The sequence below is a fragment of the Lithobates pipiens genome, unplaced genomic scaffold, assembly GCF_037356315.1.
Source record: "Lithobates pipiens isolate NorthernLeopardFrog02 unplaced genomic scaffold, aLitPip1_a1.2 Scaffold_11, whole genome shotgun sequence".
Classification (NCBI taxonomy): Eukaryota; Metazoa; Chordata; class Amphibia; order Anura; family Ranidae; genus Lithobates; species Lithobates pipiens.
The window spans coordinates 17,437,923-17,510,011 of record NW_027507696.1 but is presented as its reverse complement, the minus strand read 5'-3'; the positions used below and the strand labels follow the sequence as shown (position 1 = coordinate 17,510,011).

At 42.6% G+C, this 72,089-nt stretch overlaps 1 protein-coding gene across 1 annotated transcript; it reads left to right on the top strand.

Moving 5' to 3' along the window:
• Positions 1-32,799: 32,799 nt before the first annotated feature.
• On the top strand, positions 32,800-64,758 carry REM2 (RRAD and GEM like GTPase 2). Its single transcript, XM_077469010.1, has 6 exons — positions 32,800-32,897; positions 36,402-36,461; positions 39,453-39,779; positions 39,869-39,942; positions 40,079-40,286; positions 56,401-64,758. The coding sequence occupies exons 1-6, from the start codon at positions 32,810-32,812 to the stop codon at positions 56,676-56,678; spliced, it is 1,035 nt and encodes a 344-aa protein (XP_077325136.1). The 5' UTR covers positions 32,800-32,809; the 3' UTR covers positions 56,679-64,758.
• Positions 64,759-72,089: the final 7,331 nt, after the last annotated feature.

The window sequence follows — 72,089 nt, the reverse complement described above, 5'->3', positions numbered from 1 at the left end:
TTTTTATTTTTTTTTACCACTGATCACTGTATTGGTGTCACTGGTCCCCAAAAAGTGTCAAAAGTATTAGTTAGTGTCCCGACTCTCCGCCGCAATATCGCAGCTCCGCTATAAGTTGCCGATTGCCACCATTAATAGTAAAAAAAAAAAAAAAAATTAAGATTTCATAAAAATATACCATAGATTGCAGAGGCTATAACTATTGTGTAAATAATCAATATACGCTTATTGGCAATATTTTTTTTACCAAAATATGTATCAGAATAAATATTGGCCTAAATTTATGAATAAACTAGATTTTTTTTATTGGATATATTTTATAGCAGAAAGTAAAAAATATTGTTTTTTTTTTTTTTTTCAAAATTGTCGGTCTGTTCGTTTTTAGTGCAAAAAATAGAGAGCAGAGGCGATCAAATACCACCAAAAGAGAGCTCTATTTGTGGGGAAAAAAAGGACATAAATGTTATTTGGGTACCATGTTGCATGACCGTGCAATTGTCAGCTAAAGTAACACAATGCTGTATCGCAAAAAATGGCCTGGTCAGGAAGAGGGGTAAATCTTCCACAGGTCAAGTGGTTAAAGTCAGTGTTTTTTTTTTTTTTTTTTTTTTTTAAATAACAATCACGTTACCTGCTCTGTGGAGTAGTTTTACACAGGTCGGTCCCAATCCTCCTCTTCTCAGGTCCCCCGCTGGCGCTCCTGGCTCCACCCTCCTACCAAGTCCATCCGAGCAGTCTTGCTCCCAAGCCACTGCTCTGCGTGTCCATTCAGACACAGAGATGCACCTCGGCTGGCCCACCCCCATTTCTTCTCATTGACTCACTGGCTGTGATTGACAGCAGAGGGAGCCAACGGCAAACCTCTTGTACCTGGGTGCTATGCTCACTCAACTATGGACTACAACTATGTTTGCCTTTGTTTTTCTCCATTACATTAAGGATAGGGAGATTAGTAGTTTATGCAAACAAGATAACATTTTTTCTTTCAGTATATTTTTCAGGAAGTTACAAGGGCAACTTCTAGGAACATCAACAGGTATTTTCTGTACTTGCTGAAAAAGTTCTTAGTCTGAAAAATGAAAACTAAAGCAGCCACCACATCTAATCAATTTTTATTCTTGGGTTAAATTATGCTTTTAGGACTACATTAGTGATGACTATACCAGGCAGTCTCAGCTCTCTGCATGGAAAGTGTTATGGCTTCAGTAGAATGAAATCTGTAAAGCTGCAATGTGAGCAAATAGCCATACTTGTATCAAACGCTAATTATTCAATGGTTGCAAAGTCCTGACAGCTATGGTTCTTCCACAAATATTTCACTTTGTGCCTGGGCTGAAACAGAGGAGGATGTGGAAGTATGGAAATACTTTTACTGGTAACACTTTTCAATGACTATTCTACAATAGGCACCTTTTCCATCTACAGTAAAACCTTGGATTGTGAGCATAATTAGTTCCAGAAACATGCTTGTAATCCAAAGCACTCGTATATCAAAGCGAATTTCCCCATAAGAAATAATGTAAACTCAAGTGATTCGTTCCACAACCATTTATTCATAGGTCTTTCAGTTTATAGTCCATATAAAAAGATTATAGCAATGTGATACGTTGTGTAACCATAAAATGTCCATCCACAAATGGAAGCCTCCACAAGGGGATTAGAAGAAAAATCCAGCAGGAGCTACAGAGTATAAAAGAGAAGAGAGGCGCCTCTAAGTGTAGCAATATGGTTACATTTAATGAAGGTACAACATTTAGCAACTCACATGGTTGATGATTAAAACAGGCACATCTATGTATACAGGCATCCGGGGTAAAGTTGCCTGCAATCGTGACTGGAAAGACTACCCTGCAGTAGAGCGATCTTAAAGCACTTGTGGAGCGCAGTGTGGAAAGGACAACGTCAATGGCGGTGAGGAGGATGGTCTATGTGGACAGCTTTACCCCAGGTGCCTGCATATTTAGATGTGCCTGTTTTAATCATCAACCATGTGTATTTCTAAATGTTGTACCTTCATTAAATGTAACTGTATTGCTACACTTAGAGGCGCCTTTCTTCTCTTTTATACTCAGTTGTGCACGACGCTACTTGTATATATCAAGACATTTCTTGTATATCAAGTCAAAAGTTATTAAATAATTTTATTTGTCTTGCAAAACGCTCTTAAACCAAGTCACTCTCAAACCAAGGTTTTACTGTATACAGAATTGTGGTGCATCGATGTGTGTAAGACCATTTGTAGTTCACTCAGAGAAAGTAAGGAGGGGCTTTATTTATTTTTTCTGGTGTGGTTACTCATTTAACCCCCCCCCCCCCCGCCCAAAAAAAACCAATTGCCTTTGAGGGTCATGGCTCGTGACCAGGGGTCCCATAGAGCCCATATTTAGGGGGTATGTAGCTAAAGGTCTACCCAAATACTGGTCAAAATTTGGAGCTCCTATCACCTATGGTCCTGGAGATACAGGGATCCTTGTGCAGTTTGTCAGAAGCTACATAGAGAGTGGCCAGTTTAAACACAAGCTGGAACACTCTGTTTGCAGCAGACTGAGAGGATGAGCTCACAGTGCCTCTCCTCACTTCTTGTCAGAGGCACTGAGTTCAATGGACAGCTTGGAGTCTGCAGAGTTTGACAGGTAGCACAGCCTGTCAAACTCGCTCGCAGTAGCAGCATAGTCCAACAATGTAAAACTGCCATTCAGCAATGTAAAAAAATAAAAATAAAAAATGAGGCGGCAGTAGCACCTCATGAACGCCTGTCAGCTGCTGCTATACCACTCATTGAAAAGCAATACATCAAAGATCACTTTTCAGAGGGCAGTAAGCATTACTGAAAATGTGAAAGAAACTTGAAACGCATCATCCATTTCACACTCACCACCAACCAGGTCACTCCCCAGCCACTTTCCATGTTAGCCACCTCCCTTCAACTTATATCACAGGTGACCATTTCCTAACCTGCAGATGACAGACCCTACTCCCAAAGATATCACTCCCAGTTACTCCCCCCGACCCGCTGATTGATATCCCTCCATGGCCACCTCACACCCCCCTGCTGACAGAGCTCTCTCCCCAGCCTGTCCCCACACACCTTCTCACCTGATGACTTGTGGATGGGGGAATCAATCCTGCAGTGTTATTGTGTTCTGCCTGTGGGGAGCCTTCCCAAACCCAGAGAATACAATGATCTATAGCTGGCAGCACTGACTGTTTTGGGAAAAACCTGACAGGCTGGTTGTACTCAAGTACATTAATAGATTGACTTGTGTACAACCAGCTAGCCCATACATAGATCAACTATAGCTGGTCTCTACTTAATTGGCTTAATTTCAATCCATGTATGGCCCGCTTAACCACTACACAGTTCCTAAACATCCTTCCACAAACCTTTACATTTTTCCTTCCCAGATTCCTACATCCTTCTCACCTGTACATAGTGCCCACTGTCATACCCTCCACACTCCTCTCCTGTACATACTGCCCACTGTCATACCCTCCACACTCCTCTCCTGTACATACTGCCCACTGCCATACCCTCCACATTACTCTCCTGTACATACTGCCCACTGTCATACCCTCCACATTACTTTCCTGTACATACTGCCCACTGTCATACCCTCCACATTACTCTCCTGTACATACTGCCCACTGTCATACCCTCCACATTACTTTCCTGTACATACTGCTTACTGTCATACTCTCCACACTCCTCTCCTGTACATACTGCTCACTGCCATACCCTCCACACTCCTTTCCTGTACATACTGCCCACGGTTATACCCTCCACACTCCTTTCCTGTACATACTGCCCACGGTTATACCCTCCACACTCCTTTCCTGTACATACTGCCCACTGTCATACCATCCACACTCCTCTCCTGTAAATACCACCCTCATAATACCTTCCACACTCCTCTCCTGTACATACTGCCCCTATCATACCCTCCACACTCCTCTCCTTTACATACTGCCCACTGGCATACCCTCCACACTCCTGTACATAGTGCCCAATGTTATACCCTTCACATTCCTCTCCCTCACCTGCACATACTTCCCACTTATATACCATCCATACTCCTCCCCTATGCTTCTTACACACAAAAACAGTTCTTTAAAGAGGAAGTAAACCCTGATGAGTTTACTTCCTCTTTCATTCCCTGCAAAGGTAAAGCATAATGGACTACTATGCATCGCATAGTCCGGCGCATCCATCTTCTCGGTGGGTCTCGCTGCTCCGCCGTTGTCATTCGGCGAAGCCACGATGATGTCACTCCCGTGCATGCGCACGGGAGCTGCCACTCGCGGCATATTGCCGTTGACCGTGGCTCGCTCAGTGCGCCTGCTCGCCGCTGTCTACGGCGCATGCGCCGTAGACAGCGGTGCCTGTCTTTTGGCAAATATCTCCTAAACAGTGTATCCTCAATGTTACCAGCTCTAGAATGGGCACACTTTTGTTCCATCTTCACCCTGTCTTCCTTCCAGGTTCTGTGCCTTCAGTCACTTGCCTAGGCCGGGCTATGTTGCTGTCACTTCCACGCATGATCATTTGCATCCTCTCTCTCTAATCCCCCCTCTATCTCTCATCCTCCCTCCCTTACCCCTCACCTCTCTCTCATCCTCCCTCTCTCTATTTAATTTAATTTGTTATAACAAAAAATTGTTTGCATTTTTCATTATTTTTTTTTATTTTTATTTTTTAATAAAAAGCCCCACAATAATCCTCAGCACCAGGCCCATGATGTTCTTAAGACGGCCCTGATTATACTTTATTGGTTAAAAGGCAAGTGATCCAGAGTTTACAAAAGATGAACAATATGCTAAAATGGGCATAAGGTGGAGGGTTCAAGGATAAGTTCACTTTTGTGAAAAGGATAAGAACAACAAGCAAAAAACTGGTGTACTTCAGCCGAACACAGTGTAACCTGTCCTAGGGTCAAATGATTGGATGGCTGATGCCTTTTAGGGGACAAGGCCTCTTCCTCAGAGCTTAGCTCAGAGGAAGGAGGCTTGCCCCCAGAAACCCGTCAGGCATCCAATAATTTAGTCCTAGGACGGGTTACACTGGGTTCAGGTGAAGTACACCTATTTTTTTTTTTTTTGCTTGTTCTTATCCTTTAAAAAAAAGTGAACTTATCCTTTAAACGTCCACCTTAATCCCCCAAAGTAAATAAATTTAATGAAAAACAAATGATGCCATATTCCATCCATGTACTGTATACAGTGGCTTGTGAAAGTATTCGGCCCCCTTGAACTTTTCAACCTTTTGCCACATTTCAGGCTTCAAACATAAAGATATAAAATTAAATTTTTTTGTGAAGAATCACCAAGTGGGACACAATTGTGAAGTGGAACGAAATCTATTGGATAATTTAAACTTTTTTAGCAAATAAAAAAACTGAAAAGTGGTGCGTGCAAAATTATTCGGCCCCTTTACTTTCAGTGCAGCAAACTCACTCCAGAAGTTCAGCGAGGATCTCTGAATGATCCAATGTTGTCCTAAATGACTGATGGTGATAAATAGAATCCCCCTGTCTGTGATCAAGTCTCTGTATAAATGCACCTGCTCTGTGATAATCTCAGGGTTCTGTTGAAAGCGCAGAGAGCATCATGAAGACCAAGGAACACACCAGGCAGGTCCGTAATACTGTTGTGGAGAAGTTTGAAGCCAGATTCAGATACAAAAAGATTTCCCAAGCTTTAAACATCCCAAGGAGCACTGTGCAAGCGATCATTTTGAAATGGAAGGAGTGACCTCTCCAACACTACTCTCCCTCTAACCCCAATTCACTTTCTGTTAGGCTTACTCTTTCCTGGCCTCCCTGCAAATGTCCAGAAACTTTTAGGTTTTATTCTACTGGCAGCGAGACGGGCCATACCAGTCAGATGGTTATCGCAGTCTCCGCCAACGCTCCCACAGGTACTACATACTCTGGAACAGATCCATAGAATGGAGCACCTTACCGCTATTATTCACGACACATTGCCTAGGTTCTTCCGAGTTTGGGACTTATGGGACCATTCCCAGCTTAATCCAGGACTTCCTACAGCCCACCCTACAATTGCTGACCCTCTTGAGCGGAGGTACGGGAGAGCAGTCCCGTTACCCCCCTACCTATGGACCGTTCGAGATTCCTTGATATTTTCCCTTACCCCTCCACCTGTACATGTCTCTCCCCGAGGTTGCCTCAGTCTGGTATAGGCTCCCCCGGGAACTGAGCGTACCCCAGATCCAATGGCTGGCTCTGCTTTCTTTGCAGGCACTCATGTACCTGGCATACCCACCCACTGGATCCTTCCCTACCTCCTCCCCCCCTCCTGACGCTTCCCCCCCCCCGTCCCCCCTATTGCTGGGTGAATTGCTGCTTTAATTGTGCCTATGACTAGATATTGCCTGACCATTATGATTTTTATTTTTCTGTGTGTGTATTTATTTCTTTTTTCTTGCTCTTTGGCCTTTTATTTGTAACATTGACACTGACAATTAATTGTTGTTGCACTTCCCTGTGTATATTCTCTCTGAAAATCTTTTCAATAAAAACACAATTGATAAAAGAAATGGAAGGAGTATCAGACCACTGCAAATCTACCAAGACCTGGCCGTCCCTCTAAACTTTCAGCTCAGACAAGGAGAAGACTGATCAGAGATGCAGCCAAGAGGCCCATGATCACTCTGGATGAACTGCAGAGAACTACAGCTGAGGTGGGAGAGTCTGTCCATAGGACAACAATCAGTCGTACACTGCACAAATCTGGCCTTTATGGAGGAGTGGCAAGAAGAAAGCCATTTCTCAAAGATATCCATAAAAAGTCTTGTCTAAAGTTTGCCACAAGCCACCTGGGAGACACACCAAACATGTGGAAGAAGGTGCTCTGGTCAGATGAAACCAAAATCAAACTTTTTGCCCACAATGCAAAACGATATGTTTGGCGTAAAAGCAACACAGCTCATCACCCTCAACACACCATCCCCACTGTCAAACATGGTGGTGGCAGCATCATGGTTTGGGCCTGCTTTTCTTCAGCAGGGACAGGGAAGATGGTTAAAATTGAGGGGAAGATGGATGCAGCCAAATACAGGACCATTCTGGATGAAAACCTGTTGAAGTCTGCAAAAGACCTGAAATTGGGATGGAGATTTATCTTCCAACAAGACAATGATCCCAAAAATACAGCAAAATCTACAAAGGAATTGTTCACAAATAAACGTATCCAGGTGTTAGAATGGCCAAGTCAAAGTCCAGACCTGAATCCAATTGAGAATCTCTGGAAAGAGCTGAAAACTGCTGTTCACAAATGCTCTCCATCCAACCTCACTGAGCTCGAGCTGTTTTGCAAGGAAGAATGGGCAAGAATTTCAGTCTCTCGATGTGCAAAACTGATAGAGACATACCCCAAGCGACTTGCAGCTGTAATCGCAGCAAAAGGTGGCTCTACAAAGTATTAACGCAAGGGGGCCGAATAATTTTGCACGCCCCACTTTTCATTTTTTTTATTAGTTAAAAAAGTTTCAAAAATCCAATCGATTTCGTTCCACTTCACAATTGTGTCCCACTTGTTGGTGATTCTTCACAAAAAATAAAAATTTTATATCTTTATGTTTGAAGCCTGAAATGTGGCAAAAGGTTGAAAAGTTCAAGGGGGCCGAATACTTTCGCAAGGCACTGTAGAAGCATTGAATGTAGTAGTTTCTACAGTTTGTCCATTTCAATAATGTTAAATAGTGGGTCTACACTGTCTTTTTCATAACCCTCCTATCTGTTTCCATGTCCTTCTATCTCTATTGCTTCTCCCTAGTTTGCCTGTAATTTCATGCCAATTAGAGCATGATTTTGTTGTTTTTGCTAATTGTCTAATTATTTCTTGTTCCCAATTACTGATAGGAGACAGTCCTTTAAGTAAACGAGCGTGAGGTACTTAAGCACCTGTGAGACACTAAAGTCGAATTAACTAAGCAGATAGCACATATTTGTGGATCGGTATAAAAAAAATTTTTCACACATTGCTGAAATCACCACATAATAATGACAGTAGCATTGTGACAATGTTGCATATATTTGGTTTAAAAAAAAAAAAAAAAACATTTATGTTTGGCATTTCAGCAGTCTTATAATCATAATTCCATTCCTTTATTCTTCATGCAAAATGAGCAAGGTAATTTATTTTAAATTACATAATTTCGTTTAAGACCGTGCCATTTAAAATTCACACAGACATGAAAGTGGAATATTGTAAAAAAGAAATACTTCATGCAACTGTACATGAACCTGCAATTGTCTAAAATTGTAAAGATAACCGTTCTGTTATTATTCAGTAACCCTTTGAGACCTGCAAGTATTTGTTTTAGTGCTCAAATCCTAGGCCCCTGTGGAGATCCTGGACCCATGCATGTACAGCCTTGGCCAAAAGTTGTGAGAATGACACAAATATTAATTTTCACAAAGTCTGCTGCCTCTGTTTTTATGATGGCAATTTGCATATTCTCCAGAATGTCATGAAGTGTGATCAGATGAATTGCAAAGTCCCTCTTTGCCATGAAAATTAACTTAATCCCCCCCAAAAAAACATTTCCAATGCATTTCAGCCCTGCCACAAAATGTCTAGCTGACATCATGTCAGTGATTCTCTCGTTAACACAGGTGTCAGTGTTGGTGAGGACAAGGCTGGAAATCATTTTGTAATGCTGATCGAGTTAGAATAAGACCACTTTCTGAGGTGGTTTTCAGGCGCTTTAGTGCTAGAAATAGCCTTTGAAAACCACCTCCCATTCATTGCAGTGTGTCTTTTCACACTGGGGCGGTGCGCTTGCAGGACGTTATGAAAAATCCTGCAAGCAGCATCTTTGGGGCAGTTTAGGAGCACTGTAAATAGCGCTCCCAAAACGCCCTGCCCATTGCAATGAATAGTGCAATGCATACTAGCTCATTATGCCTTTGTCTTGCAGGGTTTTTTGGGGGGGGGCATTTTTTTTCGGAAGTTTATAACCTCTTTAAGGAAGTAAATGTGGCCTTCAGGGTACTGTGCAGTTGCTACAGAGTTTAGTAAATGAGGTAAAGCTTAATTTGGCAAAGAATAACCAATCATGTGCAAGGAAAATTTAAACAAATGAATTTTTGCTTGTATGTGATTGGATGATGGAAGTCAGCAGAGCTTCAGATAATTTAATAAGCTCTGGAGCAACTGCAACTGCTCTTGCAAAGTGCACAGTCTATTTTCCCTTAGTAAATCAACCCCATTCTGTCAACATACAGAATGAATAAATGAGAAATATAATGTACAGTAGTTTTAGGTAGGTGTGAATGAAATATTGCTTCCAAAAATATATTTTAATTATTTATTTTTATCAATTTACAAAATTCAAAGTGAGCAAACTGAAGAAAAATCAATATTTGTTGTGACTTCCCTTTGGCTTCAAACCAGCACCAATTCTTACACTTGCACAAAGTCAGGGATTTTTTAGGATTAGAGTCATGTGTATAGTTAAGCAATTATACCAAGCAAGTGCTAATGAACATCAATTTCATATGTAGGTTGAAACACAGTCATTAACCACTTGACCACTGGGCACTTAAACACCCTTAATAACCAGACCAATTTTCAGCTTTCGGTGCTCTCACATTTTTGAATGACAATTACTCAGTCATGCAACACTGGACCTATATGAAATTTTTGTCCTTTTTTCACACAAATGGAGCTTTCTTTTGGTGGTATTTAATCACCACTGGGTTTTTTATTTTTTGTGCTATAAAAGAAAAAATACAGAAAATTCTGTAAAAAAATGAATTTTTCTTTGTTTCTGTTATAAAATTTAGCAGATTAGTAATTTTTTCTTCATAAATTTTGGCCAAAATTTATACTACTACATATCTTTGGTAAAAATAAGTACAAATTGGTGGATATTATTTGGTCTTTGTGAAAGTTATAGAGTCCACAAACTATGGTGCCAATATCTGAAAATTGATCACACCTGAAGTACTGACGGCCTATTTCAATTCTTGAGACCCTAACATGCCAGAAAAGTACAAATACCCCCCAAATGACCCCTTTTTGGAAAGAAGACATTCCAAGGTATTTAGTAAGAGGCATGATGAGTTTTTTGAAGTTGTCATTTTTTCCCACAATTCTTTGCAAAATCAAGATTTTTTTTACTTTTTTTTTTTTTTCACAAAATTGTCATATTATCAGTTTATTTCTCACACAGCATATGCATACCCCAAATACACCCCAAAACACATTCTGCTATTACTCCCGAGTACGGCGATACCACATGTGTGAGACTTTTACACAGTGTGGCCACATACAGAGGCCCAACATGCAGGGAGCGCCATCAGGCGTTCTGGAGCACCCAGGACAATTCTGACATTTCTCTCCTACATGTAAAAATCATCATTTATTTGCTAGAAAATTACATCGAATCCCAAAACATTATATATGTTTTTTTAGAAAAGACCCTGGAGAATACAATGGTGGTCGTTGCAACTTTTTATCTCGCATGGTATTTGCGCAGCAATTTTTCGAATGCTTTTTTTTGGAAAAAAAACAGTTTTGCGCTTAAAAAAAAAAAAAGACACAGTAAAGTTAGCCCAATTTTTGCATAATGTGAAAGATGAAGTTACACCGAGTAAATAGATACCTAACATGTCACTCTTCAAAATTGCACAGGCTCGTGGAATGGCGCCAAACATCGCTACTTAAAAATCCCCATAGGTGACGATTTTTTTTTACTGGTTATATGTTTTGAGTTACAGAGGATGTCTAGGGCTAGAATTATTGCTCTCGCTCTAACGTTCGCAGCGATACCTCACATGTGTGGTTTGAACACCGTTTTCATATGTGGGCGGGACTTACGTATTTGTTCGCTTCTGCATGCGAGCACATGGGGACAGGGGCGCTTTAAAAAAAAAAAAATTTATTGTTCATTTTACTTTATTTATTTTAGTTTGACATTTTTTTCCCCCAAAAATAAATTTTTTGATCACTTTTATTCCTATTACAAGGAATGTAAACATCCCTTGTAATAGGAATATGGCATGACAGGTCCTCTTTACAGTGAGATATGGGGTCAATAAGACCCCACATCTCACCTCTAAGCTGGGAAGCCTGAAAAAAAAAAAATATTCTGGATTGGATCATATTGGCAAGTCGGTAGAAGCACCGGAGGGCGGCAGGAGGGGGGGGTGTTTATGGCTGAGTATTGCAGGGTATCACCGACTATGGCTGGGTATGGCTGGGTATCTCAGAGTATGGCTGGGTATCTCAGAGTATGGCGTTGCAGAGTATTGTGTTGCAGAGCATTGCAGGATATTGGCGGGTGTTGCAGAGCATTGCAGAGTGTTGCAGGGTATTGGCGGGTGTTGCAGAGCATTGCAGAGTGTTGCAGGGTATTGCAGAGTGTTGCAGGGTATTGCAGAGTGTTGCAGAGTATTGCAGGGTATTGCAGAGTATTGCAAAGTATTGCAGGGTATTGCAGGGTAATGCAGAGTATTGCAGGGTATTGCAGGGTAATGCAGGGTAATGCAGAGTATTGCAGGGTAATGCAGAGTATTGCAGGGTATTGCAGAGTATTGCAGAGTATTGCAGAGTAATGCAGAGTAATGCAGGGTATTGCAGAGTAATGCAGGGTATTGCAGAGTAATGCAGAGTATTGCAGAGTATTGCAGAGTAATGCAGAGTAATGCAGAGTATTGCAGAGTAATGCAGAGTATTGCAGAGTATTGCAGAGTAATGCAGGGTATTGCAGAGTAATGCAGAGTAATGCAGAGTAATGGCAGAGTATTGCAGAGTATTGGCAGGGAATTGAGGGGTTAATTGTCGGTGAGCAGCGATGTGGGCACTGCAGATGCAGCCCACATCGCTGCTGACACCGATCTCTTCCCCCTCCGCTGTTCCGATCGGTACAGAGACGCCGGTTTGTTTACAAGTGATCACTCCGTCATTTGACGGAGCGATCACATGGTAAACGGCCGCTATGAGCGGCCGTTTACCGTGATCCGTGATGGTCACGGATGCTCTCGAGTGCGGGCCCCAGGGGGCACACGAGAGCGGAATTCTGGGAGGACGTCATATGACGGCCTCCCAGAGTTAAGAAACCGCCCTGTAGCCGTCATTCGGCTATAGGGCGGTTGTTAAGTGGTTAATTGAAACCAAAACAGCTGTTTAACAACTTAAGGACCGAGCCTCTTTTTGAGATCTGTTGTTTACAAGTTAAAATCATTTTTTTTTTGTTTGCTAGAAAATTACTTAGAACACCGAAACATTATATATTTTTTTCAGATACCCTAGAGAATAAAATGGCGGTTGTTACAATACTTTATGTCACACAGTATTTGTATTAAAAAATTAAATTAAAAAATAAGAAAACAGTAAAGTTAGCCCAATTTTATTTTTATATTGTGAAAGATAATGTTACACCGAGTAAATTGATACCCAACATGTCATGCTTCAAAATTGCCCCCGCTCGTGGAATGGTGACAAACTTTGACCCTTAAAAATCTCCATAGGCGATGTTTAAAAATTTCTACAGTTTACCAGTTTTGAGTTACAGAGGAGGTCTTTTGCTAGAATTATTGCTCTCACTCGATGGTGGCGAACCTCACATGTGTGGGTTGAAGACTGTTTTCATATGCGGGCGTGACTTATGTATGCGTTGGCTTCTGCATGCAAGCTCGGCGGGACGGGGCACTTTAACAACATTTTTTATTATTATTTATTTTACTTTTTATTTTTTATTTTTACACTGCCCATTTAAAAAAAAAATAATGTTTGGGTCACTTTTATTCCTATTACAAGGGATGTAAACATCCCTTGTAATAGAACAAAAGCATGACAGGACCTCTTTAATGTGAGATCTGGGGTCAAAAATACCTCAGATCTCACATTTACACTAAAATGCAGTAAAAAAATAAACATTTAAAGAAACAATATTTTTGTTTAAATTTAAAAAAAATCCCCTTTAGGACCATTGGATGGAAGTGACGTTTGATGTCGCTTCCATCATCCAGTGGTATGCAACCGAGTGGGGGCCATCATTCCTTCACTTGACTCCATGTATCTCAGAGGAAAGGACCCGATTGTCTCCGCCTCTACCGACGGCTCCAGTAAGAGACCACCGGGGAAAGGCAGGAGGGGGGGCTCTCCCACCCATCCGGCACTGAAGAAGCCTTTGAAACGCGTCAGCCATAACAGATAGGTTGGTGCGCCCTTCTCTTGCTATTGTTTTACTGACTACTGCCAGACCTGTTGAATCAAGAAATCACTTAAAAAAAAGCTGTTTGACAAAGTGAAGTATGCTAAAAGATCTCAAAATGCAACACATCATGCCGCGATCTAAAGAAATTCAAGAATGGATTAGAAACAATGTAATTGACATGTATCAGTCTGAAAAGGGTTACAAGGCCATTTCTAAGGCTTTGGAACTCCCTCAGACCACAGTTACAGCCGTTATCCACGAATGGAGAAAACGTGGAACAGTGGTGAACCTTCCCAGGAGTGGCCAGCCTACCAAAATTACTCCAAGAGCACAAAGATGACTCATCCAGAAGGTCATAAAGAAGCCAGAACCACATCTAAAGAACTGCAGGCCTCACTTGCCTCAGTTAAGGTCAGTGTTTATGATTCAACAATAAGAAAGAAACTGGAAAAAAAAATGTCATCCATTGGAGAATTCCAAGACGAAAGCCACTGCCGACCAAAAATTACACAAAGGCTCATCTCATATTTGCCAAAAAACATCTTGATTATCCCCAAAACTTTTGGGTAAATATTTTGTGGACTCATGAGACAAAAGTTGAACTTTTGGAAGGCATGCGTCCCGTTACATCTGGAGTAAAACTACCACAGCATTTTATAAAAAGAACATCATACCAACAGTCAAACATGAATGCTTTTTCACAGCACTGTATATACATATATATATATATGAAGCAGGTAAAATAAGTACTAAGTACTGAACACGTCACCAAGTAAATATATTTGTAAAGGTCTAAAGTCTATTGACATGAAATTTTCACCACATGTCAGTAACAACCTATGCACTCCACACATACAAAGTAGGGTTGTCCCGATACAGATTCTAGTATCGGGACCGATACTGAGCATTTGTGCATGTACTTGTACTCGTACAAAATGCTCCTGATGCCTAATCCGATACCTGCAACCGGAAGTCAGAGGGCGGAGCGAAGATCGGTCTGGCAGCAGTGGAACTAGGGGTAAGCCGGCCGGGGCAGAGATGCAGGGCACCCAGGGGCAGACTGACAACTCATGGAGCCCCCGGGCAATCAGAGATTATGAGGCCACACAGTATACACACACACACAGTATATAATCACACAGTATACACATACATGTACACACAGTATATACAGACATGTTTCTATTGGCTGAGAAGGTACTGGAGAGGTGGGGCAGCTATAATCTCAGGATTTTTAGACCAAAATGATGTCGGTAAGGGACATTTCAGGGACAGATGTAAAAAAAAAAAAAGACAGATTTTTTACATACTGTCCCTGGTTTTACTGAGGCTGGCAACCCTGATGGGGCCCCCTAGTGGCCCGGGGCCCTCAGGCAGTGCCCGTCACATTCGGTACAGGAAGTGATGTTCTGTGTCTCCGCCGGAGGGTAAACATCATGACGCCCATATTGGTACACCCTGCACTCGGCTGCAGTAAGCCAGCAGTGGACATATTTTTACACCCAGCCCATATAGTTTGGACTACTGGGTGTAACAAGATGTCCGCTGCTGGCTTACTGCAGCCGAGTGCAAGGTGTACCAATATGGGCATATTAGCATATTTACAAGATGTTAAATGTTAAATTATATGAATGATATTGATATATGCCATATAGCATTGCAAAATCCTTCCTTTCCTCTCATTCGTGCCATTTATTATGCAATTGTCACTCAGTGCTACATTTCAGTGCCTGCTCATAATTTCCGCCTGTCAGTGCCATCTATCAGTGCCCATCAGTCAATGCCATACACCTGTCAGTGCCGCCTATCAGTGTCCATAAGTGCTGCCTATCAGTGCCCATCAGTCAAACCGTCACATGACATTAAAAAAATGTATCAGTATTCAGTATCGGCGAGTACTTGAAAAAAAAGTATAGGTACTTGTATACGATCTTAAAAAAGTGGTATCGGGACAACCCTAATACAAAGAAACCAAAACAAATAAGTTCAGAATTAAAGTTGTGTAATAAAATGGAATGACAGGGAAAAAGTATTGACCACCCTAACTGAAATGTATTTAATACTTCGTACAAAATCCTTTGTTGGTAATGACATCTTCAAGATACCTCCTGTATGAAGAAACTAGTTGCATGCATTGCTCAGATGTGATTTTGGCCCATTCTTCCACACAAGCAGTCTTCAAATCTTGAACGTTCCGTGGGACTCTTCTATGAACACTGATCTTTAGTTCTATAGATTTTATATTGGATTCAAGTCAGGTGATTGGCTAGGCCATTCTTGCAGCTTCATTTACTTTCTTTGAAATCAATTGAGAGTTTCCTTGGCTTTGTGTTTAGGATCATTGTCTTGCTGAAATGTCCACCCTTGTATCATATTCATCATCCTGGTAGATGGCAGCAGATCTTTATCAAGAATGTCTTGGTACATTTTTCCATTCATCCTTCCTTCAATGATATGAAGTTTGCCAGTACTGTATGCTGAATAACAGCCCCACACCACGATGTTCCCACCTCCAAACTTCACTCTTGGCATTGGGGTGTTTTTGGGGTGATGTGCAGTGCCATTTGACCTCCAAACATGGTGTGTATTATGGCATCCAAGCAGTACAATTTTGGTCTCACCTGACAAGACTATATTCTCCCAGTATTTCACAGGCTTGTCTAAATGTTATGTAGCAAACTTTAAAACGAGCTTCAACATGCTTTTGCTTCAGCAATGTAGTCTTGTGTGGTGAGCGTGCATACAGGCCATGGCAAGGTCTTGAGAGAGCTCTTTGCTTTTACCCATTATGGGATGGATCTTGTGCAACACCTTGGTAATGAGACACCTTTTTATAGGCCATCAGTTGAGACTGACCCAGCTGATATTAATTTCCACTGATAAGGGGCAGGATTGCTTTCTAATTACTGATAGATTTCAGCTGGTGTTTTGGCTTCCCATGCCTTTTTGCACCTCCATTTCTGCATATGTTCAATACTTTATCCCTGTGTCATTCCATTTTATTATACATAACTTAATTTCTGAACTTATTTGTTTGGTTTCTTTGTATGCATGGTTTGTATTGGTTGTTTCTGACATGTGGTGAACATTTCATGTCAATAGCACCCTTAGAAATATATTTACCTAGAAAAATGGTGACGTTTTCAATACTTATTTTAACTGCTGCATATATATATATATATATATATATATATATATATATATATATATATATATATATATATATATATATAACTACAAGTATTGGGATGCCTGTCTTTACATGCCCATGAACTAATGGCACCCCAGTCTTAGTCTGTAGGGTTTAATATTGAGTTGGTCCTCCACCCTTTACAGCTTTAACAGCTTGAACTCTTCTGAGGAGGCTGTCCACACGGTTTAGGAGTGTGTCTATGGGAATGTTTGACCATTCTTCAAGAAGCACATTTGTGAGGTCGAGCACTGATGTTGGACTAGAAGGTCTGGCTCGCAGTCTCCACTCTAATTCATCCCAAAGGTGTTCTATCAGGTTGAGGTCAGTCAAGTTCTCCCACCCTAAATTTTTTTATGGACCTTGCCTTGTGCACTGGTTCAAATCATTTGGTGGAGGGGGGATTATGGTGTGGGGTTGTTTTTCAAGGGTTGGGCTTGGCCCCTTAGTTCCAGTGAAGGGAACTCTTAAGGCCTCAGAAAACCAAGAAGTTTTGGACAATTTCATGCTCCCAACTTTGTGGGATGGCCCCTTCCTGTTCCAACATGAGTGCGCACTAGGGTTGCCACCTTTTTTTAAAGCCAAACCTGAACAAGGAGAGTAGTAATGCGGTGGGTATAGCGTGCAGCAGCGCAGTGGGTGTGGCCAAATTGCTCTTGCTGACATGATTGCCCTGCCCGGATTGGGATAAATTTCATACATTTTACAACCGATTCGTATGAGTTATTTCTCTTTGCAACCGATTGGTATCAGATACATTGCATATTTTCTACCATTGTCATTCGTTGATTCGCCCATGCTGTGTGTTTTAGTTCCATCTCGAGCAACCTCCCACTCTTCAAGACCTTTGTGACCACGCAGTCTCGCCCCAACAACCCAACATTCATTGAGACCCTTACAGCCAAATTGTCTTAGGCCTCATATACACTGCTGCTGGTAAACAGACGTTTTGGAGCAGCCGGTCATTTTTTTTTTTCAGCTGCTCCTGAGCTCTCCTCTATGTTATCTTATCAGTACATGTACATGAGGTAGTTTATAGTAGTATCTATGCAGTTGAGTTTAAAAGCTTTTTGGATCGCAAAAAAAAATTAAAAAAATGGGACCACTTAATCTTGTCTAAGCAACCTGACACCTGTTCAGACCCTTGCAGCCATACAAAATCGTCTCAGCAGCCTGACACTCATTTGAGACCCTTGCAAAATGCAATATCATCTCAGCAACCCCTCACTCGTCGAGACCCACGCAATTTCATCATAAAAATAAAAAAAGAAAAGAAACCTTATACTCTTTGAGACCCTTGCAACCACGCAATATCGTCTCAAAACAACTTCATACTTATTGAGACCCTTGCAACCACACAATATGATCTCAGCAAAACCAGACTGAGACCCTTGTGACTACGCAATATCGTCTCAAAAAACAAACCTTTATACTCATTGAGACCCCTGCAACCACGCAATATTGTCCCAGGAACCTGACACTCACTGACACCTTTGCAACCATGCAATATTGTCTCCAGTAGTATAAAACACTTTGCGGCATGCACCTACTTGCAAACCTGCATACAAACTAACTTGCAAACACACCTCAGTGACAAACAATCAGTCACACAAACACGCAGCGGCACCTAGTTGGTCATTCATCTCCAGTGGCACACAAACTCACTTGCATGGCCCACTGTCGCAAGTAAGATTTGCTACCACATTCTTTATGTCCTATCAATTCGTTACCATTAGTTGTCTCCAATATTGGCATCTTTTCTCTGTCAGATGGTTATCCACCACCTCAATGACTCCCTGCTCACCGAACAACCAGGCACATCACCATCAGATCTAGACAAGTAGAGGATTGTGTTCAGCAATTTCAATGTGTCCAGAGCTGAGCAAAAAGTGAAAGCCCCTGCACACTCTATCACATTCCTAGGTGTCACTCTGGACACACGTGCCATAGCCTGCCCCCCAAAAAACTAGCCCATACCAGGACAGTTATCCACAACTTCACCTGGTCACAAGGGTGCACCAGGAGTCAGTCGCAATTCTTACTATGAATGCTGAACTTCGCTGAACGATAGTTTTGCACACACCAGTGCAAGATCCAGACCAAGTTCTCAAACTAGACCAAGCAGCAGTAGCAGACTTAGCTATGTGGGACAAGCTCCTCACCAGCTGGAACGGCATTTCAATGTTAATCCCGGCAGTGCTAGCCAAGCCACCATGGGTGGTCACAGCTGCCGCTGCCTCCTCGCGCTTCGCTGGCTTTTTTCAGCCACCACTGATTCGCCGAACCTTGGTCCCCAGAAATTCTCTTAAATTTCTGCTTTCGCCAAGTCTTCATCACTCTTTGAGCTGTATCCCATCATGACAGCTGCCCAGGTCTGGAGCCTCAATTGAACAGGACAGACGGTGCTCTTCACCAAGGACAATCAGGCCGTGGCCCATCATGTCCTTCCTGTGCAGGCCCACGCAGCTGTCACTCCGTCATTGGTTTAATATCTTCTGTAGACCTATTCCAAACAAATGTGAAATCGCAGCTGATGCTCTGTCTCGTTTCAATCTTAGTTTGTTTTTCCAGCAGGAGCCTGGTGCCGACACAACAATTATTCCTGTCCCACCCTGGCTGTTGCTGACGATGGCCTGAAGTCGCATCTCACCAATGCAACCCAGCTCATTAACCACTCCTTGGCACTCACGCTTTTTCGGTGCGTCGGAGCGCGAGAAGAAGAAGAAGACCCCGTGGGACAGTTTTATTATTATTTTTTTTTTAATAAAGGAATTGTCCCAAGGCGTGTGTTGTCTTTTTTTTTACCATTTTCACACATTTTTTGTGAAATGGTAAGGGTACTTTTGTATCCCGTTACCATTTCACACAGGGGGGCCGGGATCTGGGGGTCCCCTTGTTAAAGGGGGCTTCCAGATTCAGATAAGCACCCCGCCCACAGACCCCCACAACCACCAGGCAAGGGTTGTGGGGATGAGCATGGGGACTAGGTGCTTTGGGGTAGCAGCCCCCCCAATGTTGAGGGCATGTGGCCTGGTACGGTTCGGGGGGTACTCTCTCGTCCTCCCTCTTTTCCTGCGACCTGCCAGGTTGCGTGCTCAGATAAGGGTCTGGTATGGATTTTTTTTATTTTGGCGTAAGGTTCCCCTTAAAATCCATACCAGACCTGATGGGACCCCCAGACCTGAAGGGCCTGGTATGGATTTTGGGGGGACCCCTACGCATTTAATTTTTTTAATTTTGTTTCGGGGTTGCCCTGTGGGGGAATCCCATGCCGTTTTTATCAATGAACTTTTATGTGTATTGCCGGGACTGACAATTCATTATAGCCATGGGTACTTTTAAATTACTTTTTTTCCTTCAGAAATGACACTTTGTGCAGGGACAGTTCTAAGCATGGGAAAAATGCGCCCCCTTACAGGCATACTATACACACCCCCCAGGTAGGAAATTTAAAGGAATATTACACTTTTATTGTTTCACTTTAAACATTATTAAAATCACTGCTCTCGAAAAAACAGCCATTTTTTAAAAAATAATTTGCATTGATACATGTCCCCTGGGGCAGGACCCAGGTCCCCAAACACTTTTTATGACAATACCATGCATAGCCTTTAAAATTAGCACTTTTGATTTCTCTCATAGACTTTTAAAGGGTGTTCCACGGCTTTCGAATTTGCCGCGAACACCCCAAATTGTTCACTATTCGGTGAACACCCGATGTTCGAGTTGAACTTACGTTCGACCCAAACATCAGGACCATCCCTAATCCTCAATAGGGTTTAGGTCCGGAGACATGCTTGGCCAGTCCATCACCTTTACCCTCTGCTTCTTTAGCATGGCAGCGGTCGTCCTGGAGGTGTGTTTTGGGTCGTTATCATGTTGGAATACTGCCCTGCGGCCCAGTCTCCGAAGGGGGGGGGATCATGCTCTGCTTCAGCATGTCACAGTACATGTTGGCATTCATGGTTTATTCAATGAACTGTAGCTCCTAAGTGCCGGAAGCTCTCATGCAGCCCCAGACCATGACACTCCCGCCACCATGCTTGACTGTAGGCAAGACACACTTGTCTTTGTACTCCTCACCTGGTTGCCGCCACACACGCTTGACACCATCTGAACCAAATACGTTTATCTTGGTCTCATCAGACCACAGGACATGGTTCCAGTAATCCATGTTCTTAGTCTACTTGTCTTCAACGAACTGTTCCGGGCTTTCTTGTGCATCATCTTTAGAAGAGGCTTCCTTCTGGGACGACAGTCATGCAGACCAATTTGATGCAGTGTGCAGCGTATGGTCTGAACACTGACAGGCTGACCCTCCACCCCTTCAACCTTTGCAGCAATGCTGGCAGCACTCATACATCTATTTCCCAAAGACATCCTCTGGATATGATGCTGAGCATGTGCGCTCAACTTCTTTGGCCGACCATGGCAAGGCCTGTTCTGCGTGGAACCTGTCTTGTTAAAACGCTGTTTGTTCTTGGTCACCGTGCTACAGCTCAGTTTCAGGGTCTTGGCAATCTTCTTATAGCCTATGCCATCTTTATGTAGAGCAGCAATTCTTTTTTCAGATCTTTAGAGAGTTCTTTGCCATGAGGTGCCATGTTGAACTTCCAGTGACCAGTATGAGAGAGTGAGAGTGATAACAACAAATTTAACACACCTGCTCCCCATTCACACCTAAGACCTTGTAACGAGTCACAAGACACCAGAGAGGGAAAATGGCTAATTGTTCCCAATTTGGACATTTTCACTTAGGGGTGTACTCACTTTTGTTACCAGCGGTTTAGACATTAATGGCTGTGTGTTGAGTTATTTTGAGGAGACAGCAAATTTACACTGTTATACAAGTTGTACAATCACTACTTTACATTGTAGCAAAGTGGCATTTCTTCAGTGTTGTCACATTAAAAGATATAATAAAATATTTACAAAAATGTGAGGGGTGTACTGACTTTTGTGAGATACTGTATAGCATTGGTTTTGGAGTTGTCAAAAACAATAAAAATAAAAGATAAGTGTTGACTGGTTATGGTGATTATGATTACTGCAGATGTATTTTTAATTTTTAAACGTTTACTTTCTTTTTGTTGCATTTTTAATGTATTCCTATGCAAATATATAACTGCACCCTCTAGTGGCATTCACTATATCAGAAATTGTGAATAGCAACCGTGCATTACACCTATTGAAATAAGATACATTTTTCTTACATGCGCTTTGCTTATGAATCCTTCAGTTTACATTCTAAAGCAGCTTTGCAATGCAAACAGATATCATCTCACTATCTAAACTTAAAGCGGAGTTCCACCCAGTATTGAGAGGTGGTCTTAAACGAAAAACCACCTCTCCACCCCTCGTTTCTGGATATTTAAAAAAAAAAAAAAATCTTTCTTTAGTACTTATTTTGGCATACTCTTCTGCAGCGAGCCCCCCGTTGTCTTCTGGGACCTGTGTTGTCCCAGAAAACAAGCTGGCCATTCACAAAGCGCCACGCAACTAGGGCATGCGCAGTTGGAAACCTGCAGTGAAGCCACAAGGCTCCACTGCCGGTTTCCCTTAGTTGGCGGTGCCTGCACCCGAGCCGATGGATGTATCAGCCTCGGGGGGGGGGGGGGGGGGGGGCGACATCACAGGCTCCCTGGACAGGTAAGTGTCCTTATTAAAAATCAGCAGCTACAGTGTTTGTAGCTGCTGACTTTTGAGAAAAACATTTTTGCGGCTGGAACACTGCTTTAAGAAACATCAAATGTAACCTACAACCGTCATCCAAGCCACATGATTAAAGTACCTAGGGATCTGTAGACTTGTGATTAAGTGCACTTCAAATGAAAGTCATATGCAGGAAGGCAAAGCCTGTGTACAGGATAGAAAGTGCATTGTTTCCATTGATATCAGATCTGATCCATAAATTTGCGAGGTAAAAGGAGTACGGCACTACCAAGCATGAAACAAAGTCTATCTAATGAACAAATATGGCTGCCCCGTATCTTGTAGTGCTACAAAAGCCTTAATATACCGTAAAGTGTGAGCGTTTTAAAATATGCTATCAATCGTTTTTAGTAATCGAACTTCCAAGTACGTACAGTCAACGAAAATGAAAAGAAAATATATTTTATTTCCACCCTTATAAAACAGCAGCGATCCTTTTATGCCGCGTACACATGAGCTTACTTTTCGACGGACTAGGCCCGGCGGTCTTCCCGACGGACTTTTGGCGGCGTTCCGCCAGCTTTTTTATGGACTAACAGACTTGGCCACGCACAAGCTCACCAAAGTCCGACGGATTAGAACGTGATGACGTATGACCGGACTAGAATAAGGAAGTTCATAGCCAGTAGCCAATAGCTGCCCTAGAGTCGGTTTTTGTCTGTCGGACTAGCATACACACGAATGGATTTTTCGACCGGACTTGAGTCCATCGGAAAGATTGGAAACATGTTTTAAATCTAAAGACCGTCTGATTTTTAGACAGCAAAGGTCCGATGAAGCCCACGCAATCGAAGTATCCGGCGGTTTTGTTGCGTCGGATCTAGTCCATCGAAAAGTCTGGTCATGTGTACGCGCCATTAGGTACACCTGCATGCAGATTCTGAAAGGTAATTACGTGGCAGGTTGTTCCAAGCATCCTGGGGAACTTGTCACAATTCTACTGTAGACTTTGTTTTCTTGTCTCTGCGGCTGACTGATTCATTGTACTAGTCTGAGCTCTGCTGTACAGGGGATTGCATGAGCCTGATAACAAGTCAAATTCTGGTATTTACACAACTTGCTATTAAATAATATTACATATGTATATGCTTGTCTTTTATGTTCTGTTTCAAACAGTGGCAGACCGTAATGCAGGGCCTCTGCTGCCCCCCTAATCCATGCGTCCGGCCCCCCAATTTCCATGTGGGGCGCCAAACGCAGGGATTCCAATGAGGTTTTTTTCTTTTTTTTCAAAAGCATGTGATTAGAGCCAGAGGCTTGAATAGGCTTCAATAAAGGGAGGGCTGGGGGCACAGAGCACTGCACCTTGAGCCCACCCAGTTGTGTGACAATAGCAAATATTCGCTATTGTCTTCCTGATTCTCCTCCTAGCCAATCAGGAAGTGGGTCCTGAGACCTGTCACCCGATTGGCAGAGAGGCGAAGCGATCCTATTGGCTGCTAAGGAAGAGGAGGAGACGCAGGGGATTGTTTTCTGCCCCCCCCCCCCCAAAAAAAAGTACCACCAGCCGCCACTGGTTTCAAATGCCACTGTACACATTGACATATCTCCTTAGACCCAGTCTGTCCAAACTGTATAATCCCCTGCTAACTTGGCACTATACATAGGCAGCTTAACGCTACAATAAGACACAAAAGTTAAATCTAACACAATTTTGCTTCATCTAATTGCAGTACAGAGGATGTTTTTCCAGTATTTTGACATGTAAAAAGACAATGTCTTTCCTAAGTCCTGTCTCTGTTAAAAATGAACACTGACTGAGGGAACACAGAAGAAATAGGAAGGGTCTAGCTAGGACAAAGCTAACTACCACTGAAGAGGAGAGGGAGACGGGAAGATTTTACATTGTAAACAAGTTGAAGTTACTAGAAACGGCCACTAGATGTCAGCATACTAATTAACAATAATAACTTGAAGCATTGCAAAGCAACACAGAAAAATGTTGAGGCAGAACATTTTATATCTGCATAGTTCAGTGATTGTAAAGTTATTTTTTAAATAAACATTTAATGGTTTTGCACAGAGTGACCCTGAACCTCCTCTTCTGGGGTCCCCCGCAGGTGCTCTTGGCTCCTCCTCCCTCCCAAGTGCCCCATAGCAAACCAGTAGCACTTATTGGGGGCACTTATGCAGGCTCGATCCGAAGCCGAGCTGTGTGCGCCTATTGACACACACAGCATGGCTTGGCCCCACCCCTTGCTCCCTCCTCACAGGACATTGATATTTGCAAGAGCCAATGGCTGCCTCCATGTCCATTGAGGAGAGAGCAGGACCGCTGCTAACGGGGACACCACTGGATTAAGATCGAGCTCAGGTAAGTATTTAGCGGGGGCTGAAGGGGCTGACCATGAAATGTTTTTTACATCAATGCAAAGAATGCATTAAGTTAAAAAAAGACTTCTAACCTTTTAAAGTGCACTTTTGGAGAAAGTGCACTTATTCTTTTTATAGTCAACAGATGTCCACCCAACTATACCTGCCATGCTGGTCCTGGATCCACTGATGAAAATGGGAAGCCTGGCAAACAATGTGGGGATACTCGGGGGAAGGGAAAATCAACTTTTACCGGGGTGTGTGGGAGAGATCGAACAGCTGACATTCGGCTTGTCATATTTACACTTCCCCAGCTGCTGTAGCAGCCTGTAGTGTTTGTAAACCAACCCCCCAGTGGCATGGAAAGGGTTAAGGCCATTTATTGCATGTCACTGTAATTGACGTTATACATAGAAAGGTTAAATGAGTAATAAATCTGACATAAATACGTGTATACAGGGGCGGACTGACAAATCATGGGGTCCCCAGACAATAGGAGATTATGGGGCCCCCCGGAAATCCGAGTTTATGGAGCCACACAGTATACACACACACATACACAGTATACAATCACACAGTATACACATAAATGTACACACAGTATACACAGACATGTTTCTATTGGCTGAGAAGGTACTGGAGAGGTGGGGCAGCTATAATCTCAGGATTTTTAGACCAAAAGGATGACGGTAAGGGACATTTCAGAGACAGATGTAAAAAAAAACGGATTTTTACATACTGTCCCTGGTTTTACTGAAGCTGGCAACCCTGATGGGGCCCCCTAGTGGCATGGGGCCCAATGGTCAGTCTGCCCCTGCGTGTATACATCTAAATACATATCAGAAAAACTCCAAGTACATCTACATCCACATATTGTCCCAAGAAAGAGGAATGCAGTCAGGGAGGAAAAGACATGCATCGGCAGTGGTATTATGGGACATGTACAGTATCTCATAAAAAGTGAGTACACCCCTCAAATCTTTGTAAATATTTTATTATATCTTTTCATGTGACAACACTGAAGAAATGACACTTTGCTACAATGTAAAGTAGTGAGTGTACAGCTTGTATAACAGTGTAAATTTGCTGTCCCTTCAAAATAACTCAACACACAGCCAATGATGTCTAATCCGCTGGCAACAAAAGTGAGTACACCTCTAAGTGAAAATGTCCAAATTGGGCCCAAAGTGTCAATATTTTGTGTAACCACCATTATTTTTCATCACTGCTTTAACCTCTTGGGCATGGAGCTTCACAGGTTGGCACTGGAGTCCTCTTCCACTCCTCCATGATGACATCACGGAGCTGGTAAATGTTAGAGACCTTGCGCTCCTCCATCTTCCATTTAAGGATGCCCCACAGATGCTCAATAGGGTTTAGATCTGAAAACATGCTTGGCCAGTCCATCACCTTTACCCTCAGCTTCTTTAGCAAGGCAGTGGTCATCTTGGAGGTGTGTTTGGGGTCGTTATGTTGGAATACTGCCCTGTGGCCTGGTCTCCGAAGGGAGGGGATCATGCTCTGCTTCAGTATGTCACAGTACATGTTGGTATTCATGGTTTCCTCAGTGAACTGTAGCTCCCCAGTGCCGCTGTAGTGTCATATTTTGCTGCCTATTACAGAATGCTACGGAAGTGACGTTGCCGCCAGAAATTGCGTACTGCGCATGCGCCGTGCGTTCCAAACACTCGCGCCGTGCGTTCCAACATAGTTTCGGCAATACAGTTCAGCGAAACCATCACATAATGTTACAGACGTGACGTTACAGACAACACAAACACTGGGCCGTGCGTTACAACACTAATACTTCCCTTGTTACCTAGTATCATTTTTTACCAACCATGCTGAGCTACGTGCCGTGTTAGGTTCTGCATTGCTGGGACTTGTAGTGCCTATCCTTATCCCCATGCTTCAATGTTCAGTGTCCTCATCCCTATCCCTGTGCTTCAATGTTCAGTGTCCTCATCCTTATCCCCGTGCTTCAATGTTCAGTGTCCTCATCCCTATCCCTGTGCTTCAATGTTCAGTGTCCTCATCCTTATCCCCTTGCTTCAATGTTCAGTGTCCTCATCCTTATCCCCCTGCTTCAATGTTTATTGTCCTCATCCTTATCCCCCTGCTTCAATGTTCAGTGTCCTCATCCTTATCCCCCTGCTTCAATGTTCAATGTCCTCATCCTTATCCCCCTGCTTCAATGTTCAGTGTCCTCATCCTTATCCCCGTGCTTCAATGTTCAGTGTCCTCATCCTTATCCCCCTGCTTCAATGTTCAGTGTCCTCATCCTTATCCCCGTGCTTCAATGTTCAGTGTCCTCATCCCTATCCCTGTGCTTCAATGTTCAGTGTCCTCATCCTTATCCCTGTGCTTCAATGTTCAGTGTCCTCATCCTTATCCCCCTGCTTCAATGTTCAGTGTCCTCATCCCTATCCCCCTGCTTCAATGTTCAGTGTCCTCATCCTTATCCCCCTGCTTCAATGTTCAGTGTCCTCATCCCTATCCCTGGGCTTCAATGTTCAATGTCCTCATCTGATCCCCATGCTTCAATGTTCAGTGTCCTCATCCCTATCCCCCTGCTTCAATGTTCAGTGTCCTCATCCCTATCCCCATGCTTCAATGTTCAGTGTCCTCATCCCTATCCCCGAGCTTCAATGTTCAGTGTCCTCATCCCTATCCCCGAGCTTCAACGTTCAGTGTCCTCATCCCTATCCCCGTGCTTCAATGTTCAATGTCCTCATCCTTATCCCCGGGCTTCAACATTCAGTGTCCTCATCCCTATCCCCGGGCTTCAACATTCAGTGTCCTCATCCCTATCCCCCTGCTTCAATGTTCAGTGTCCTCATCCTTATCCCCATGCTTCAATGTTCAGTGTCCTCATCCTGATCCCCATGCTTCAATGTTCAGTATCCTCATCCCTATCCCCCTGCTTCAATGTTCAGTGTCCTCATCCTATCCCCCTGCTTCAATGTTCAGTGTCCTCATCCTTATCCCCATGCTTCAATGTTCAGTGTCCTCATCCCTATCCCCGAGCTTCAATGTTCAGTGTCCTCATCCCTATCCCCGTGCTTCAATGTTCAGTGTCCTCATCCCCTCATCCTTGTCCCTGTGCTTCAATGTTCAGTATCCTCATCCCTATCCCCGGGCTTCAATGTTCAGTGTCCTCATCCCTATCCCCCTGCTTCAATGTTCAGTGTCCTCATCCTTATCCCCATGCTTCAATGTTCAGTGTCCTCATCCTTATCCCTGTGCTTCAATGTTCAGTGTCCTCATCCCTATCCCCCTGCTTCAATGTTCAGTGTCCTCATCCTTATCCCTGTGCTTCAATGTCCAGTGTCCTCATCCTTATCCCTGTGCTTCAATGTTCAGTGTCCTCATCCCTATCCCCGAGCTTCAATGTTTAGTGTCCTCATCCCTATCCCCGGGCTTCAATGTTCAGTGTCCTCATCCTTATCCCCGTGCTTCAATGTTCAGTGTCCTCATCCTTATCCCTGTGCTTCAATGTTCAGTGTCCTCATCCTTATCCCCCTGCTTCGATGAGGACACTGAACATTGAAGCATGGGGATAAGGATAGGCACTACAAGTCCCAGCAATGCAGAACCTAACACCGCACGTAGCTCAGCATGGTTGGTAAAAAATGAGACTAGGTAACAAGGGAAGTATTAGTGTTGTAACGCACGGCCCAGTGTTTGTGTTGTGTGTAACGTCACTTCCGTAACATTATGTGATGGTTTCGCTGAACTGTATTGCCTAAACTATGTTGGAACGCACGGCGCGAGTGTTTGGAACACTTTGCGCATGTGCAGTACGCAATTTCTGGCGGCAACGTCACTTCCGTAGCATTCTGTGATAGGCAGCAAAATATGACACTACACCAGCAGACCATGACACTCCCACCACCATGCTTGACTGTAGGCAAGACACACTTGTTTTTGTACTCCTCACCTGGTTGGTCGACCATTGCCAGGCCTGTTCTCAACACAGCTCCCAACTGTCCCTGATTTCGAGAGACAGTGCCTCATTTGGTACAAAGTCCCCCTGTCCCTCTTTCCTCTTCATTTGTCCCTCATTTTGGTCTGATTTATATAGTTGTATATAAAATGTGCTACTTAGCTATCAAAAAGTTTTTTTTTACAGTGCTAAACCTTTCATCTGATTTCTAAATTGCTGCATGTGTAAACTCCAAAAAGCCAGTATAAAGAAATAGTAAAATGTACTTGTGGGTTTTAACCAATCTTTTTTTTGTACGATTCTCCCCTAAGTGGGTGTGGCAGGGTGGTGTGTCCTATGCCTACATACTAGGTGTCCCCCATTCCAATCTCAGAAAGTTGGGAGATATGCATATAGTCCCAAGTTGGGGGAGTGGAGTCAGGAAGAAAAATACGAGACATGCATGGGCAGTTGCTACGATGGCATTATGAGACATATAGTCCAGAGAAGGGGGAACATAGTCAGAAAGGTATACACGGAAGATTGTACATATGGAACATATAGTTGTGAGAAGGTTGAAAGCAGTCGGGAAGGAATATAAGGGACATACATCTACAGTGGCATTAAGAGACATACAGTGCATCCGGACACACAGAGTTTCACTTTTTACACATTTTGCTATATTACAGCCTTATTCCACAATGGATTAGGTTCATTATTTTCCTCAAAATTCTACAAACAATACCCCATAATGACAATATGAACAAAGTTTGTTTGAAATCTTTGCAAATTTATTAAAAATAAAAAACTGCAGCCTCACCAGTGCCCATCAATGCAGCCTCACTGTCCCCATCAACGCAGCCTCATTGTGCCCATCAACGCAGCCTCACTGTACCCGTCAATGCAGCCTCACTGTGCCCATCCATGCAGCCTCACCGTGCCCGTCAATGCAGCCTCACCAGTGCCCATCAATGCAGCCTCACTGTCCCCATCAACGCAGCCTCATTGTGCCCATCAACGCAGCCTCACTGTGCCCATCCATGCAGCCTCACCGTGCACGTCAATGCAGCCTCACCGTGCACGTCAATGCAGCCTCACCGTGCACGTCAATGCAGCGTCACTGTGCACGTCAATGCAGCGTCACTGTGCTCATCATTGCCACCTTACCGTGCCAATCATTGCCGTCTCACTGTGCCAATCAATGTAGCCTCACCGTGCCAATCAATGTCGCCTCACCGTGCCAATCAATGTAGCCTCACCATGCCCATCATTGCAGCCTTACTTTGCCCATCATTGCCACCTTACCATGCCAATCATTGCCACCTCACCATGCCAATCAATGTAGCATCACTGTCACTGTGCCCATCATTGCCGTGCCCATCGTTGCAGCATCACAATGGCCATCATTGCAGCCTTACTGTGCCCATCATTGGTGCCTCACCATGCCCATCATTGCAGCCTTACTGTTCCCCTCATTGCCACCTCACCATGGCAATCAATGTAGCCTCACTATGCCCATCATTGCCGCCTCACCATGCCAATCAATGCAGCCTCATTGTGCCCATCATTGCCGCCTCACTGCTCCCATCATTGCAGCCTTACTTTACCCATCATTGCCACCTTACCGTGCCAATAATCGCCGCCTCATCATGCCAATCATTGCCGCCTCACCACGCCAATCAATGTAGCATCACCATGCCCATCATTGCCATCTTACCGTGCCCATCATTGCAGCCTTACTTTGCCCATCATTGCCACCTCACCATGCCAATCAATGTACCATCACCGTGCCCATCATTGCCACATCACCTTGCCAATCATTACAGCCTTACTGTGCCCATCATTGCTGTCTTACCGTGCTAATCATTGCCGCCTCCTAGTTAGTGCCAGTGGATTATGTACAGGCACAGCGCGCATCTCACGCTGTGTCACGGAGCTCAGTGTGAAAGGTTCAGTCTCGCTGTGACAAAAGTCCCACCCCCCTCCTAGACCAGCTCGTGTGATAAACAGAACACTGCGTCTATCACATGAGCTGGTCTAGGAGGGGGGCGGGACTTTTGTCACAGCGAGACTTCACACTGAACTCCATGACACAAGGGCACTCTGCTTTGAGCAACGCTGCAGCCACAGCATAACTCAAAGTGGCCCCAGGGCAGGCAGCCTACCGGGAAATGTCCCGGGATCCCGGTAGGCCAGTCTGGCCCTGTGTATGACCCTCTAAGCTTGCACATTATGAACGGAGGAGGGGGGCGCCGTTTGACCTTGTCCTGGAACTGGGTCTGACCACTCTACCATACAGGCCTGATTGGTGGAGTGTTGCAGAGATGGTTGTTCTTCTGGAAGGTTGTCCTCTCCACAGAGAAATGCTGGAGCTCTGTCAAAGTGACCATCTGGTTCTTGGTAATTTTCCTTGACTAAGGCCCTTCTCCCCCTTCGATGCTGCAGACATTTTTCCGTACCCTTCCCCAGATCTGTGCCTTGATACAATCCTGTCTCAGAGGTCTAGAAACAATTCCTTGGACTTCATGGTTTGGTTTGTGCTCTGACATGTTAACTGTGGGACATTATATAGACAGGTGTGTGCCTTTCCAAATCATGTCCAATAAACTGAATTTACCATAGGTGGACTCCAATCAAGTTGTAGAAACATCTCAAGGATGATCAGTGGAAACAGGATGCACCTGAGCTCAATTTTGAGTGTCATGGCAAAGGCTGTGAATACTTCTGTACATGGATTTTTTTTGTTTTTTATATTTAATAAATATGCAGTTTTTAAACATAATTAATTTAATCAATTTTGGAATAAGGCTGTAACATAACAAAATGTGGAAAAAGTGAAGAATTATGAATACTTTCCTGATACACTGTATGGTCCTAAGGAGGGTGAAATGCAGTCAAGGAGGAATATGCAAAACATACATTTGCCATGGTAGCATTTTAGGGCATATAGTCCCAAGGAGGGGGAAAGCAGTTAGGAAGGAAAAGACAGGGCAAGCATGGGCAGTAACCATGGTGTAATTATGGAACATGCACTAAGGAGGGGGGAAATGCAGCCAGGCATTTAAAAAGTGCTGCATGTTGAATCATCACAGTGGCCGTGGAATTATGGGACGTGTAGTCCATAGGAGGGGAAAATGGGGAACTTTCAATGAAATGATAAGTGCATGTTACCTACCAGAATTCACTTAAAACTGATAAAATATACCAAAGTAAAAAAAAATTTTACAGATAATTGCAGGCAACATATTGATTCCAAAGGTCAGTTATAAAGCAGCCATAACTTTTTTTATTTTTATTTTAGATAAAGTAATGGAGGGTTTTAACCTGTGCCTTTTTTTTGCAATCTGTGTTTCATTGGGGAAATTTCCTTTCACTGTCTCTGTCACGTCACATACGGCTACCCATCACATTTTGCTACCCGCTGGATATTACTTCTCTTGTAAGACCACTTTGCCACAGGGCCCCTCGCCACGCTTCAGGCACGGCCTCGCTTCGCTCGGCATAATTATAATCTGGCTCTATGTCCACATGGATGGTGGGGCTTGAACGTGGACTCAGGGGTGTGGCCACAAAATTTTGCACAAGTGCGGATCGTTACAGTGTTGGAATGCATATGCCGGCGTCGTGCATGCGCAGTCCAGCGGGTAGCCAAATGTGATGGGTTGCCATATGTGATGAAACACCTCTATAACTGGAAAATGCCTCCAAAGTGAGGGAACCCCTGATTGCCCCCCAGGGTCACCAGAACTGTCAGTTCTACTCTACGCAAATAATTAATACTTAACTATTGCATTTTCTTTATGGCAGGGGACCTGGGCAATCACCCCCTTTGGCCCCACTTATAAATCTGCACTGTGTATATATATATATGTGTATATATATATATATATATATATATATATATATATATATATATATATATATATATATATATATATATATTATATATATATATATATATATATATATATATATATATATATATGAGTGTATGAGCGTGTATGTTTATACAAAAAAAAATAAAGATTTATCCTGATATGTGAAAATTAGTTTGCAGTTCGGAGAAGATACTTTGATGTGGCGCAGCAGGGGTACAGACTGGGTTATAAAGGATATTACTTCTGTTTCAGCACATACTGTACATGATAAAAAATAGCAATTCCAGCTTAACACAGGCTATTGTGGAGCTGTAGGCAGCAGTGGTCAGGTTCATATAAATTCCAACCTTTCTGCCCAAGCAGCTGTGTCCCCTTCCTCAGTGTGCACTAAGCAGCTGCACCCCCAGTCACATCTGGACAGCTGGCAGGAAAGGTACCCAGCACAGGGCTAGTGCGGGGGACAGGGAGCATCATGTGGTGTGTGGAGGGGAATCCCTTTGACATCACTGCCTGATTTCCATATATATCATCAGCAGAGGGAGGGTCTCCCCAGCCCATGGTGTGTGTCTAGTGGGGAATATTTAAAGGGATGGGGAGGGACAGAGCAGATGGAGGCGAGCATCTGTCACAGAGAAGACCCAGGCAGAAGACAGGGCTTTGGTGTCAGAGACAGGGGGAGAACATTGAGCAATACAGGTAGGTGGCACAGATATATTATAGAAGCATATGTAGTGAGACAGTGCCAGTTGGTGTTTGCTGGGCTTGCTGTGTAATCCCTGAGTTAATCTGATTTTACAAATCACCATAGACTAAGACTAAGTCTACACATTCTTTGCATACAGAGTTTTGCATCAACCTAAACCTGATCAATATAGAACATCTAAAACATTGCACGCAACAGTGTACAAAAGACACTTTAAAGTTAAAGGATGCTCATTGGGCAAGTAAGGGGTTAATGGCTGCCAGTCGTTCTAGGCGACGTGATTATTCAGTACATCCCTAGGAAAAAGATGTATGTGACAAAAGCGTAAATTGGAGCAATTTTTTTTTCCCCAGGCATCATGGCTGATCAGCATTGTTGGGTTTTGTGACATAGAAATAGTTTGCAACTCTAATAGCAGGGATTAGTGCCAGACTATTGTAAAGAGTGGCATGATGATCTATACAATATCACCATTAAAAATGATAGATCCTCACAGCTTGAAATGTATTAAACACTGTAATCGTTGGACGTCTAGCATGGAAGGGTGTAGCTGCCTAATCGGCTATAATGTGCTCAGGCAGTGAAGTAGTTAATGATGGCAATTATTGCACGATCTGTTTAAAGACTGTGCCTTTCATCAATGCTTTTACCACAGGAGATGGAAATATGCATGTCAATAAGCCTAGCAATGGTATGCAGAGCGCTCCCAGGATAAGGATAGTTTTAGTAAATGCTGGTGGCAAAGAATCAATTATCCACCAGTTTGCAGATTCCTTAGGGAAAACTGGTCCTCGAATTCTATTAACCGATGCTCCCAAAGGAGCCAAGGCTGATGCAGAGCTTAAGATCCAACATGCACATTACATCCTGGTAATACAAGTATTGTAAATCAAATTTAAATTTAGTATGGAATATGAGGATCTAACCAATCAATTTGTATACAATCAGACAGGCATCTACACCACATAGTTGTTGGTTGATCCAAAGAAAATTATACGATCAGATTGCAACGTATGTGTTGAGTTTAAGGTGCAACTCTTGCTAACTTTTAGACACCATGTAGTCAATGACATCGAGTCGCACATATCACCTTCGTTCCATGGAAAGGAACATATTTGACTAAATGGCTGAGTGGCATGACTGACAGTGCTGCTGCTGCAGAGATGTGAGCTGTCACATGCACAGAACACGTTGCCTTGGCAGGTGCCTACCCTTAGCATAATTGCATATTGAAAAGAGACCAGTCATGGACTGTGGATGGACCATGATCACCTTAGAAGTATGATACCTGCTAAATGTTGTGACTTGAAAGGGTGGGGGCAACAATGCAATGTTCCTCCCACCCTATATAAAAAAACGTTTTTTTTTTAAATTTATATATTTATATATATATATATATATATATATATATATATATATATATACTTTCATTTTTAATTTTTTTTAATTATTATTATACAGGATTGCGCAGTCTACGCAGCACTTTACAAGAGAGATGGTAGAGTTACAACACAGTTCGAGATAGGAGGGCCCTGGTCGTGACAGCTTAGAATCTAATAGGGAGGGGCGTATAATATTAAATTTAGGTTTATACATTGCACATTATTATACTCACGAATAATCCACAGAACATTCAATACAATTTGATTGATAAGTATTTAAAACCTCATACCCTAAAAAAAGGGGGGGGGGGCTTACCAAAAAAGTATATTCTTCAACAGCAATTGTATTAACAGAAAAAAATTGGATTAAACAACCGCTGTGGTTGTTAAAATTACCTGTATCACTAATAGAATGGTCTCATAACACATTATATTTGACTGTTTAATGGATTCCCAGCATTAAAAACAGCAGTTCTTATACAACAGTACCATTACAAAATATTTTATTTTTGAAATACAAAAATGATGCTTTCCTCAAAATAGATACCCACTAAATTGATAGGATTGGAGCATGTAATCTCTGTTTGTCCTGGATACTGATTGGAGATCATCCTGGATTAAAAGGAGGCAGAAGTGTGATTATATAATTCTATGGTATTACAGTAATAGTGAGGAATAGTTAGTCTGTAGATAACATAATTAGCAGAGTGCACAATATTCCTTATCGGGGTATTTCTTTCTTACAAGCTTTGAACAGCTAAAACTAGAATTTAGGATAATAGCATATTTTTAAGGTCAATGTGCATAAAATATCTTTTTGACATACTAGCTTATTACAGTTCCCCACCAAGTGTTTTCTCAAAAATAATGACACATCTCATGGGTGGGAAAGTAAAAATATATGGGGTACCTTATATCTACTAAATTGATGTATTTTAGTGAAAATGTGTATTCTGATAACTGTATGCTGTTAATACATGTACAGTATATGTATTATAGTTATATATTCTGTCTATAGATCTCCTTTATATTTAACATTCCTTTATATTTTTCTGAACATTGACATGCAGACCAAATGGTTCAGGAAAAGTGACAGGGGCTGGGGACTAACTATGCCCTGGTAGAGATGCTGCCTGCGGTGACCTTTTATTTCCAAATTTCATTTTTTTTATACGTTCTTGCTGCAACTGTTCAACACCCCAGAAGTGTATAGTTTGTGCCAACCCCCATCAGCCCCTATTGAACAGCTTGGCATGGATATCAGTGTAGAGAAAAATAAGACATGGGAAATAAGCAAGGGATTCCTATAACTCAGCGCTGTCGTGAGAAAAAACATTTCCAAGCTTGTGTTTCAGGTGACAACAAAATATTGTTGCAGTGGTGATGCAAAACATCCACACAGCCTTTAGAAAATTTGGAATGAGTAGCAAGGTTTTTTTTTTTTTTTTTAAACACAGTGAGTTTCGTTATGTAAAACACCAAATGAGAGCAGATTGTTGTCAATAGCAAGAGATGCTGATAAATTCTTAGCTGTCACCTAATGCCCTGTACGCACGGTTGTACTTTCCGATGGAAAATGTACGATTGGATCTTGTTGTCGGAAAATCCGATCGTGTGTGGGCTCCATCTGACTTTTTCCATCGGAATTTCCGACACACAAAGTTTGAGAGCAGGATCTAAAATTTTCCGACAACAAAATCCGATCGTTTAAATTCCGATCGTGTGTAGACAATTCCAACGGACAAAGTGCTGCGCATGCTCAGAAGAAAATTACCAGACAAAAGCTATTGGCTACTGGCCCGTTTATAGTCCCAGCGTACGTGTTCTACGTCACCACGTTCTGAACGATCAGATTTTCTGACAACTTTGTGTGACCGTGTGTATGCAAGACAAGTTTGGGCCAAAATCCGTCTGAAAAAATCTGACGGATTTTGTTGTCGGAATGTCCGACTGTGTGTACAGGGCATTAGAGTTGTCACTCATTTGAAGATGCTTTTGTACTGATCTTTGCTAGATGTCCAGTGTGAGTGACAGTGGTGCTAAATATCTTCCGTAAATGATCTAGAGATTGACTGAGACACAAATTTTATGATATTTTTTTGTAATCTTTCCCAGCTTCAACAACTCTTCTTGGATCAGGCTATATCACACTTCAATCGAATTCTGTTGTGAAAAGTAGGTACACCAAAATGTGTTTTCTTGTGTAGTTTCCTAAAAAAAAGGCTATACATTATTATGACAAAGACTATGATCATATCATGCGTAAATGCAGAAAAGTGTTCTGCAACTTTTCCAGATAACGGTATGAAACATCGAGTCAACCTTTGTCCATGATATTTTTAAAGGGTAACTCCACTTTTGTTGGGAAAAAAGCTAATTAAAAGACTATATCATATACAATTCCTACAGAAGTCATGTTGTCAGTTAATGTTATTAAAACTTACCTTTCCTTTTCAATCTGTATTTTTTTTTTTGTAAAATTCAACCTGGGGAACTTTTCCAACAATGTAATTTACTGCTTGTGTGATTGGCTCACTGATTTTTCCAAAGGTCAGCTCTAAGCTACAAGTCATATTTTCGGCACCCCCTGCAAAATAAATTTTAGTAATATACCCCCCAAAGGTTAATCAATTCTACAGGAATGCAGACCCTGCAACTTTCCTCATTAAAACACAGAAAGTGTTTACAGTTACATAGTTATTCTGGTTGAAAAAAAAAAAGAAAAAGTCCGTCTAGTTTAACCTATAAAAAGGGGGGGGGGGGATATATCACACAATCCCATATACACAGTCCTATACCCACAGTTGACAAAAAAAGAAGGCTCCCACTGTGTCAGAGACGACAGTGTGGTGATTCCATCCCTGGAATCGATAGAACAAGAAAACTCCCTAAATGGGACTCTGACAGACCACCAACATATTAAATAGGACTAATAAAATGTTGTTTTTATTAATACAAAAAGTCAAAACTACACAGGCTAAAAACAGACGACTAGCTTCTGAACAATGTGCAATACAATAGGACATCACAAAAACACTTATGCGCTCTACCCTAATGAGAGCATAAGTGTTTTTGTGATGTCCTAGTGTCGATTTGTATTGTATGGCACAACGTTTAGATGCTAGTCGTCTGTTTTTAGCCTGTGTAGTTTTGAATTTTTGTATTAATAAAAACAATATTTTATTAGTCCTATTTAATGTGTTGGTGGTCTGTCCCATTTAGGGGGTTTTCTTGTTCTATACCCACAATTGATCCAGATGAAGGCAAAAAACCCCCAGCAAAGTATGATCCAATTTGCTCTAGCAGGGGAAAAAATACCTTCCTGACCCATCGAGAGGCAATTGGATATACTTTACCTATAAATTTTATTATCCAGTTATAATATGTACATATTATATAGGAAAGAATCCAGGCCTTTTTTTAAAGCAAGCTACTGAGCTGGCCAGAAGCACCTATGGAGGGAGTCTATTCCACATTTTCACAGCTCTTACTGTGAAGAAACCTTTCCGTATTTGGAGATGAAATCCCTTTTCCTCTAGATGTAAAGAGTGCCCCCTTGTTCTCTGTGATGATCTTAAAGTGAATAACTCAACACCAAGTTCACTATATGGACCACTTATGTATTTATACAGTACATATTGATCCTACCCCCCCTTAATCTCCTCTTCTCAGGTTGACACATTGGATTGGAAAAAATTTTTTTCACACATACAGGATGGGGCCAGTAGGGTCCCATCCATTTGATGTTACATTGTTTGCCTGTAGATTTTGTACTCGCTGGCTCTAACATTTGAAGTTGCATACACTGTGTGTGTCACTGGCTGCCTACAACCTAAGTTGTGAAATTTGGCTTGCAATTGCTTTTTCTTCCCTTTTATATGATGTTTTCTTTATTTCTTGCTTTTTCTATGTATGGGGGACAACTGTACTTCTGTGTCAATTTCACTATGTTTTGTATAACCCCCTCTTTTTTTTTTATTGGAAAAAAAATAATAAAAATGATTGCAAAAGAACACAAGTGCATTATCTGATTAACAACAAACCAGTCACTTCCATTTTAAAATGAGTATGTGATCAGTCTGGCAAAACAAACAGCTATTTCTTCACAGCAACCAAAGGTAGGAATCTGCTGCAAAGTTTGTAAAATGTACATTGATCACCCAGAAGGGTTTGTTTTTTCTCAGCAAAAGTTACGTTACTCTTTAAGGTGATATTAAGGCTTCCGTTTTTTTCACATTAAAATGACAAACATGTCATAATTACCTGACCTGTGCAGTGGTTTTGCACAGAAAAGCCCAGATCCTCTTCTCTTTTCCCCTCCTTCCCGCTGAGTGCCCCCACAGAGAGCAGCTTGCTATAGTAGTACCCAGACAAGCCCAGCTTCTCTGTCGCCTCATTGGCTCAGTGGCTGGCTGTGGCTCCGGCTCCTGTTCCATCCAATGAGGAGGGAAATTCCCTGGAGAGCTGAGGCTCTCATGCATAGCACTGGAGGAAGATCAAGCTCAGATAAGTATTAGGGGGGCTGGTGCACAGAGAAGGTTTTTTACCTTCATGCATAGAAGGTAAAAACCTTGAACCTTTAGAACCAATTTAAAGTGGAAGTAAACCCTTCTATAGTTTTCAGTCAAGGAAGCTGCCATCTTAGCCTCTAATGATTCTTAAACTGCCATAATGCTGCACATGTGATCAGTTATGAAACCAGCCATTGGATTGCTTGAAAGTTTGGTTGAGAGCACAGCCAATGTGAAAGTTAGCATTTCCGGCATGCCGGGAATGTAAGTGTTTTTTGAAACTGGGTTTACTACCGCTTTAAGTATTTGTATGGCCTTATCTAAATAGGACCAGCTTCATGCCACATATGAGTTGGAAAACAATGGTTGGGGACCAGTGCAGTATACATTATCCACTTTAATGCCATCAATTAAGCTAACTTTTAACATTTTTAATATTTTAGATACTATTACGCAACTCTTGACCAGCTTCTGTGGTCAAAAACTCAGGCCCACTTACTCTCACGTTCACCATAACTATAATTGACTTTAAGGTTTAGTGGAGTTTAAGGCATGAAACTATTTTAATTTTGACATGTTAGAATGTTGTTTTTTAAGCATGGGTTTGCTAATTTTGTTATACTACTAATGATTTGTTTTGTTGATTCTATTACAGCCCCTACCATGACACTAAACAAAATAGAGAAGCTGGGTGGTCTACGGCAACATCGAGGAAGTCTTCCAATTTCTGTTGACTCACACCGGCGTGGCAGCATGCCCCTGCCCTACAAACACCAGCTGAGACGTACACAAGCTGTTGATGAGCTTGACTGGCCAAGTGTCCATTCAGGGTCATCTGACTCTGTAAGGTCCTCAGACAGTAATCCAGAGCCTGGATCCTACAAAGTTATGTTGGTTGGTGACACCGGAGTAGGAAAGACAACCCTTGCTGGGATATTTGGAGGCCTAAAAGATACTTTCCCACATGAAGCTGAACATCCAGGTGATTTATAGGAAATGTTATTAGGGTGTGGGTTAAATGTGTGTTCTTGACCTGATATGATTGTGAACAGATCTTCTTGTCATTTCCAGAGGATACATATGAGATAGATCTGATGGTAGATGGAGAAAAGACAACATTAATTGTATATGATATCTGGGAACAGGTAAGAATTTTTGCAAAGATCCAATATTCTTCCTTAAAATGTCTAATTTCCGAAAAGTAGTGCTGGTTGTAAACTTACTATATCAAAATCACAATTCTTTTTTTTTTTTTAATCATAGTGGTCTTTACCTTCTCAGGTAGGTCCCCGCACTTGGATGCAAGAAAGCTGTCTAGAAATGGGGGATGCCTTCCTTCTAATCTTTTCAGTGACAGACAGAAGTAGCTTTCAGCATCTACCTGGTCTTCTTCTGAAACTGCGGTCTGCTCGTCCACACCGCCACATTCCAGTCATTTTTGTTGGCAATAAGGGAGATCTAGCTCGCTCCAGAGAGGTCAGCATGGAAGGTATTGACAAACAGAGTGAAAGTAATACTAAACAGAAAAGTGATCATTGCCATAATTCATTGACATAAATCATGTATATCATGGCACTGTATTCTGTTTTTTTGTTAAATGCTCTAAGCACCTTATTTCTGCAGCACTGTTATGTGGTCACATGATCTTTCCCTGTTCTTTGGACTCTGCAGGGAAAGATCCTTGGGGGAATTCTACTCTACTGATGTATGCTCTGTACAGTGTGACTCTGTGTCTGGCCAGCCATGATTGGTGCTGTGCCAGTCACATGACTAAAAAAAATAGTTCCAGAAGAGCAATTCAAATTAGATTATAAATGTCAAATAGTTGATTTACAGCTCCCAATCAATCTTTATTGAACATTAAATGTGTATTTTTGTGCATTAATATGGTGTAGACGGTGTCAGAGATGATTACCACTAGCTTTACTTTTGTTCAGACAGCATCTACATCCAAGGCTCTTTTTTTACTTTAGAGGTATTAGCAATTATATTAAATATATTTAATACTGATCTATATTAAAACTATGCTCTTTTGTGAGTTTCTTAGTAAATGTAATTAATCAGCATTCTATATTCCACACCCATAGTGTTTTGCAATAGAAGGACATGGAGGAGGAGAGAGGGAGGGGAGTGTCATTTACTACCGTGTATATGCCCACATGTGTGACTCTATAGTTATGTGGGCTGCACAGATATGAAAAAGGAGGAAATGAGGGAACTGAACCTGAGCATACTCAGTAGAGGACACCAGCTGGTCTACACAATCTAAACCTGCAGCGGGGACACAGGGAATATGGGACGGACAGCTGAAGGCAGGATCAGCCAGGTATATTTCACTCTACACAAAACTAATGCTTTAGTGGCTTTGTGAGTATATATATTGTGAGTAACATAGCATGAAAAACATGTAATTAGAGTTTTTTTATTGTATGGATTTAATGACACTTTAACATAAATACCCATTAGCCTAGGAAAGAACATGTGGGTGCAAATAAGGGTGTTTTAAAAAATATCAGTATGGATCCTGGTGGTTATGAGTACATTACATAGTAGTGCTCCAACACTCCCTAGTAAACAAAAATGTCCCAGGGCCGTGCAGTATCAGTACCAGTACAGGTGAGATTAGTGATCTGGCAGTCCAGTTTCACAATGACATAACAATCCAAAACAGTATATTTGGTTCATCTGGCTGCAAACACAGTGGGCACTCCTAATTAGTGCAGAACTAGCCTTACTATCAGAATGCATAGAACCATTGTATTTGCTAAAATAAAGTACATGTAATATATTTGATGACTATCTGATACCTTTAACATCAACAAGTTTGGATGATAGCAGGGCCATTTACTGGTAAGAAAAGATGACCGCAACCTCCAACATTGATAGATTAAAAAAAGACCTATTTTGTATAAAAAGTATACAGAACATGCATGCTCGTTGAATGCTTTTACTTCTACATTAGGGGGGAAGTGGACGTTTTTGATGTTGAATAGCTTGAGAAGTTTAGAATGCCAACTACTTAGAGTGTATGTTTGGGTAAAATAAAAGTTATTGTATACATTTAATGTACAATACATGCACGTTTCCCATGTTTTATCCCTGTACAAATGCTTGTTGATCTGCAAGAAGTCAAGTGCGCTTCTAACTTCCTGTAGAGAGATGATAATACTGACTTTGCTTTTTATCCACTTTGAGAGAGGCAGCTGTTCTGGCTTTAGATAGTATGGTATCCCTGTCTCTGTAGTTGAGAAGAAGGAACAGGAAGGTTCTTGGTGGTGCTCGCTGCAGTGGGGGATGCGTTAGGACTCTATGGGCTCTCTCAACTACAAACATAGGTGAAAAAGTGTCTCACCCAAAAGTGTCAGCTAGTCATGCTTTAATAAACACCACAGGGTTCTTGCCTATCTTAGGGATGCCTACTGCATGCACGTTGTTTCTGCAAAGGCAGTTTTCCATGTCCTCTAACCTAGATGCCTTAGCAGAGGCCACAGAATGAACAAATTTAACATCTCTCTGCAATGGCTGCCAGTCATCCTCGAGAGTGCTAATACGCCCCTCCACAGCAGATGTATACACCTTTCACCTACCCTGTAAGATCTGCAATTGAGAAGTTACAGACAGTGACAGCAGCTAGTATATCTTTAAAGGTTGGCTCAGGATCCATGCTGACATGCTGGCTAGATGCCGTCATGTCAGAGGCCTGTGGCTGTGTGAGGCCCAGAGTCACATGGGGCAGAGACATTTTTCCATAGCTTTATGAATGTGCCAAAAGTTCTGTTTAGAAAGAATCAAATGCAAGGAAAAAATTATTTTGTTTGCACATGACTGGATGATGAAAGTCAGCATAGCTTCACCTCATTCACTAAGCTAACTGAACAGCCTAGTTGTTTTTTATAAATCAACCCGTGTGTAAGCAAAGGGTTCATGAGAGATGTAGTTGTAGGGGTGTGCCTATGCCATTAAGCGCTGAGTTCATAGCAGCTGCCCCTGCAAGAAATTTTCAAGCCTGACGATGATGTCATAAGTTATTATAAAAGCTGCTTCTCAGTACAGGAACAAGGTTAAATATAAAGAGGGTGGCACATGTTCTAGATCAGGGGTATAAAACTAAATTTTAACATGGGCCATATCAGCATTATGGTTGCCCTCAAAGTGCTGGTTGTATCTTTTGTAGCAGATGATGCAAGTCTGAAAAGGGGTGCACACCACTGGTATCATCCACAAGAAACTTTATGAGACTGCTCAGACATAATGTTGTTCTGCCATGGTGTTCTGTCTGAGCAGTCTCCTATAAAAGTTGTTGTGGAATCTGTGGATGATGCCAGTAGAGTGAGACCCTCCTTTTCAACTCAAATTCAAATGTATTATTTTCCTAATAACCATAATCAGATGTCCAGAGCACCCCACCCTCCCCCTTACATCAGATATCAAGAGTCCCTTTCCCCCACCATCAGCAGCCAAGAGTCCCCCACCCTTCTTTACATCACAGTGCATCCTCCTCACTTTTTGCTGCTGCGGAGAAGAAGCTGGGGGCAGAGCTGGGAGCCAGAATTACAGGGTATGGAGAAGAACCAGAAGAGGGCAGGAGTCAGCTGCAGGAATCTACTATATGCTGAGGCCAGGGGAGGCAGAGATGAGGAGGTGCTGCGACTGCACAGAGAGGTACAGAGTCTGTAGAAGGGAGAGTTCTGTCCTACTCTCTGCAGTTGCCTACTCTCTGCAGTTGCAGTTGACACGGGGGGGGGGGGGGGGAGGAACAAGCCTGTCTGCGGCTGCGTGATGAAGCACAGGATCTGGCAGAGGAGTTCTGTCCTCCTCTCTCCTGCCGACTGCTGAAACAAGGTGGAGGGGGAGACAAGGGAGTGCCGCAGGTGCAGGAGAGGTACAAGGGCCACATAAAATGGCCTGGTGTGCCGGATTCAGACCATGGGCCTTGTATTTGACACGTGTTCTACAGGGTTATAGGGAGGTTTGGAAGTATATTTAGGTGCTGCTTGGAAATACTGTTTAATGGTATCACCTTGAAAAAGCCAAAAAACCTGCATGCTCTTACATTTGCTACTTGTTTATGAGGTCTCATTGCAGAGATGAATGATGTGCTATTTAACTTTTATCCATTAGGCTACATTTGCAGTGGCGACTATAACCAGGGCGAATGACAGCGGCAGAAATCTTCTGATTCTTGTAGCTGTTTCAGGGACTTGTGTGTGGCTCGCTGTAGCTACCAAGCCATCCATGGCTGCCCTCCCAGCCTTCGATTACCTCTGGTGATCACTGCGTGCATGCGTGCTTCCAGCAGCGATCACCATAGGTATTTTCTGACCGGGTGGACAGCCACGGATAACTGTGGCCACCGCCGACCTGTCATTGTAATGTACAGGGCTCAGTGGCCACAGATAGGTGCCCACTGGTGGCTGAAACAGCGACAGGAATCAGTAGATTACTGCTATCATTTGCACCAGCACTAGTGACCTGTGCAAATGTAGCTTAAAAACTGAATAAATCAGCTGTCTTTAAAAGATAGCCTCTGCTTTTTTTTAGGAAAAGTGTACCCCTGTTTCAAGGGCACCACTGTGGCTTAGTGGTTAGCTCCGGAATAAGAGAGATTTGGGACTTTATATGAGGCACACTGCTACATAACATAATTAGAGCCAATCAATGTAATTATTTATTTAGTACAGATGGCATACATAACATTGAAACATAGTATAAATAGATTAAAATAGCATAATGAATAATAGGTCACATATAGAACTTGTATGTAAAATCGGTAAATATTATATATTAAACTCAAGACAATAAACATAATAATGGACCCCCTCCCTTTATAATGTAAGCTCTACGAGCAGGGCCCTCCTGTACCTCTTGTATTGTACTGTAATTGTGTTGTCCCCCCTATACATTGTAAAGCGATGCGTAAACTGTTGGCGCTATATAAATCGTGTATAATAATAATAATAATAATGGACCTAGGGTATGTAAACTAGATTGTGATAGTAACATATAAATATATAAATAATGATGAATTGGTTCAAAATAGTATTGTGATGGTAATCAGGTAAGATGGTAAAACATGGGAAACTGTGACGTCGCATCATAGGAAAGCTCTACGTGTTTCGTGGTTATTATACCACTCGTCAGGAGCAGATGCAGGGTTTTGGGAATGTCTAGAAAAAATGATATAGTAAGAAAAAAAATATAAAACATAAAAGGAAGAGGGGGAGCAAAAAAGATCCCAACCACTCTTACCTAGTTATAGTAAATGGCTAAAAATATTGTAAATGGTGACCATAATGGAATATCGCTAGATAAAACATCATCCCTGGGAAAGGAGGTGGTATACCCCTGAGACACAGCGGTGGCACCAAAGGCCAGAAGGAAGGCATGTAGAAAGGGATCTCCAGTACTTCAGCTGTAATCTGTATAATAGGTAATGTATAATGTTCAAAATGTAGATAATTACAAAGAATTTCTGTAAAGTTAGGTAATTGAACGATCAGCTGATGGTATAGCTGAAAGCTGGAGAGGGGAAACCACAACCAAGTGGACGTTGAGAAAACAAATGAGATGGAAAAATAGGTGTGAAAGTAACATAAATCAGACCAAAGGTTGTGACTGAGAATCATTGTGTATTGAGGTAACTAAGCATGATAGCCTGTGAGATAAAGAAGTAGCTGTAAAGGAGGGATGAAAACCACAACCAAATGTGCTTGATATATAGTGACAAAAAAGGTATGAAATGGTTAAATAGGTAGTATAGTGGGAAACCAGCCAGGCGAAAGAAGTATAATGAGTGATAAAGTATAGGATACCTGGAATGGTAAAAAGGAGGAATGACTAGAGGTGCAAAGGTGAAGGGGAGATGAACAAATCAAGGATGATGGCGCGGCGCATATAGATGTGAATTGCAGCCGATCAACTGAGGGCAACCACCAATGACACGCAGCGTGAAAAGGGAGGGCGGCACCATCTTCTGAGCAAAAAAACGACGCTTGGCATAATGGCATGACAACCTCCCTCATCGTACACACAGAATAGATATACACATCAGAGCCGCAACGTCATAACTGACGTTGTGAAGCATGACATGCAAGCGTGGCGTCGGCCCACAGCAGGAGACTGCCCTGCCCCCCAGACAAGGGAGGGGAAGTACGTGGTGGGGGTCGCAGCTCCCGGGGACAATGGATGATTACCCAACCCCGACTAACAGAGTGGTGCCCCTGTATGGAATAAAAATAAAATAGGTAAGTTAAGTCACAGATGGTATTGAGGATAAAATGGTGTAGCAGTGTGCTTCCCTCCCTATTGAATTGAAAAAGAGGAAATGGAATTGGGACTTTATATGAGGCAATAGCTACGATTTACCTCCATCCCCGATAATTTGAAATAAGAAGAGAGATTTGGGACTTTATATGAGGCACACTGCTACATAACATAATTAGAGCCAATCAATGTAAACATTATTTATTTAGTACACATGTCATACATAACATTGTAACATAGTATAAATAGATTAAAATATCATAATCAATAATAGGTCACATATAGAACTTGTATGTAAAATCGGTAAATATTACATATTAAACTCTAGACAATAAACATAATAATGGACCTAGGGTATGTAAACCAGATTGTGATGGTAACATATAAATATATAAACAATGATGAATTGGTTCATAATAGTATTGTGATGGTAATCAGGTAAAATGGTAAAACATGGGAAACTGTGACGTCGAATCATAGGAAAACTCTACGTGTTTGGTGGTTATTATACCACTTGTCAGGAGCAGATGCAGGGTTTTGGGAATGTCTAGAAAAAATTACCAAAAATGATATAGTAAGAAACAAAATATAAAACATAAAAGGAAGAGGGGGAGCAAAAAAGATCCCAACCACTCTTACCTAGTTATAGTAAATGGGTAAAAATATTGTAAATGGTGACCATAATGGAATATCGCTAGATAAAACATCATCCCTGGGAACTGAGGTGGTATACCCCTGAGACACGGCGGTGGCACCAAAGGCCAGAAGGAAGACATGTAGAAAGGGATCTCCAGTGGTCTAGTGGTTAGCTCTGCCTTGTAGTACTGGGGTCCTTCTAATTTAAGCCAGGATAATATCTTCATGTTGTGTGGGCTTCCTCTCACACTCAAAAGTCATAATAGTATGGGTTTAGGAAAGATAGTATGACTTACCCTGTAGGTCACAATAAGCAAATTTTATGGAAAAAATGCTTTCAGTCATAGTGCTCAGAAGTTGGTCCATAGAATTACCAAAAGTCAGAAATTACTGAAATTATATATACATATAGAGTATATAAATATGATGTTTCTGGTTCTACATGTAACATAGCATGGTTTCAACACTGGCCTTTTTGGTGAAAGAAAAGTCTCTGAATATCACTGCACAAAGCCAATATAGTGGCCTACCAGTGACAATATAAAGATTTACCATGATATTACATTGACATGGATGGGTTTAGTCCTTCACACAGTGTAGACACAACGACAGGATAAGTGCCCAACTGTTGGTTAGATTTGATAGAGAGGGCACTGGGTGTAGCTACATCTTGGAAAATAATTATTTGATCCCCTTCAGATTTTGTAAGTTTACCCACAAAAAAATGAAGGGTCTATAATTTTTATCAGAGGTGTATTTTCAATAGAGACAGAATATCAACCAAAAATCCCCCCAAAAAAACACATAAAACAAATGTTATACATTATGCAGTTGCAGTTCAATGAGTAAAATAAGTATTTGACCCCCCAAGCAAAACATGACTTAGTACTTGGTGGAGAAACCCTTGTTGGCAAGCACAGAGGTATGATGTTTATTGTAGTTGGTGACCAGGTTTGCATACATCTCAGGGGGGGGGGGGGGGGGGGGGGGGGGGTTGGTCCACTCTTCTTTACAGATCTTCTCTAAATCCTTAGGGTTTCTTGGTTGTCCCTTGAAAACTTGAAGTTTCAGCTCCCTCCATAAAGTTTCTATAGGATTAAGGTCTGGAGACTGACTAGACCACTCCATGACCTTAAAGAGGAAGTAAACTCTCCCACTCTGATGCTTCTTTTCATTTAGTCCATTATAATAAGTAATTATCAGATTATAGCCACTGTAATCCAGCCCAAATCACATATTACTTACTGTTTAAAGAAACTTTAAAAAAACTTGTTTCCAGGGGTTAGGCAGCGCCATCTTAAGTATTGTTTTCTGAGTCCACAGTGGAGTGTATTTCCTCCCTTATATTGAGCACTTCCTGTACTGTTAACCAAGCCTCCTTCTCAATCCAACGTTTCCATGGCAACCCTGCTTCCCTGTTCATAGCTTACATGTTTATTTCATAGTATTTACTTGTGCCGATGTCTAATGTTTGCCTTTGTCAGACTTATCAGCTTCAGCTGATATGACTGCAGTAATGGCCAAGTTTAGACTGTATGTGAGGTCACATGGTCACATGGTGTGTAGGAGGAAGCTCTGAGTGATTAGCAGAGTTCAGTGGTGTGCAGTAGGAAGTCTTGATAACAGATAGATAAGCACCTAGAGAGTGTGCCGTAAATAAGGGGAGATCTGGGCATGCTCAGTGACTTCATTCTACAGAACAACAAGGATTACAACAATACTAAGCAAGTAAGGAGATATCTACAAGCAGTGTTCATCAGGGTTATTTATGCTGATTTGCATGGGACAAAGTTGTGGGGGAGGGTTTACAACCACTTTAATGTACTTCTTCTTGAGCCACTCCTTTGTTGCCTTGGTGCTATGTTTTGGATCATTGTCATGCTGAAAGACCCATCCATGACCCATTCTTAGTGTTCTAGCTGAGGCTCTCATCCAAGATTTTACAATACATGTTCCCATCCAGAGAAAAAGCTCCAAAACATCATATTTCCACCTCCGTGTTTGACCGTAGGGATGGAGTTCTTAGGGTCATAGTCAGCATTTTTCTCCCCTTCAAATACGGCGAGTCACATTAATGCCAAAGAGCTCAATTTTGGTCTCATCTGACCACATCACTTTCTCCCAATCCTTCTCTGAATCATTTAGATGTTCATTGGCATGACTGTACATGAGAACATTATCCCTACAGTCAAGCACGGAGGTGGAAACATTATGCTTTGTGGTGGATTATAAGCACTTTCTCCCAATCCTTCTCTGAATCATTTAGATGTTCATTGGCATGACTGTACATGAGAACATTATCTCTACAGTCAAGCACAGAGGTGGAAACATTATGCTTTGTGGCTGTTTCTCTGCTAAAGTTACAGACCAACTTTGCTGCATTGAGGGGCCAATGAATGGGGCCATGTACTGTAAAATATTGGATGAAAACCTTCTTCCCTCAGCCAGAACACTGAAGATGGTTAATGGATGGGTCTTTCAGCATGACATTGACCCAAAACATACTGCTAAGGCAACAAAGGAGTGGCTCCAGAAGAAGCAAATTAAGGTCATGGAGTGGCCTCCAGACATTGATACTGTATAAAATGTATGGTGCAATCTGAAACTTCGAGTTTGCCAAGTGACAGCCAAGAAACCTTAAGGATTTACAGAAGATCTGTAAAAAAGAGTGGACCAAAATCCCTCCTGAGATGTGTGCAAACTTGGTCTTTAACTACAAGAAACATCTTACCTCTGTGGTTGCCAACAAGGGTTTCTCCACCAGGTACCAGGTACCATGTTTTGCTTTGGGATCGAATACTTATTTTACTGAACTGCATTTCTCATATTTATAACATTTGTACGATGTGTTTTTCTGGATTTTTGGTTGATATTCTTTCTCTAGCATTTAAAATACACCTATGATAAAAATTATAGACCCTTCATTTCTTTATACTGTAAGTGGGTAAACTTACAAAATCTGCAGGGGATCAAATAATTATTTTCTCCACTGTATATACTGTATATCACTCTTGAACATCTTTCCTATCAGCTGATTAGCTATACACATGTAAATACAGCAATATAATAAATGGTGATAAGAACACATCTAACCCCAAGAACAAAATGCAATACAATAATCAGCTATAACTTTATGACCACTGGCAGGTAAAGTTAATAACATCGATTAGCTCATTACAATGGCATTTAAAAATCAGTGGGGTACATTATACAGCAGGTGAAAATGTTGTCCTTGAAGTTGATGTGTTGAAAGCAGAAACAGTGGGCAAGCATAAGGATTTGAGTGACTTTGACAAGGGCCAAATTGTAATGGCAAGAGGACTGGGTCAGACCAACTCCCAAACTGCAGCTCTATTAGGATGTTCCCGGTCTGCAGTGGTCAGGACCTATCAAAAGTGGTCCAAGGAAGGAAAACCATTGAACCAGTGACTGGGTCATGGCTGACCAAGGCTCATTGATGCACGTGGGGAGCAAAGACTGGCTTGTCTAGTCCAATTAAACAGAAGAGCCACTGTAGCTCAAATTTCTGAAAAAGTGAATGCTGGTTCCCGTAGAAATGCATCAGAATACACAGTACATCGCAGTTTGTCGTGTATGGGGCTGCATAGCTGAAGACCAGTCAGGGTGCCTATGCTGACCCGTGTCCACAGCCAAAAGTACCTACAATGGGAACATGAGCATCAGAACTGGACTATGGAGTAATGAAATTAGGTGGCCTGGTCTAATTAATCACGTTTTCTTGTGGATGGTCAGGTGTGTGTGTCACATACCTGTGGAAGAAATGGCACCAGGCTGCTGCATAAGAGGAGGCAGTGTGATGCTTTGGGCAATGTTCTGCTAGGAAACCTTGGCCTAGTCATTCATGTAGATCATCGGTCTTCAAACTATGGCTCTCCAGTTGTTCAGGAACTACAATTCCCATCATGCCTAGTCATGTCTGTGAATGTCAGAGTTTTACAATGCTTCATGGGATGTGTAGTTTTGCAACAGCTGGAGGGCCATAGTTTGAGGTTCCCTGATGTAGATGCTACTTTGACACTTACCACCTACCAAAACATTGTTGCTAATCAAGCATACCCCTTCAAGGAAATGGTATTCTGTGATGGCAGTGACATCTTCCAGCTGGAGAATGGCACACTACAAAAATGGTTAAAGAATGGTTTGAGGAACACAAAAATTAGTTTAAGTTGTTGACATGGCCTCCTGATTCTCCAGATCTCATTAAAATCGAGTATCAGTGGGATTTGCTGAAAATACAAGTTTGATCCACAGAGACCCCACTTTGCAAATTACAGGGCTTAAAGGATCTGCTACTGACATCATGGTGCCAGATACCACAGCATACCTTCAGAGGTCTTGTGGTATCCATGCCTCGAAGGTAACGGCTTTTTCAATGACAAAAGGGGGACCAACTCAATATTGGGTGGGTGGTCAAAGAGTAACAGTATCTCACAAAAGTACACCCCTCACAATTTTGTAAATATTTTATTATATCTTTTTCATGTGACAACCCTGAAGAAATGACACTTTGCTACAATGTAGTGAGTGTACAGCTTGTATAACATTGTACATTTTCTGTCCTATCAAAATAAGTTAAAAACTGCTGGCAACAAAAGTGAGTGAAAATGTCCAAATTGGGCCCAAAGTGTCAATATTTTCTGTGGCCACCATTATTTACCAGCAGATCTTAACCCTCTTGGGCATGGAGTTCACCAGAGCTTCACAGGTTGCCACCAGAGTCCTCTTCCACTCCTCCATGACGACATCACAGAGCTGGTGGATGTTAGAGATCTTGCGCTCCTCCACCTTCAATTTGAGGATGCCCGACAGATGCTCAATAGGGTCTGGGTCTGGAGACATGCTTGGCCAGTCCACCACCTTTACCATCAGCTTCTTTAGCCAGGCAGTGTTTGTCTTGGAGGTGTATTTGGGGTTGTTATCATGTTGGAATACTGCCCTGCAGCCCAGTCTCTGAAGGGAGGGATCATGCTCTGCTTCAATGTGTCACAGCACATGTTGGCATTCATGGTTCCCTCAATGAACTGTAGCTCCCCAGTGCTAGCAGCACTCATGCAGCCCCAGACCATGACACTCCCACCACCATGTTTGACTGTAGGCAAGACACACTTGTCTTTGTACTCTTCACCTGGTTGCCGCCACATATGCTGGACACCATCTGAACCAAATAAGTTTATCTTGGTCTCATCAGACCACAGAAAATGGTTCCAGTAATCCATGTGCTTAGTCTGCTTGTCTTCAGCAAACTGTTTATGGGCTTTCTTGTGCATCATCTTTAGAAGAGGCTTCCTTCTGGGACAACTGCCATGCAGACCAATTTGATGCAGTGTGCAGCATATGGTCTGAGCACTGACAGGTTGACCCCCCCCCTCTGGATATGACGCTGAGCATGTGCACTCAACTTCTTTGGTCGACCATGGCGAGAGCGATAACACCAAATTGAACGCACCTCCCCATTCACACCTGAGACCTTGTAACACTAATGAGTCACATGACACCAGGGAGGGAAAATGGCTAATTGGGCCCTATTAGGACATTTTCACTTAGAGGTGTATTCACTTTTGTAGCCAGTGGTTTAGACATTAATGGCTGTGTGTTGAGTTATTTTGAGGGGACAGCAAATTGACAGCAAATTATACAAGCTGTACACTCACTTCTTTACATTGTAGGAAAGTGTAATTTCTTTAGTGTTGTCACATGAAAAGATATAATAAAATACTTACAAAAATGTGAGGGGTGTACTCACTTTTGAGAGACACTGTATGTCTGATCGGTGTATATTGTAGCTTACCAGTCCTTAGATTTGTTGGCTGCATTCATTTTCTTTTCTTTTTTTTTGCTTTATTTTCAGCTGGTGATTCTGCCAGTAACACACTTCCTCTCCTAGGATGACAGTGCTCACTCATTGTTCTATGGGGGACCGGAGGTGTATTGTCACCATAAGAGAGAAAGTCAATTAGGACCGAATAACACCTAGCCCTCGCCTCTCCATAATATAGCAGGATAGTGTCTTGTAGTTTAAAAGATTTATAGCAGGACCATTGGGTTTTTTTTTTTGCAGTTGTCAAAATAATCCACAATACACTGTCAATGGTATTTACCTTTAACAGACCAAATGGGAGAAAACAAGAGAAGTTTATTTTTGTGGTTTACCTATGCTTTTAATTTACAACAGAGGGTGGCTTTACCAAAAGAAGCCTTTTTAGAGACTCAGAGGTAGAAACATGGCTAACCTAGAGTATAGATTAAAAAAAAAAAAAAGTATAGTGTTATTTCTTTTTAATCTGTCATATATTAAATATGAATATTTGATACTTACCGCATACTAGCCCCAAGGTAGAGAGCTCCAGGCTAGAGTACAGCTAACTATAGCCTATTTTATTTAATTGGGCTTTAAAGCAGACCTGAACTGTAGGAGGGATCCCATAATGTGGAGTGTTGAATAAGAGGGGGGAATCCCTTTTTTTTATTTATCCTAGTAGAGATAGAACATCTGGCTCAGTCAATTTTACACAACAATCATGAAAGTATTGCACGTTCAGCATGCTTTATAAGCCGAGTGCCATGGATACACTCTGTATTGATAAAATGCTACAAAACTCCAGTTTATAGATTTGTAAATTTGAGTTCAAGTTTACACTTCACTACAATGAATGGAAAGTTTTATAAAATATGATTCTAGTTTACCAGTAAACTACTTAAATTAGTCGTAAAGCCACTTTATGAAGTACATACAATCCCCTCTGTTAGATAACGTTCTATGCTCCAGTGTAGGTTCTTTGTAAAAATAATGCCAATTTCTACCTTATTTTGTAGCCACGCTCGGCGCTCACATAACTGAATGAATGAATGAAATACTTATATAGCGCACAATGCGAACTGAATCGCCTCTAGGCGATTATAACTGCACGCTGCTCCCTCTCCCGATCTGACAGCTACAGTGGGAGGGGCTGAGAATCCTCCCCTGATGTCAGTTGGGAGAAGGGGAGGAGAGGACGAGAGAGGTGGGCGGTCACGTGAGCACCGAGCGTTGCTATGAAAAAGGTTTACAGTGTCTTATTTAAAAAAAAAAAAACATACATTGAGGCACATCATTTAATATAACAGATGAGATTGTAGGCATTTGACACAGTTACAATAGCAGCAGGAGGGGAGGGTCAGGCACTGTCATTAGCTGACAGGCAGGGAGGAGAAGGGCGGCAAGACAGAGGAGAGCTTTGGATGACGGAGGCACGTAAACTGACCACAGTGTCAGGGCTCAGCAGCCATGATAAACCGTGGTCAGTTTACAGGGGGAGGGCAGAACCAGGCAAGATCAGCCAGGTATTTCAGGTGATACAAGGGGCCAAATTATAAAGCACAAGCACTGTGCTGTATAACATGCTTTAAAGGAACACGATCCATTTAAGAAAAAATCATTTAGGGTTACAAACACTTTAACTAGTATGATACTGTGTATTACTAGTATAATACAAATTGCTTGCATTGCAGTAGGTGATTAGACATAATGTCAGCATGTTCTCTGACCACACAATATTATATTAATATCTAAGTTTGTTTGACAAGAGTAATGGACTTGCATTACTTAACTAATGCGCCTGAGCCTGAATTGTTGAGGAAGAAATAGCCCAAGTAGAGGTGTTCTTATTTATCTTTGCAACTAAGGAGAGTATCAGACTCACAAGCAGGTCAAAATTAGTTAACGTTCATGTACGTCTAAGTTAATTTGACTTCTAACTTTCTGGCGTTTTGTGTTACTTCTCGGTTTGCTTGAGTTACTTTTGCATTTTCAGTGACTTGTATTGGGAAGAAAAGCAGTTCAGGTGTAAACAATGGCTCACGAGAACCTCTGCAGCATTCTTCTGTCCTGTTTAAGGGCCCATTCATACTAAATGCACGCTAAATGCACAAACGCGCACAGCAGCGGTTTAGTATGCAGCCAACTGTCCGCTCCGGCTGCAGTGAGTCAGCGGTAAGGGGTGGTGTGATGCGCATTTCAGCACATCACACAGTTCATATTTTTTTTCATGACAACTTTATTTGAAATGCACATAGTGACACTTTGTTAATGTGCACTAATATAAGTAATCAACTATTGCAAAAATGAAGCTTGGTTTTAAAATGCTCTTCTATCTTCTCCTCCCTTTAACCACTTGCCGACATGCCCTATAGTAAAGCTGTGTACCAGATCACGCATATACAAGTGATTCCAGACTGCCGCCTGCACAGGGTGGGTGCGCGGCATCGGCGGGCTGCTTTTGCTATGATAGTTCACAGCAGAAGCCGATCTGGAGGTGCCAGGTGCTCAATGTCCTCCAGCACCCACCAATCGTTGGCAATACACAGGGAATTGGGATATGCCTTATGTATGTATATATGCCATATGTAAACATGGCATATCTCAGTTCTGACAGGGGTGAAGGAATAAATTCTGTGTTCCTACAAAGCAGGGACAAATCCATTACTTCCCTTAGTAAAAGCAGCACACAGTTAACACACAAACACTGGCTAGGCACAGTTAACCCCTTGAGCGCCCTAGATGTTTACCCCTTCCCAGCCAGTGTCATTAGTACAGTGCATACAGTATTTTTAGCACTGATCACTGTCATTGTGTTAGGTTCCAGACAAAGGGGTTGATTTACTAAAGGCAAATTCACTTTGTACTACAAGTACACTGAAAGTGCACTTGGAAGTGCAGTCGCTGTAGATCGCTGTAGATCTCAGGGAATGAGTGGGAGCTCTGCTGATTTTATCATCCAAGCATGTGCAAGATAAAATACTGTTTTTTATTTTCCTTGCATGTCCCCCTCGGATCTACAGCGACTGCACTTCCAAGTGCACTTTCAGTGAACTTGCAGTACAAAGTGTATTTACCTTTAGTAAATAACCCCCAAAGTGTCAAAAGTGTCAGTTAATGTGAGAATGTCCACTGCAATATCGTAGCCCCGCGATATCACTGATCGCTGCCATTACTAGCGTAAAAAAATAAAACACAAATTCCATAAAATATCCCAAAGTTTGTAGATGCTATAAAAGTTGTGTAAACCAATCAATATACACTTATTGGGATTTCTTTACCAAAAACATGTAGAAGAATACATAATGGCCTAAATTTATGAAGACATTTGTTTTGTTTTTCTTTAATTTTATTGGATATGTTTTATAGCAGAAAGTAAAAAATTTAGTTTTTTTTAAAAATTGTCTGTCTTTTTTGTGGTATAGTGCAAAAAAATAAGCTGATCAAACACCACTAAAAGAAAGCTCTAATCGTGGGAAAAAAGGACATCAATTTTATTTCACGACAGCACAATTTTCAGTTAAAATAACGCAGTTCTGGATCGCAAAAAATGGCCTGATCATGAAGGGCGTTAAATCTTTCAGAGGTCAAGTGGTTAAAGAGAAAGTAGGCGTTAAACGCTGGTATACGTAATACATGGGCTTGCACAATATAGAGATGTAACAATTTTGGTGAAAGTGAAATGGGCACAGCTGTATAGTCTTCTGATGAGGTTCTTATATGAATGAATGTCTTACTCCTGCTTACAGACACAAAAAAAAGCATATTCAGACAAATCAGGCTCCTATTTAATCTGTCACCATGGACATTAGAGAGTCAGCTCATATTGTGCTATACTCCAACTTTGTTTGATGCCGTTGTGTACACTGTATTCTCTTTTTTCTTTCAGAGGGACGCTCCCTGGCAGGCATGCTAAGCTGTAAGTACACAGAGACATCTGCTGCCCTTCACCATAATACACAAGAGTTGCTTGAGGGGGTTGTCAGACAGATTCGCCTTCGAAAAGATGACGTACAACACAATCCCCAGCCAGCCACCCTCCTACCACCAGGTCGCAGAGAGAGTCTGACCAAAAGAGCAAGGCGACTTTTGCAGGGGATTATGGGAAAACATAAAGGTTTCTTCAAGCAGAGGTCGAAATCATGCCATGACCTTTCTGTCCTGTGACTAGTGAACTATCTTGTCCATGTGCCATAAGGAAGTCGGACTGGCCACATGACCTCGTGCCTGCCACAGAAGTCGGAAAACTTTTGACTATCTTATATGGAACCAAATGAACAGAACATGGGCGCATAAACTGATATTTCTATGAACCCCGATCTGAGACAAAATAACAGCAACATTATGAGAAAACTAAGGCCGCGTACACACGCGCGGACTGTTCGCCCAACCTTGTCCGCTGAACAGTGTTTGGGCGGACAGTCCGCTCGTGTGTGGGGCTTCAGCGGACAGTTTCAGCGGACAGTTGGCCGAACAAGGTCTTACGGAAATTCCGAAAAACTGTCCGCTGAAACAAGGTTTCAGCGGACTGTTCGCTCGTGTGTAGGCTTGTTCGGCCAACTAAGTCTCGCGCATGCTCAGAAAGGATTTCCACGTCGGAAGGTTGCATTGCAGTGTATAGGACGTCGTATTTTTCGTCCCGTCGTACGTGCCGTTCACGTCATCGCGCACGGTTTCAGCAAACTGTTCGTCCGTCGTGTGTGGCCATGTCCGTCCATGCTAAGTTTGAGCGGACTGTTCGCTCAAACTGTTGGACGGACAAAGTTGGGCCAACAGTCCGCGCGTGTGTACGCGGCCTTAGAGATAAAGCACACAACCTGGTATAACCCCATTGAAAAATAATGTATAAAATCTCCAATTATAGGCAATTATACTGTACAGTTACCAAGACTGTAACAATATGTCCATGAGAATACAAGTTAAGAATACTTGTGTTCCAAAGGAGGGCTTAAAGTGGTTGTAAACCCCTACTTATACCTAGAGTTGCCACCTCATCCCTTTAAACCCAAACACATAATAATTACATGGGTTCTGTGGCTAATTGAATGCAGGTAAGGCACTAAGTGAGTTTAATTACCACCTTAATCTGCCACAGAACCTGTGTAATTAACCACTTAAGGACCGCCTCCTGCACATATACATCGGCAGAATGGTACGGCTGGGCACAATCACTTACCTGTACATGGCTCTTTAAGTGCCCAGCCGCGGGTCAGGAGCGCGCCGCCGGCGGCGCTCTCCCGACACGGTCCTGAGCTCCGTGGCCGCGGCGACCAGTGGACCCGATCACCACTGGTGCCCCGCGATCTGGTCACAGAGCTGAAGAACGAGGAGAGGTCTGTGTAAACAAACCTCTCCCCGTGCTTCCTACTGTAGCTGTCACCGATTGTCTGTTCCCTGACATAGGGAAAGACGATTAGTGACGTCACATGCCAGGCCACGCCCCCCTACAATAAAAAACCACATAACGTCATACATAACCCCTACACTGCCCCCTAGTGGTTAACTCCTTCACTGCCAGTGTCATTTACACAGGAATCAGTACATTTAAATAGCACTGATTGCTGTATAAATGACAGTGGTCCCAAAAATGTGTCAAAAATGTCCGATGTGTCCACCATAATGTCGCAGTCACAGTCACAATAAAAATCGCTGATCGCCGTCATTACTATAAAAATGCTATAAAACGATCCCCTATTTTGTAAACGCTATATCTTTTGAGCAAACCAATCAATAATCGCTAAATGCGTTTTTTTTTACCAAAAATATGTAGAAGAATACATATCGGCCTAAATTGAGGGAAACATTTTTTTTTATATATATTTTTGGGGGATATTTATTATAGCAAAAAGTAAAAAATATTGCATTTTTTTCAAAATTGTCGCTCTAGTTTTGTTTATAGTGCAAAAATAAAAACCGCAGGGGTGATCAAATACCTTATAGCGCAAAAATAAAAACCGCAGAGGTGATCAAATACCACCAAAAGAAAGCTCTATTTGTGGGAAAAAAAGGACGCCAATTTTGTTTGGGAGCCACGTCGCACGAATTTTTCAAAATTGTCGCTCTAGTTTTGTTTATAGCACAAAAATAAAAACCGCAGAGGTGATCAAATACCTTATAGCGCAAAAATAAAAACCGCAGAGGTGATCAAATACCACCAAAAGAAAGCTCTATTTGTGGGAAAAAAAAGACGACAATTTTGTTTGGGAGCCACGTCGCACGACCGCGCAATTGTCAGTTAAAGCAACGCAGTGCCGTATCGCAAAAAGGGGCTTGGTGCTTTGGCTGCAAATTGGTCCGGGGCTTAAGTGGTTAATGTGTCCGGGTTTAAAGGGATCAGCAGGCAACCCTACCTATACCTAAGTAGTGAATGGTCTTGGGTGATACACAGAGGTAAAACAAATCCTCCTACATAAGTTGTACCTGTTTATCTGCGGTAATTTGTCCTGTACATCCTTGTAAAACTCTGAGAGGAAAAGGATTTTTCATAGACTCACAAAGCAGGGGGTGGAGAGCTGCAGCTACACACTGTACAAGAGATCTGAGAGCTGATTGGAGGAAAGGGATACACACCCCTTCACACAACACACAGGACCACAGCTGAGACTGTTAATCTGCTTAACCACTTCCATACTGTGCAAATTCCAGCACTCCTCTCCTACATGAAAATATCATCATTTTTTTTTATAGAAAATTACTCATAACCCAAAGCAGAGACCGTACGGATTAAAATGGCGTCCATTGCAACTTTTTATGTCACACGGTATTTGCGCAGCAATTTTTCAAACGCAAATTTTTGGGGAAAAAAACACTTTAATGAATAAATAAAAAAACAGTAAAGTTAACCCAATTGTTTTGTATAATGATGTTACACTGAGTAAATAGATACCTCGCATGTCATGCTTTAAAATTGGAATGGCGCCAAACTTAAAATCTAAAAAAATCTTAAAAATCTCCATAGGTTACGCTTACATTTTTTTTGCAGGTTACATGTTTAGAGTTGCAGAGGAGATCTAGGGCTAGAATTTTTGCTCTTGCGCTAATGTTCGTGGCGATACCTCACATGTGTGGTTTGAACATCATTTACATATGCGGACGCAACCTACATGTACATTCGCTTCTGCGTGTGGGCACGCGGGGAAGGGTGTGCTTAAAATTTTTTTATTGTTTATTTTATTTAAAAAAATGATTTTTACACTTTCCCTTTAAAAAAAATTTTTTGGTCACTTTTTTTCCTATGTAAACATCCCGTGTAATAGGAATAGTGTGTGACAGGTCCTCCAAGCAGGAAAGGATGAGATAAAAAAAAAAACGATCTTAGGCTTTCCTGCCGGGTCCCCGGCACTGTTTATTTCCGCTGGCCCGGATGTCATAATTGCCAGGGACCATCTGTCCCTCGGATTTCTCTATGACTTTCTTCCAGGGGCTGGCAGATTCCTTCTCCAGCTCGCCGAATGCACGGGCGAGCCTGGAGAAGCACCGGAGGGCGGACCTCCCCTCTCACCGCCTGTAAGAACGATCATGCGACTGAACAGCCGATATGTTTGTTGTTACGGTGAAGGGAATTGCTGGCTGAAAAAAATGATACCTGAATGATGCCTACAGCTGCAGGCATCATTCAGATATTACCACTGAAAACCGAGGACGTCATATGATGTTCAGTGGCATGGAAGTGGTTAAGCTTCCTTCCTTGTCACATTTTTTTCTCTTGGTGTCAGGAAAATTTGTTGAAGTGACTTGTGCAGATAACAGAGGAACTAGACAGCAGAGAGAAATAATACAGTGCTTTGGAGAGAGGCAAGTAAACACTATAGAAATACATTCTTGTTGGGATTTCATGTCTGAGGTTTACAACCACTTTAAAGCAGAACTATGGGCAAAATCAAAATATACATATATGATGCAATCTGTCAAAGGTATTAACACAGCATGTGTTTGTTTTCCTGTGTCCACCCTGCAATGTTGTTTTATTACCTGTAATCTGGGCAGTAAGTCGGTTATTTTATTTTTTTATATCCTTTACAGACCAAGCTGTCCAGAAAAAGTGGATGTTAGTGGATTAGAAAGCGTTAAGACAAAGCATTTACCACTGACAGGGATGCTTACAATGGCCAGCTTTTATCAATTTATTTAAAACCTTTATCCCAAAAGCAAAAACTAAGGCTGGTGTTCTGGCAGATAGTGTCCTGCCATCATATAGTGTCCGCCCCGTACTGCGTATGCGCAGTACGGAGCGGAAGAAGCTTCGGAAAATCTCTGAAGCTGAACGGCGCCTGCGCCGTGAGTGTAGGTGGTAGCCTCACCATCCAAGCGGACATAGGGTTGTGAAAATTAGAGGGCCCCTCGCGGGCGAGCTTCGTTCGCCACACATTGGGGTCGGCCTCGCTGCGCTCGGCTCTTTTATATTCCTACTCTATGTCCACTTGGATGGTGGAAATAGAACCTGGACTCACGGCGCAGGCGCCGTTCATCCTCGGGTATGTTCGGAATCTGTGTGTACTGCGCATGCTATCCGATGGGGGACCATATATGATAGGACACTGGCCATACATGGTTTGAATCTTGGCGGGTTCAGCAGGTACTGGCCAAGATTTGAATCGTTAGTGGGCAGGCTGAATGTACCAAGTCGATCAATCGATCAACTTAGGTACAACCAGCCTGCCGGATTCTCTTACAACTATTGCTAGCTGCTCAGGCCCGTTGCTACCACTAGGCAAACTAGGCAACTGCCTAGGGAGCACTGCTGCCTAGGGGCACCTGACCACTGATTTCCCCCTGCATCTGCATGCTATTCACCCTGCAGCATGTAACTAAATCAGTCTCAGGCAGCTGCTCCCTCCAACTGATAGTGTAATTGGAGGTGCAGTGCAGCACTGGAGCCAGCGCTAGAGGAAGCAGAGCCGATGCTTCCTCTATATCGCCACCTCCTGTCCTGTGGGCAGGGCAAAGGTGGTGGAGTCAGGGGTGGAGCCAATGGGGCTGCAAAATGAGGTTTCGCCTAGGGTGTCAAAAAACCTTGCACCAGCCCTGTAGCTGCTGCTATAGCCGCTAGTGATAATCAGTGTCTTCTCCCGGCGGGGACAGTTAGTCACTTATCTAAAGTTCATACAAATGTATTAGTTCATTGAACACTACCCTCTCCACATGTTGACCATGCAGCTGTCCAAGGGTGGCTGCTGTGCTCCTCCATAAATACAGTGGAGGGCTGAATGTAGCCACCCTAACACAGGAAGTGTGTTAGGCCACTTTCACACTGAGGCGCTGGCCGCATTGATGGTAAAGCACTGCTAGTTTTAGTGCCACTTTATCGTCGATTTAGCAACGCTTTTCGGCTGCTAGCGGGCACTTTTAACCCTCGCTAGAGGCCAAAAAAGGGTTAAAAAACACCGCTGTCAAATCGCTTCGGCAGCACTGGCCATTGATTTCAATTGTGGGGCGTTTTGGGATCGCTGTATTCACCGCTCCTAAACCGCCCCAAAGATGCTGCTTGCAGGACTTTTTTCCCATCCTGCAAGCACACCGCGCCAGTGTGAGAGCACTTGGGCTTTCACACTGGGGCTGAAGAAGAGGCAGTTTACAGGAGCTTTTCACAAAAGCACGAAAATGTCTGTAAAACGCCCCAGTATGAAAATGGCCTTAATGTTTGGATCATCAGATGAAAATAAAATAAAAAATAAATGCAGTCACTAGATATGAGAATTGGTCAGATGCCATGTGGATAAAATAATGCCATTACATAAGGGAAGGCCCTTGATAATGCCCTTTATGTATATGTTACAGCTATATATGAACTTATTGTCCAGTACAAATAACATGTTTTCTGATATTTTATTATCCATATTTTGAGATCATAGAGAAAGAAAAATCAAATATGTATTGGTTTTGTTTATGCTACTGGGTACACAAGGCATCAAGTTGGCTGTCTCTTTAGTGGTTATTGGTTTTTATGGCCCAAGTTTCAAGCTCAGCACTCAACCTCCTGCTTTCCAAATAAAGCTGGTCATACACAGAGTAAATTTTAGCTGGACTGATGTGGGTGGTCCTATCGGCATCTCCCCTCCATCCTTCGATCTGAAAATCAAAGGATTCAGATGGAAAATGGTTGGCTGAACAGCAGCTGTATCCAATCAGATGCAGCCGCTGTTGGGGTATTCTGCTGGCTGTCAGAATACAATCACCGGCAGGGGAGATTCGTCCTCTCACGCTGTTTAGAATGGATAAGGGAATCAAGAGATTTCACTTGTTTGGCCCGTGAGTAGGGTTGCCATCTCATCCCTTTAAACCCAAACACTCAGGTTTCGTTGCTGATTAAGGGGGCAATTAAACCTACTTGGTGCCTTACCTGCAATAAATTGACCTCAGAACCTGTGTAATTCATATGTGTTCGGTTGTAAAGGGATGAGGTGGCAACCCTACCCTTGAGAGAAATCTCACAGTGTATGGCCAGCTTTTAGGCTTCTGACCAGCTGTAATCGAGTAGGAAATTCCGATTTGCTCAGATCCCAGTTAACCCAGCATGTTTTTGGGCTGTGTGAAGAAAACAACAAATAAGACGTACAAACTTCATGCTGTATTCCAAATGCAAGATGAACCAAGGACCAATCACTACAAGGGAGGAGTGTTAACCACTCAGCCAGGACTTTATTGTAGCTTTATTTTTGTAATCCAGTTTTGCTTGGCCAACCATCATGTGTTCAACACATTTTATAAACTAGTAGGCATCTCTTTATAATAATAATAAACAAAAAAAAAAGCCAAATCAATAATTAAAGTGCATCTACAGCATCTTATAATATTCTGCTCAGTGATCCGTGTAAAAGACAGGTGTTATCTATATGCTATATGATATAGATACTTAGCCAAGAGAAAGTTAAATTTGCCATTAGAATTGTGCATTGTCATGCTCAATTTTTTATCAGTTAGGTCACCACTTTGTCAAAGACCTTGACTTCAGGCAGGGCTGTCTTTAATATTTATTGGACCCCAGGCAAACTTTTTTTTGGGCCCTCCCGAACCTACGTATTAAATATTTGCAGGCGGGGGGGTTCAAGGGGCAGCTGCTTTAAATCCCACAACAATGACTGGGCCCGGGGCAGCTGCCCTTTTGCCCCATTTTAAAGACAGCCCTGACTTCAGGAATGAGCCATGAATCAGTAAGGCATGATTTAGGCCTGAATATATGGTAGTGCTACACACAGATCATGTGGCCGGTGCTGGGCTTTTTCATATTCCATGGGCTTCAACCAGATGCCTTTCAAGCAACCACCAGCTCGTACCTATTTATTGCTCTATTACTGCATTCTGCCTACATTTCAGTCATTGCACCAGACACAACATAAACTCACAGAACATGACTCATAATGCTTACATAGAATGGTTTGGCAGCGGGATAGAAAGGATGGTTTTGTTCAGTCGCACAAAAGTGGCGCCATTTAGACTTGTACGTTAGGAAAGCAGTATAAACGAAAAGGAAAATAAATGACAGATGACGGCAACTAATGTCATTTGTCTTTTTATGATTCAATACTTCCAAGACCTAACAATGGTGGGGATCTACTAAAACCGGGGAGTGCAAAATCTGGTACAGCTTTGCAACTAAACCAATCAGCTTCCACGTTTTATTGTCAAAGCTTTATTGAACAGGCTGAAGTTAGAAGCTAATTGGCTACCATGCACAGCTGCACCAGATTCTGAATAATCCAGTTTTAATAAATATCCCCCCATGTCATCTCTTTTAAAGGTGAAAAGAGCACTTCGGACTGGAGGGATGGCTGTTTTATTTTTATTTTTTTATTTTTTGTGACTATGCCAAAAATCTGAACAGATTTGGTGTGTCTTTCAAGGTGTGTTTTGGCATGCCCTGAGAATAATGGTAATGTAGATAACAATGTCATCTCTGGTAAAGATGAAAAGAGCACTTAGGAGGGGAGGGATGGCTGTTTTTTTTTTTTTTTTTTGTTTCTTTTTGTTTTGTTTTTTGTGGCTTTGCCAAAATTTTGAACAGATTTGGTGTGTATTCAAGGTGTGTTTTGGCATACCCTGAGAATAATGGAAATGTAGATAACAATGCCATCTCTGGTAAAGGTGAAAAGAGCACTTAGGAGAGGAGGGATGGCTGTTTTTTTTTTTTTTTGTTTGTATGTTTTTTTCTTTCTTTTTCTTTTTTTTTGTGGCTTTGCCGAAAATCGGAACAGTTTGGTGTGTTCTAGCATGCCCTGAGAATGATGGTAATGTAATGTTAAAGCAACAAATAAACACATTTCACATCAGCAAGTGTGTGTAACAGAAATGCTTTACCAGCATGGTGTACAGTAAGGGAATCTGCATAAACTGACAGGACCTAACTATGCGAATATACAACATAAAATAGATGATATTTATGGCTTTTCTTCACCCACCTCTCTGTCACCCTGTCTTCATACTACCTTTTCCTCTGAGTATTACCTTACTCCTACCCCCTCCCCAAAGCAATTTTCCTGTCTTCCAACCTTAAAAGGAGAAATTCATCCGAACAGGCTTTGTTACCATGGAGACTACAAACCAACTATATTTCCATAGCTCCCCCTGTATCTGGGGGAGACGTTGCCATGGCGACTCATACACGGCACCCCATACCACAGAGAAGGCTATTGTGATAAGAGTGAGAGGAACACAAATAACCAAATTACTCTGTAAGCAGTCATCTCAAGGCCTTGTGTTGCTGGCTCATGTACATTATTAGATTATGTTGCAAGAAAGGCGCTGAAGCTCTTTCTGAAAGCGCACAGAATCAAAGACTGGTTATAAAGCATCTGAGGGAATTCATGCCACATGTTTACTGATAGCAAACATATACTACATAAGTATATTAAAGCGAAATTTAAGTTACGCTGTAAAAAAAAACAAAAAAAAAAAACAGTGAGCAGGCAGGCTTTTATTGCAGAAGAGACTTGCAATGTCTCTTCTGCCATAAAATTCCTCTACCTGCCTGCTCGCGGTCTTCTCAGGTGCTGTAAACTGAACCGTGCATATGTAGCTCAGCTTACAGCATTGTGCCGGTCTCTGAGTGATGGGAGTTACGCCATCCTGCGCTGGCCAATGAAGAGGCCTGAAGTCAGGGCTGGATTAAGGGTATCATGGGCCTGGTGCTGAGGGCAGCACCATGTGTCCAAATTTGAAAGGGTGCAGCCACACAGGCATAATGCTGGGGAAGCCTGGCATTTGATTTTATTTGGCAGGCTTCAGTAAGGACCGTGCGTCGGTGCGCACTTTGAGGTGAAAGCTTACAGCTGTGCAGGTCCAACACTATGGAAGCCCCAGGATTCTATAAAAGCTCTGCATCGGCATGCACAGTGTGCCCTGAGGTGCGGTGGAAGGGCGTAGCCGCACAGGCCTAGCACAAAACTACGGAAGCCGAATACCAGGCTTCCTGCCCACCCACTGCCTGTTATTAAAGGATAAGTTCACCTTTTTTAACCACTTGCCACCCACCATATAGCAAAATAACGGTGGCAAAGTGGTTTTAATATCCTGACTGGACATCATATGACATGATCAGGATATTAAGCCGCTGCGCGCCCCTGGGGGTGCACATTGCGGCGCTCGTTGTTGCGGGATGTCAGTCTGACACCCCGCAACTACGATCTCAGTAAAGAGTCTCTGACGGAGACTCTTTACCATGGGATAAGCTGTGTCCAATCACGGCTGATCACAGTGTAAATAGGAAGAGCCGGTGATCGGCTTTTCCTCACTCGCGTCTGTCAGATGCGAGTAGAGGAGAGCCAATCAGCTGCTCCTCTGACAGGGGGGGTCTGTGCTGATCGATTATCAGCACAGCCCCCCCGAGGATGCCCTCACTGGACCACCAGGGACACCACCAGACCACCAGGGATGCCCAGCAACAGGTATGCCCCCCTAGACAACCAGGAATGCCAGTCAGTGCCCACAATGGATGCCAATCAGTGCCCATAATGGATGCCAATCAGTGCCCACAATGGGCATCACTGATTGGCATGCATTTTTGTTTGGCACTGATTGGCATCCATCCCTATACAATATTGTATACTACAATGCCCATCCGTGCCGCCTATCAGTGCCCATCCATGCCACCTATCAGTGCCCATCCATGCCGCCTATCAGTGCCCATCCATGCCCATCTGTGCCGCCTATCCATGCCCATCCATGCCACCCATCCATGCCAATTCGTGCCATCTATCCATGACAATCCATGCCACTTATCAGTGCCTATTTGTGCCACCTATCAGTGTCTATCTGTGTCGCATATCAGTGCCGTCTATCGTTGCTGCCTATCAGTGCCACTTCATTGATGCTACATTATTGGTGCCCATCAGTGCCAGTCACTGCGGCCCCGTCAGTGCCCATCAGTGAAGGAGAAAATTTACTTATTTACAAAGTTTTGTAACTGAAACAAAAAAAATGTTTTTTTCAGAATTTTTGGCCTTTTTTTATTTGTTTAGTAGAAAAGAAAAATCCCAGAGGTGATCAAATACCACCAAAAGAAAGCTCTATTTGTGGGAACAAAATGATAAAAATTTAGCTTGGGTACAGTGTAGCATGACCGCGCAATTGTCATTCAAAGTGCGACAGAGCTGAAAGCTCAAAATTCATCTGGGCAGGAAGGTGTATACAGTGCCTTGAGAAAGTATTCGGCCCCCTTGAACTTTTCAACCTTTTGCCACATTTCAGGCTTCAAACATAAAGATATAAAATTTTAATTTTTTGTGAAGAATCACCAACAAGTGGTACACAATTGTGAAGTGGAACGAAATCTATTGGATAATTTAAAAAATTTTAGCAAATAAAAAACTGAAAAGTGGTGCGTGCAAAATTATTCGGCCCCTTTACTTTCAGTGCAGCAAACTCACTCCAGAAGTTCAGCGAGGATCTCTGAATGATCCAATGTTGTCCTAAATGACTGATGGTGATAAATAGAATCCACCTGTGTTTAATCAAGTCTCTGTATAAATGCACCTGCTCTGTGATAGTCTCAGGGTTCTGTTGAAAGCGCAGAGAGCATCATGAAGACCAAGGAACACACTAGGCAGGTCCGTAATACTGTTGTGGAGAAGTTTAAAGCCGGATTTGGATACAAAAAGATTTCCCAAGCTTTAAACATCCCAAGGAGCACTGTGCAAGCGATCATTTTGAAATGGAAGGAGTATCAGACCACTGCAAATCTACCAAGACCTGGCCGTCCCTCTAAACTTTCAGATCAGACAAGGAGAAGACTGATCAGAGATGCAGCCAAGAGGCCCATGATCACTCTGGATGAACTGCAGAGAACTACAGCTGAGGTGGGAGAGTCTGTCCATAGGACAACAATCAGTTGTACACTGCACAAATCTGGCCTTTATGGAAGAGTGGCAAGAAGAAAGCCATTTCTCAAAGATATCCATAAAAAGTCTCGTCTAAAGTTTGCCACAAGCCACCTGGGAGACACACCAAACATGTGGAAGAAGGTGCTCTGGTCAGATGAAACCAAAATCGAACTTTTTGCCCACAATGCAAAACGATATGTTTGGCGTAAAAGCAACACAGCTCATCACCCTCAACACACCATCCCCACTGTCAAACATGGTGGTGGCAGCATCATGGTTTGGGCCTGCTTTTCTTCAGCAGGGACAGGGAAGATGGTTAAAATTGAGGGGAAGATGGATGCAGCCAAATACAGGACCATTCTGGATGAAAACCTGTTGGAGTCTGCAAAAGACCTGAAACTGGGACAGAGATTTATCTTCCAACAAGACAATGATCCCAAACATACAGCAAAATCTACAAAGGAATGCTTCACAAATAAACGTATCCAGGTGTTAGAATGGCCAAGTCAAAGTCTAGACCTGAATCCAATCGAGAATCTGTGGAAAGAGCTGAAAACTGCTGTTCACAAACGCTCTCCATCCAACCTCACTGAGCTCGAGCTGTTTTGCAAAGAAGAATGGGCCAGAATTTCAGTCTCTCGATGTGCAAAACTGATAGAGACATACCCCAAGCGACTTGCAGCTGTAATCGCAGCAAAAGGTGGCTCTACAAAGTATTAACGCAAGGGGGCCGAATAATTTTGCACGCCCCACTTTTAATTTTTTTTATTAGTTAAAAAAGTTTCAAAAATCCAATAGATTTCGTTCCACTTCACAATTGTGTCCCACTTGTTGGTGATTCTTCACAAAAAATAAAAATTTTATATCTTTATGTTTGAAGCCTGAAATGTGGCAAAAGGTTGAAAAGTTCAAGGGGCCGAATACTTTCGCAAGGCACTGTAAGTGCCCAGTATTGAAGTGGTTAAATGAATGTAGGGCAACAAATCTAATAAAGTGTCTGTAGGATATTAGTTATGAGGAAAGGTTTCGAGCACTGAACTTATTCTCTCTGGAGAAGAGACGCTTGAGAGGGGATATGATTTCAATTTACAAATACGGGTGACCCCACAATAGGGATGAAACTTTTCCGGTCACTCATTAAAATGAGAAGAAAAGAGGTTTAAAGGGGTTGCAAACCCTCGCCGTTTTTCACCTTAATGCATTAAGGTGAAAAATATTTTTTAATGCAGCAGCACCCCCCGAGCCCCCCTTATACTTACCCGAGCCTCGAAATTTGCGCTAAGGGAACAAACACACCAACTCCGGCTTGTGTCTCGTGTCCTGATTGAATAGATTGATAACAGCGCAGCCATTGGCTCCCGCTGCTGTCAATTGAATCCAATGACGCGGGCACTGGGGGGGGCGAGGCCGAGTCATACATTCACCGGCTATGGACGCCGAGTGCTGACTCAGGAGTGCGCCCGCAAGGTAATCCCTTTGGGAGAGAGCTTCTCCAAAGGGGTTATCTGATGTGGGGAGGACCCGCGAGAGCCGCCAGAGGACCCCAGAAAATGAGGTTTATGACCACTCTGTGCAAAACGAGCTGCACAATGGAGGTATGATATAACCCTTACAATCACTTTAACCTTAAACAGCGTAGAGGGTTCTTTACTGTAAGAGCGGCAGGGATGTGGACTTCCACAGGCGGTGGTCTCAGCGGGGAGCATCAATCATTTTTTGAAACTATTAGATAAGCACCTGAATGACCACAACATACAGAGATATACAATGTAATACTGACATATAACCACTATGAACTAGAACTATGCCATTGAAAACCATATAACCTACTTTATATGTGTAGCGATACCCCCGCAGGGACTGCCTAAGTTAGTTCAGTCCGTTACTCTGCCTCTCAACCCTAAAAACAGTCTCTGCCCCTTTGGCACACCTGGCAATAGTGTAAATGCAATGACCAATGAGAACACACACGTTATGATAAAACACAAATTGTTGGTGCACTTAAACTCCTATATAGCGGCCCAAACAACACAACTGGCACAGCTTAATCAATTGAAACAGGCAGGATCCTCCTCAGCAAGGTGAGAGGACAATGATGTCTGTATACAGTGTCCCAAAAATGGATCGCCTTATCCCTGTGGCACTACAAGTGTCAGCAAAATGACTACCAGCAACAATGTCTGTATACAGTGTTCATACTCCTTCTATGGTGCAGTGTCTCTGTTCCCTGCAGATGGGCAAAATGCCCTCTCACCAAATCCTGTGGTCAAGGCCCAAACAAACATCCTGGAACAGCAGGCTTTCCTGGTGACCCAATTAGTCACCTCACACTGGAACCGTCACTGTCGGAGCAGGTGCGCCTTGATATGCACCTGGAATCCCCCTCTCTCAGGCCGGATGTCCTGACTGGCGGTGGAGGCCTTAATCGCACGGGGAGATCATCTGAGAGACAGCATCTCTCCTTCAGGTCTGATCTCTTTCACTACCTCATGGTCACTGAGAATCTCCTCAGATACACAAGATTGCAGTATTTTGTTTCCTGCCTCCTAGAGCACCCTGGCTCTTTTATTTCTGTCCCCATAGAAATCTATGGGGCCATTTTAGATAGGGACTACACATTCCAGAATCCTTTGCATCAGCTGCTTGTTAAAGCCCCATCGATTGGTTCCTGTAACTGCTCCTTTAATTGGCTTTCTTCCTCCTGCCAATAGGAACACAGGAAGGAACAGATTATCCTGTGTGAGTCAGCTCACATTACATTAACCGCTTAACAACCGGCCCATAGCCGAATGACGGCTACAGGGCGGTTGTTTAACTCTGGGAGGCCGTCATATGACGTCCTCCCAGAATTCCGCTCTCGCGCGCACTCGAGAGCATCCGTGACCGCCGGGTCCACAGGACCCGGCACATCACGGATCACGGTAAACGGCCGCTCATCGCGGCCGTTTACCACGTGATCGCTCCGTCAAATGACGGAGTGATCACTTGTAAACAAACCGGCGTCATAACATGACGCCGGTTCCTTCCTCCCCCTCTCTGTACCGATCGGTACAGCGGAGGGGGAAGAGATCGGTGTCAGCAGCGATGTGGGCTGCATCTGCAGTGCCCCCATCGCTGCTCACCGAAAATTAACCCCTCAATTCCCTGCCATTACTCTGCAATACTCTGCAATGCCAGCTAATACTCTGCAATACCCTGCCATTACTCTGCAATACCCTGCAATACTCTGCAATACCCTGCAACACTCTGCAATACCCTGCAACACTCTGCAATACCCTGCAATACCCTGCCATTACTCTGCAATACTCTGCAATACCCTGCCATTACTCTGCAATACCCTGCCATTACTCTGCAATACCCTGCAACACTCTGCAATACCCTGCAACACTCTGCAATACCCTGCCATTACTCTGCAATACTCTGCAACACCCTGCAACACTCTGCAATACCCTGCAACACTCTGCAATACCCTGCAACACTCTGCAATGCTCTGTAACACCCTGCAATACCCTGCAACACTCTGCAATACCCGGCAACACCCTGCAATGCTCTGCAACACCCGCCAATGCCCTGCAACACTCTGCAATGCCCTGCAACACTGCAATGCCCTGCAACACTCTGCAATACCCTGCAACACTCTGCAATGCTCTGAAACACCCGCCAATACCCTGCAACACTCTGCAATGCTCTGCAACACCCGCCAATACCCTGCAACACTCTGCAATGCTCTGCAACACCCTCCAATACCCTGCAACATTCTGCAATGCTCTGCAACACCCGCCAATACCCTGCAATGCTCTGCAACGCAATACTCTGCAATGCCATACTCTGAGATACCCAGCCATACTCTGAGATACCCAGCCATAGTCGGTGATACCCTGCAATACCCAGCCATAGACACCCCCCCCCCCCCCCCGCCGCCCTCCGGTGCTTCTACCGACTCGCCAATACGATCAAAGCCAGAATCTTTTTTTTTTTTTTTTTTTTTCAGGCTTCCCAGACTACAGGTGAGATGCGGGGTCTTATTGACCCCATATCTCACTGTAAAGAGGACCTGTCATGCCATATTCCTATTACAAGGGATGTTTACATTCCTTGTAATAGGAATAAAAGTGATCAAAAATGTATTTTTGGGTAAAAAAATGTCAAACTAAAATAAATAAAGTAAAATGAACAATAAAAAATAAAAATGTTTAAAGCGCCCCTGTCCCCATGTGCTCGCATGCAGAAGCGAACGCATACGTAAGTCCCGCCCACATATGAA

Excerpts from the sequence above, each read along its gene's own strand:
- REM2 (XM_077469010.1), top strand. The coding sequence starts at position 32,810 with ATGGAGGCGAGCATCTGTCACAGAGAAGACCCAGGCAGAAGACAGGGC. Across the intron at positions 32,898-36,401 it reads GAGAACATTGAGCAATACAG|CTTCAACAACTCTTCTTGGA; the intron begins GTAGGTGGCACA and ends AATCTTTCCCAG. Across the intron at positions 36,462-39,452 it reads ATCGAATTCTGTTGTGAAAA|CCCCTACCATGACACTAAAC; the intron begins GTAGGTACACCA and ends ATTCTATTACAG.